Below are 71424 nucleotides of genomic sequence, written 5' to 3'. Positions count from 1 at the left end.
ATGCCATGCTATGCTTCAAACATGATAAGGATGCATCAATATAACAGGTGAAATAATAAATCAACCGGAGACCCTGCAGATGTCCTATACGGTTAATTCTATAGCTTAATATCCAACCCAACCGGAGTCACCACTGTGACCTGTACGGCACTACTCTGCACATAAATCGGAACTACCTGAAGTAGTCTGTACGATAAGAATGGTGTAAGAATACGCTCTAGTGCTTCTCTCATCAATAGCTATATAATAATCTAAAGTCACCTACAAGTCGGAACCACCTTTAATGGTCTGTTCGACATTCACCTACTTGGATCCAAGGCGAGCATGTGGTGCGAGGTGAATAATATAAGCATTAACACTAGGGGTGCAGGTTATAAGCTCTCAATACAATTCACATCATCAATAAACCATATGAACAACATAAAACTCACCTGATACTCACATGTGCGTCCACAGCACCATTTCACATATATGCATCAAATACTAACTCAAATATTTCATATAATATGCATGCACGGCATTTTAAAACATACTTTCATTTAAGTTCAATTTCTGGGAAAAATCAGTAGTATATAGGTATAAACAGAAAATAACTGCCCACTCACTGGTATGTCGAAGGGTCGTAACCCTCGTGACGCCCTTGAACGCGCTCGTCCTCAGGATAGGTCTCACCTATATGCGAAACAACTATAAAAACGTTATTTAAAGCACATAACCAACAATACGTAACAACTTCTCATACGATGTTCAATTTGGGTATATGAATATACCACAGTGACCTACTCGACGTCACGGACGTTGAGGTATTTTTAGAAAAAAATTTGGATCAGTCACGCGCCTTCACGCGCCAGGAATGGCACGGACCTACGCGCCCCCACGCGCGTCGTCCCCTACCTCCAGTCGCCGGATTGGTTTCACCGGCGACGGAAAAGTCGCCGGTTTCTAGAAAATTTTCAAACTTCTTATTCTCCGTCAATTCTCAACCATTTTTTACGCAATTTACACCAAAATGAAGCCCTAAGCATGTAGAATCACGATGTACTAATTTAAGGCTAAAAAACACACGAAATCTCACCGGAGAAAATCCAAGAAAACCGGCCAACTTAGAACCCTATGATCCCGAAGTTCAAAACCTCCAAACGAACGTCCTCGAGCTTCGTGGGAACCTCCTTAAGCTCACTGTGAGTTTGGATTGTCCTAAAAACCAACCATTACAAAGTTCGTGAACAGTGCTCAATTTGGACCTTGAGTTTTCAACGTGAAATCGAAAGGTTTCTTACCTGAAATAGGTATGGATGTGTTCGTAGGGTCCTCACGAACACAATGATGCCCTCGAAACCTTCGATCCGTGCCTGGATGTTTGCGAGTGAGTGTGTCCGTACAGTTTGAAGGGAGAGAGAGAGAGAGAGTGAACTGAGAGGGAGGAGAGAGAGAGAGTACGGGGTGAGGTATGTCCCGTGTGTGTGTGTGTGGTCCACCCAAAATAAACCATAATCCCAAAATTCTTTAAGTCCCTAACCACACAAATTGTAAACAACTTTTAATCCACTTAAAATTTTCCAAGAATTTAGGAGAGTATGCGATATTCAAATAACATGTCACACGTACCTTAGCAACCGTTAAGGGCAATTCTGTCATTTCACATCCACGATAAAAGAAATTTCGGGACGGGCTGTGACAATTTTGATTACTCAATTTAATTTTATAGCTTCTATGAATCACATTTCATTGGCTCATTTCAACAAAATAAAATTTTGAATAGTCTGAATTTTTTTTCTTGTGTAAATTACATAAAATTACCTTAACTATTGGGTCAGTTACAGTTTCATACCTCATCTTTAAAAAATTTAAATATCATACCTCAACTACGAATTTTTTACAATTTCATATCTTCCATCAGTTTTGTGTCAATTTTTCCGTTAAAATAGTGATGTGGCTTAAAAATTAATAAAAATATTAAAAAATTAACTCAATATTAAAAAACTAAAAAAAAATCATTTAAATTTTTTTTTTTGCATGGGGACCCTTTTCGTACCCTTTCTTCCCCTTCCCTTTTCTCCCCTACTTCTCTCTCTCGCCGTGCCCAGAACCCACTTTCTTCCCCCTCTTTCTTCCCCCACCCGTCTTCCCCAAACCCAAAATCAACCAGATACCATCCCAAACCCAAATCCCACTCCCCGCTACCATACCATCCCAAACCAAGATCCCACTTCCCGCTGCTATTCTCCGGCACATCCCTCGGCGCACCCATTCCTCCTTCACCTCCCTCAACGCACCTATTCCTCTATCACCTTCTTCAACGCCCTCATCTGCAGCCACTCTCCGCCACATCCAGCAAATCTGCCAAAACCCTTACCCTGGAAACCCTCTGAAACTCTTCCTTGCTCTCATTGTACCCGGCCACCTGCGCAATCAGCGTCATGGCGTCCTCCGTGTCATACTGGAGCATAGAGATTTGAGGGTTTGGAAGGGCAGGGGAAGAGGGCAAAAATGGTACTAGAGCAGAGAGAGGGTGGGTTAACCCGATTTGGTGAAGGCGAAGTCAGAATCAAAGAGAGAGTCGGTCGATGGCAGTGTGGACGGAGGGAAGGCGGGAGGGAGTTGAGCGATGGCGTGGTGCGGATGAGATGGGTGATCAGCACGAGGGGAAGGGAGGGAGGTAGTGATCGGTGTAAAGGATACGAGATGGGTGGGATATGGTGAAAGAGGGTGCAGAAGGGGTCGACAAGGTTGGGTTAGGGGGTGAAGGTGATGAGATGGTGAAGGGATCCAAGGTCAAGGTCGGGGCCAACGAGGCTACTGTTGTAGCATGAAAGGGAGAAAGGGAGAAAGAATACGGGAGGAAAGAGGATGGCGGATGAAAAAACCTAGGTGGGTTAGGGGGTTATGGGCACAGCGAGAGAGAGAAGTGGGGGAGGAAAAGAAGGGGGAAGAAAGAGTACGGGATGGGTCCCCATGCAAAAAATAAAAATAAAAATGATTTTTTTTAAGTGTTTAAATGTTTAATTAATTTTTTAACATTTTATTAATTTTTTTAAGCCAAGTCACTATTTAACGGAAAAATTAACAGAAAACTAACGGAAAGTATGAAATTGTAAAAAAATTCGTAGATGAGGTATGACATTGAAATTTTTTAAAGATGGGGTATGAAACTGTGACTGACCTAATAGTTGAGGTAGTTTTATGTAATTTACCCTTTTTTCTTTCTCTCTTGAACATTCAATTTTCGGTCCGCAAGCTCCGAATACAGAAACAGAAACCAAATGGGCAAATAACAGAATCTCAAAAAAAAAAAAAAAAAAAACAAACAAAAAAACCAAATGCGTCATCATTTTTGTTGTAGTTGTAGGTCATTTCCTAAACCTTTCCATTTTCTGTTTTGACCCATTTTGTTTTTGAATTTTTATGTCACTTATCAAAAGTAAAATTAAATTTACTTTCACATGCAAGTTGCAACAGAGATTATGCATGTATGTCTTTAATTATTTTTTTATACTATTTGCGGTGTTATATTTACTATTTGCTTTTCTTTAAGAAAACTAGAAAAGGTTAATGATGAAGAAAATTTGTTGGACAATGCCAATTTTTTATTCTTTTTAGTTTCTGTTGTAAGCATAATTTACTGAACAATTATGGAGGCCTTAGAGAGAGAGGGGGTGCGGCAATAGAGAGAAGAATAGAGAGATGTGTAATTGTGGGTGTGTATTATCTCACCTATTGTGCCTTTATTTATAGTAGTAGGAAGGGTAAAACATTTCCCTTTAGGATTACAACATTTAATAGGTAATCTAATCCTAATAGGAATATAAGATACATTCTCATATTTCCTAGGATTTACACAATCACATTCCTATTCTAAATAGGACTGCAACACTCCCCCTTGAGTGTGTAAATACTCAAGTAAATGGCGCATCAAGTCTTTATTGATGAAGTAAGTGAAGTTGATGAAGTCGTCGGCACAATGGGCAAATGTGAGTCTCAAATCAACGGAAGAATGCATAAAAAATAAAACTCACAAAACCTCGCTATGGTAAAACCCAAGGTGGGAGAAAAAACCATAGTCTAAGGAGAAAAGTGAAAAGTTGCATTAAGTCAAAACTATACGTCTTTTGGACGCAACTAGAAGAGCTCTCAAGGGTATGATCAGCCCATGATGGGTGCCTCGTTAAAACCTAGTTAGGTAGCAAAAACCCAGTGGGAAAAATGCTCCTAATCGTAGGAAAAAAGAGTACATTAAGATCAAGTGAGTATACTTCTGGATACTCTCCCTGAGTTTGACATAACTTCCAAATGAGAACTACAAGCATTGCATATGAGTAGTTAGGCATACCAATTCCTTGGACAAGCTTCTAGAAGGTTGACTTCGGCAGTGACATCGTGTAGAGGTCGGCAAGGTTGTTTGGGATCGGTTTGCATGACTTCAATCTCCTGATGATTTGCTGATGTAGATATAGACGCAATATGTCTTGGTGTTGACTTCGTTGATATAGCATGGCTTGGTCGGGTTGATACATGTGGCATAATCTTCATGGATCGTCGTTGGGACTCAACGATCGATGAAAATATAGCAAGTACTTCGAATATGCTCAACAAGAACTCCTAACCATGTTTCACTTGTGGCATAGTGAAGTAAGGTGAGTCTTGGAACAATTCAAAGATTTCGCAACTAGGGTCATATCGTGGACCTCCAAGATATTGCGATATCCCTAACGGTAAAGACATAACCATTCGGGGATTTTGCCTTGTGCGGGTTTGATAAGTAACCAGCGTCAGCATAACAAATAAGGCAAGCATCATTTTGAGGATCAGGGGGGTTAGATCCGCTGAGATACGTTGGGATTTGATTTGCCCAAATTCGTAGTACCTTCAGGGTGCGTCTTTTAATACTAATTCAGTGGTTGCGTGTAGGCGCGGTGCTGCATCTTTACCAAGATCAACAGCAAATGAGATGTTATGTCTAAATACAATGAGTTAAGTACAACGAAGCATAAAGTTGAACTTTTAGATATGGAATTTCGGATTCCATAAACTCTTCAAGAGTCTCATTTGCATATAACGTATGGACGATCATGGGTATACTCAAAGGTGACACATTCCTGGTGTAGTTTGACTGGTAGACCAAAATACCGTCAGAACAATGCTTCAACTTCAGGTCAAGGCATAAACGAGTTTTCCCAAGATCCTTCATCTCAAATTCCATCTTCAGGTACGAGGCATTTTTCTCAAGCTCTTCCAGAGTCTTAGTGAGATTTGTGTTAACGACATAAACTGTAACTCTAGCAATTTGGAATAAGACTTCATAGTTTAACACGCAAGGGTATAATTCATATCCTTTACTGATCAAATAATCACTTAGACGGGTATACCACATTCGTCGGATTTTTCAATCCATAAATGAACGCCTCAAAACGAGTTAAGAGGGTGTTCCGTGGTTTGGAACTATTTGAACCAGTCCATGTAATTCTTCGGGAACTTACACGTAAATCTCCGTATTTATATCCCTATGGAGAAATACTAACCACATTTCATAATGCTGCTATCAATCACATGACGTTTTGAGAGAAACCTTGCGCCGTAAGGTGTACATCATATCGCACTATTTCATTCATCTCATAACGTTTCCTTTCCCACTTGTAACTCAACAGGGTTAACTTGGGCAGTGTAGGAACGACAGGTCCAATACACACTTTGGTAAGGAATTTGACATGGAGTGTAACTTTAATTGTCCAATCAGTTCTACGTTGTCACTTAATCAACGGAACACGGTTCGATATCGTCGCTTTTCATTTATGTCGGTAGCTACCATATAAGTGAAAACATCATCGATGATAATCTCATTTCAATTCCATTTTCTCATCCAAACTAGTATACTAGACCAAGAACTTCAAGTCTCGGGAGTAATCTGGATTAATCTAATGAGATGGAAATGATTTGAGAAAGCGATCGAGTTTAGATTCATTGTTGTGTCGTGTCTTCCTCTTCCAGGGAAGTGAATCCTACAAACAGAATGATATGTCATGCTCCAGGCTAAGACATATTGATTGGCTATCTGCCGGTGTACCGGACCGTCCAACATGGGAGTCCAAACCGTCCAACATGGGCGACACACCCTCCAGGGATGTTGACTCGACGTCCGTTAAGTACGTCTATCCTTACAGGCATGTTTGCAGCTGGTATATGATCTCGTCACTTTAGCTAGATTAGAGGAATGCGTCTGGAGCAACATTCTGAAATCTAGAATTCGTCGCACTTGTTTATCACACTTGTGCGGTATGGGGATCGAGATGAGACATAATGGGCAACGTCCATGCAAATTCGCGCCGTTCTACAAGAACGTTGACATTCTTATCTCCCCCTAACAGCGGGAAGACTATCTCATTAAAGTGACAACCCGCAAATGAACGATAAAGAGATCGCATGCAAGGGCTCGAAGAGAGTTAGTGTGAAGGAGAATCATGATCGACAAAAGATACACATCCTTCTTTGAGGACCCATGGTGGTACGTTGCGACAGCGCAACTTGGCACATGGAATGCACACCCAAATGCGTAAATACGAAAGTCGTCAGGTTCGTACCCAGTAACCAACTGTAAAGTCATATAGGTTGGGTGGCAATAGGCCTCAAGGCGAACCAACATAGCTGCGTGCAAAATTGCATAGCCCTAGGCAAAGACAGAAAACTTGGTAAATTTACCAAAATTCGGGCGATCATTTAAATTGCGCTTTATGATCGCTAGGCTAGGCTATTTGGGGTGAACATGGGAATGCGTTGTTCAATTAAAAACTCAAAATGACATGCAATACTTTATCGAAAACCGTCGATATAAACTCTCTAGCATTATCCAGTCTTCTAGACCTTAAGGGATAAGTAGGGTGGTGAACCCTTAATCGGCCAAGAGGTTTAGCAGTAATGTGTGTGGACAAACATGTGACCAGTTTGTCAATTCATCAACCAAAACCATAAATATTTATATGGTCCGCATTTTGGTTGGATTAGTCCACATATATTCCCTTGAATCCACTACGAAAATGGAGTCGTGTCGTATCTTTGCAAGAAATGATATAGAAAATCAATTTCCCTAATGAGCAGGATTGGCAAAGTGTGCTTGTAGGCACAAAATCCTTACTTCAAATAAGGAGATGCGTTGTAGCATCATTGTTCGACCTAAGTGTCCCAAAAGGTCGTGCCAAAGCAAGTAAACTGCTCAATCACCAGGCTATAGGCCGACAACATGTGGTGTATTCCCAATTGGGAAACAACCCATTGACCCCAAATCAAAGCTTCAGACTCATTTTTGGAGGTGGTGCAAAGATATTTCACTCTATTTTCTTCAGTGGTTTCATTTATGATCATTGTCATCTCGAATATCCTTAAAAACTCAACGTCATGAAGAATTTAAGGTCATTTAAATGATAATTCAGTATCATTCATACAACGAGGAGTGTGCAAATGCTCTTAATCAGGTTGGATAAACCTGAAGTCGTTGTTAGAGATGTGATTTAGGTGTAAAGTTAGTGTGCGTAGTACGCATTCATCCAGACAACTAACTTTCCCACATTCCTACCTAATCACGTGTTTAATTGAATCGGTCACATGTATTAAGAAATATGATTCAATTAACTCATATTCGAGGACAATATCAATTAGATTATTCATAAGTAAAACATACACCAAACTTGAATCCAAGAACATGGAAAAATGTTCACAAAGTAAACCAAAGTTACTTTGGTGGATTCGGCCAACAAGGCCATTCATGTCACAATTTTGCTATTCCAACGATATTCGGTGAAGCAAAATCAATCTCACATATTGACTACTAGAATGGTACTCCTCAACAACATTGGTAGGGGCACGAACAGGTGCATAACCAATGGTCTATTCCATCAAGATGGAAGTAGATTCTGCAGGGTTAAGGTTTGGGAATATTATCCCGTATTCTTGAAGTTTTAGGTCTTGGGTGCCAAGGATCACGCGTCGAGCATGATGCCACACCTTGGCAGGCCCTGATTCTACCATATGTTTGTCAAAACAAACTCAAAATTGGATTGTGAGAGAGTATGACATTCAGTGTATCCTTGCCGAAGCAGTGCATCACCATTTGGTAGGCTTTGACCAAACTGGGTCCATACCTTTCTCTCACGTTTGTGGTAGTAATCAAATCCGAGAATTTGATAAACTTCCGTTATCTACACTGCTGCTTCAGGGGCGAGTTAGAAACAAGAAAGGATGAGAAAAGTATTCTCCAGTCAAAATTTGATCGGATTTATAAACTTCAGAATTGTACTCATTCACGGATGTAATCATGGTTTGCTTTGGGCAATATCTTTTATGATTAGATGGTCCGTAAAAGTGAGCCAAAGAGCCATGGAATCCTCGTTCAAGAGGTACTTCCATTTGTAATGTTTTGAGCATAAGTCTTCGAATGAAGATCATGGCGGAGGCTTATTCAGCTCTTCCTTGCCATTGTTGGCATCAATGGTTTCTCAGCTTCTTGATAGTCAAGTGGAAATTCACATCTTGTACCCCACATAAAGTGGTTTCTATTAGAAACGTCCAAATCAGGAAAATCAAACTTGTGACGGTTCGACAATTCACTGAATTTGAGGGAACAAGATTGTGATTGGTGCTATGGGAATGAATCATCCATAAGCATCAAAGTTAGAACATTTGAGTTCTAAGACATGGTTTTCATGGAAAACGTCAGGTTTTCATGGGTGTATTGTTTTATGAAATCTTCGGGTTTCAAAGGCACTAAATTTGAAACTACAGGTTCAATTTAGTTTATGAACGTTTAGTTCATAAAGGAGAGGTTCCTTCCTGCAAGAAACTCAGAATGCAATATACTAACTTACTGTAGTGGATTTTAGTTGTCTTCGGGAACTCAAGTGTGAGAGTTTCGTTACTACGAAAGTATATGACGATTCAAAGAAGAGAAATAAATTATTGAATCGTTAATGTCCAAAAGTGATCTTCAGGTCAATAATTTTGGATTCATTATCAGATTAATGGACTGCAAGTCAGATTAATGGACTGCAAGTCACTTTTAATTAATTCAATAGATCGGGACCATTCGGGGTAGATCGTAGAAGCAAAATAATATTAAAATAATATTATTGGATCGAAAATAAAGCCCCAAAAATAATTGGGCTTAATGCCGGGGGTTAAGAGGCACGGGTTGGGTGCCTTAAGCATAAGGCGAGGCCCAAATGTTCCTTTGGTGGTGGTTGCAGGCCACGGGTGAGGAATGGGAGACCATAGCCGCAGCTGGGTCGTGTTTTGGGCCACAAGGGAGTGCATAGACAGGTCTAGCGCAAGCTGGCCTGTGGGTTGTCACGGGGATCCCAGCGAAGGCTAGTTGCGTGAAAGCAGTCCCATAGTGACTGCAGGCCACGTGCTTGGGTATGGGTGGAGCAGGGACAAGCCCAGTATATGCTGGCTATATGTATGCGGGCCAGAGCAACAAAACCCAGCAACCAAAAAGGTTGCAGTGTGTGTATGGGAGGGCAGCCCAGATAATTGGGCAGGTTGGATGGTTGCGGGCCAAGGCCAGTGTGCATAGGCTCAGGGCTACATGCCCTACCGAGGTAAAATTCAGGCCTAGGACTGGTGATTATTTGCACAATGATGATGCGGTGGTGTGCCGCACCATGTCCTGATTCCCCCATTTTTTTTTTCAAATCTTTTAGGGTTTAGGAAAACCCTAATATGCTTCTAATTTCTTTCGATTCTTTGACTCACAAATTCCACATAGCAATTATTGCTTAATGTATGAAACAAATATATGAAACATATACAATATATATATCGGAAGGTAAATATAAATGTAGGGGGTTCATGCATCATGGGGAATGTTTTCATGCTTCATGGGTCGTGTCAAATATCTTTCTTTATTTTAAGCGTACTTGAGTAGTAGAAAACGAATAAGCCTTTGAATTTGTAGAAGATCCTTCTCCGAAAGCCGAAATTGCATCTCCAATTCGTTGTATCACGTTCAACATAGAAAAATTAAATTGAATCAATAACATGTAGATCAATTCAATAAAATAATTAAATTAATCGTGAAAAGAATGATTAAAACGTAATACTCCCCAAATTGAAGATCAAACTCTCTTGTTAGTATAGCGTTAAGAACGTGCTGATAACGTGTTGTAGGCATAATTTACTGAACAATTATGGAGGCCTGAGAGAGAGAGGGGGTACGGCAATAGAGAGAAGAATAGAGAGATGTGTAATTGTGGGTGTGTGTTATCTCACTCCATTGTGCCTTTATTTATAGTAGTAGGAAGGGTAAAACTTTTCCCTTTAGGATTACAACATTTAATAGGTAATCTAATCCTAATAGGAATATAAGATACATTCTCATATTTCCTAGGATTTACACAATCACATTCCTATTCTAAATAGGATTGCAACAGTTTCATGATATTCTATCGTTCTAGTTCTTGCCCATACTATGACAAAGAAAACTCATAAAAAAATGTAACCCTCAAATCTAACTAGTTTAATATTAATTTCTAGAAATTAAGATAATATTAACTAAATTCTAGATTTTAAGTCCCGTCTTAACTATTGCAATTTTAGGTTTTAATGTGCGTTTTTTTTGCTCGACATTAAGGCGAGTTTACGAGGGAAAAAGTCGAAGAAAAGTATGAAACAAAAACTTGAAAGTAGAACAACTGAAATTTGCTTCAGCATCTTTTCTCTACTTTTCTACGCTTCTCCTTTCTCGTGTGCATTTTATCTTTATTTTTAGAAGAAGTTAAAAAATGAAAATGATATAATTATCAACCTATGAACGCATATGTGTAATACTAATAGCAATCTCCAAAATCTGAAATGTGACAAAAAAAAAAGCAAATGGTCATTTACCACAGTGGTGGAAATGTGTGAATCAGGCATGATGGCGTGGGTTTGAACATTGTCATTGACTAATCTAACATTTAATCTAACAAAATTTATTGTTTGAAAAAAAAAATGTGAGAAGCATAAATAATATTTTGGAAAAAGTCCTAAATAAATGTGTCACGATCATCTTATTATTCATATTTGTCCATCTTTTTTACATAAGTCATGAAATGTATGATATGCATTAATATTCTAAAAGTGGCATAATCATCAACCAAGTCCGGCATCCTTCGTGTCTTCCTTCACAGTCTCAATCAAATGTGTCAATTATTAGATCATATGGACTTCACCTAGAAAAAGCTTTTAGTTAAGTTGAATTAGTTACACGATTTTGTGTTTCTCAAGTTAAGTTATGTGACTGCATGTTTTAAGGAAATAATAAAAATGTAATCTTTTTGTTCTCCTACACACCCTTTGTTTAATTATTATTTTTTAATTATTATTGTCTAAGATATAGAGGGATGTGTACGTACAAGACTAAAAATTATGTGTACGAAAATCACTTTGACATGTCTTATTGTTAAATGATAAAAATGTATCATTTTGTTCTCTTACATACTATTGTTTAATCATTTTTGTTGTTTTCGGTAAATTTATTTAGTCTAATTGCGATGAATAAAGATAAGGGAACTTTCATGAAAATGGCGTGAACTAAGTTCATTTTAATAAAAAAAACCATGCTATAATTTTATTTAATTAAAAGACTTAAATTTTAATAAAAAAATCCTTAAATTTTAATAAAAATGACAAAAGAACTTAAATTTTAATGAAAATGACATAATTATAATACTAAAAAAAATTTTAAAAAAAAGCTGATGAGCAGACCCATGCAAATCCTCACACAAACTGTTTATGAAACTTTCTCCACTATTTATGAAACTTAAGACACTGTTTATGAACTTACTACACTGTTTATGAAAAACTACGACACTGTTTATGAAACCTGTTTATGAAATTTAACGACACTGTTTATAAAATTATACACATATATTTATCGTTTTGTCACAAACATAAGCGTGATGATGTATTCGTGCTGTGTACACAAATTTCTCCTCTTCACATGTCCATGTCCAATGCATAAAAAATCATAGCCAAGAATCGCAGCACCGAAATGAAAAACAAACAAAAATTTGTCTGCCATATAAGAAAAAACAGAGGCAATTTGCTGATAGTTGGTTAGGAATAGTTGGGCCCACCACCAATCCAAAATATCAAATTTTCACCATTAATAATATCAAATCTGCCACCAGAAGATGAAGAAGACGGAGGAGAAAGAAGGGGGACTTATGGTGCAGGAGCCGTGCCGGAGACAAACGCCCAGCGGAGGGAGCAAATTGCAATCAAAATCTCAAAACAGATCTCACAGCGACTCGACATCTTTGTTTCTCAGATTTTATTTTTTTTTATTTTTTTTCCTAAAGAGAGAGAGAGAGAGTTGAGGATTGGGGGGAGGGGGGGGGTTGTTTGGGGGACGTGTTGTGTGATGGGAGTTTTGGGGGATTTTGGTTGGGGGTGAGGGACGTGCGCTGAGCGCGATTTGGATTTTTTTTATGTTTTTTTATTTTTTTGTCTTAATCATTAAATAAAGTTAATGTATGTTTTTTTATTAAAATGTAAAGATTTGAAGTCCTTTTCATTAATTTTTCTTAAAGATAATTGTGTTAAAAGACTAAAAGTTGTGTGTGAAAACAGCTCCCCGTGTTTTATAGTTTGTAGTGCTTTGGCTTCTCTCCTTTGTGCATTGGGTTCTCTCCTTCGTGATGAATTATTAGATCAGATATTTTTCACCTAGAAAAAGCTTTTAGTTAAGTTCAATTAGTTACATATGCTCAAAAAGTTCAATTAGTTACATGCTTTTGTGTTTTCTCAAGTTACTTTTCATAATTAAACATCATTTCTTCTTTTAAATTCACCACAACCAAAATAACTCGTCCTAGGTCGATCTCTCATGTTTGTAAAGAATTCGACCTCGAGTTCATCTTGAATTGAAGTTGATCTTGAACAGATGCTGAAAAGTCATAAACCTTATCTTGTGGGTTATTGGCCAACGCTTCACCGTACTTAGACTGAATGATCATGAAATCCAATGTCATAGATGAGTTTAGCCTACCATCATGATACCCTCACTTTGCTTCGGTATAATTCATATACTTTATTCCCACTTTGGTTGATTGCGACGTATCAAAATTTACTTTGCCTTCGACAATCATGACATTTGTAGAATTATATGATTCGATCAGAATTAGAGATCTTATCGCTCACAAGTAGTTCATACATGGAAGCACGCATATTTGCTTTATGATCTTGCGATCTATGTTAGCTGAGGGTAGCGATGGTTAACTCTCCCTTTGTTGTACGCCATCAAACAAGGTGATCCCAACTCGGATACCAACTAATGCCGAAATCAACAAGAATATGAAGAAACCTACAATTTTATTTGATAATATGAATAAGATGAGATTATGACTACAAATCTTAAAGTTATTTGAATAGAAATAATAAACCCTAATTTGTAGGGCACCATTGATTTTTTATTTTTTTTAATAAGAAAGGAGAAGACACCATTGAATTTAACTAAACCTAAACAACAAAATTATAAACCTAATAGGATGGTGAATTGCACAAGTGGAAAGGGCCTTCCTAGTCAACCCATTACGTCCAGGTTCCAATTCTATCCTTACCATTTAGTGTAGATTAATGAAATTAAAAATTTTAAAAAATAATAATCATATCAGAAATAATATCCTAATAAATACTCATTATGAAATTAAAAGTAAAACAAGATGCTTAATTCTAAATCCTTACAAAAGTAAATTAGGGAGTAATCGTGGGTAATATTTTTCAAGCTTGATCATTATTTTGTAAACTGTGAATATGTTTGATCGTGATTGGGTAAGGTGTAATTCCCAACTAGCCTTCTCTAGACAAAAATGGATGAATAACAGTGGTTTGTCACAAGTTGTCATCATTTTTAATAATTAAAAAAAAAACTAAAAAAAAAGTGGTACAAGTGTCCTCCTACATCATTTTTCTCCTTAATCTACTACAGAAAAATATCATGATGCCCAAAGTAAACATGATTTTTTATTTATTTTTAACAAACAATAGTATTTATACTAAGGGGTAGGGAGTGAGCTAAGCAACCTAACTCTATGGCGAAGCAGCGAGGGTTGTCTGAAGGAGTCAAAAGCGGTGGTATTCATTATATTCTCCAAATTCCTAATTAACGTAATGCACTCGCTCGCCTTTGGGTGAGAGAAGCGTTTGAAATGAATTGAAATTGATAAAGAGGTGGTCAATGATACTCGAACATGTGTACTTGTTTTGAGTGCCTACTTAATTTCCATCGGTATCTTGACATGAAATTTTGTTTTTAAGGCATGGTGATGGTGTGCATATATCAATCAATAATGTTATTAATTTATTATATTTCTATTTATAAAGTTTTAATAACATTTCGTGTGGATGTTATTCATGCAATTTTGTATGTATGTTGGTTGAGTCATTACACCAAACTCTAATTATTAAACCCCATGGGACCTAGGCCTGGCAATTACTGACACGACCCGATAACCCGACACGACACGACTCAAAATTAACAGGTGTTTGAGTCGACACGATAACGAATCGGGTATTATCGGGTAACCCGATAAGCACCTGTTAAGATAACGGGTTGGGTCGGGTATACACGTGGGTAACACGATACACGATAAGCAGAATATTAATTTAATAATTTTATAACCCTAAAAAATACTATAATAATTATATATAATAATTTAACAATTTTATACCCCTAAAAAGTTTAAAACTATAATTATATATATATATATATATATATATTAAATTAACTATAATAATTATATATACTATAATAATTATACCCCCAAAATATTAACTATAATAACTATATATATATATATATATATTAAATTTTAAATTAAATTTTATACCCCTAAAAAAACTATAATAATTATAAGTACAAAATAAATAGATTTAAATCTACATAATAAATATATATATATATACACACACCATTGAACTTGATGGGATACACGAAACTAATTTCAACGATCAAACCGTCAAACTTGTTTGTATATGCTTCGAGATCGCATATGCCAAAAATCACAAAAAACAAACATTCAGAGATCAAGTAATGAGGCAAAACATTTTGACGGTGATAAAACAAAAAATCACGATTTAACGGTTATTTTAACTTCGATTTTGATGATTTTTTACAAGTACACTTTTTGACTCTATACGAATACAATGAATGAATTCGATCGTCAATTTAAAATATTTACACATGTGGATACCATAAAATCTTATGTTATACTTAATGAAAGTATAAATAAACTCTAAGTGTTAGTGAATCTATCGTTTTGATGGAATACGAATTCTATGAAACTAATTTCAACGATCTAACCATCAATCTTGTTTGTATATGCTTCGAGATCGCATACGCCAAAAATCACAAAAAACAAACATTCAGAGATCAAGTAATGAGACAAAACTTTTCGACGGTTATAAAACAAAAAATCACGATTTAACGGTTATTTTAACTTCGATTTTGATAATTTTTTACAACTACACTTGTTGACCCTATACGAATACAATGAATGAATTCGATCGTCAATTTAAAATATTTACACAAGTGGATACCACAAAATCTTATGTTATACTTAATGAAAGTATAAATAAACTCTAAGTGTTAGTGAATCTATCGTTTTGATGGGATACGAATTCTATGAAACTAATTTCAACAATCCAACCGTCAATCTTGTTTGTATATGCTTCGAGATCGCATATGCCAAAAATCACAAAAAAATAAACATTCAGAGATCAAGTAATGAGACAAAACTTTTCGACGGTTATAAAACAAAAAATCACGATTTAACGGTTATTTTAACTTCGATTTTGATGATTTTTTACAAGTACACTTGTTGACCCTATACGAATACAATGAATACATTCGATCGTCAATTTAAAATATTTACATAAGTGGATACCACAAAATCTTATGTTATACTTAATGAAAGTATAAATAAACTCTAAGTATTAGTGAATCTATCGTTTTGATGGGATACAAATTCTATGAAACTAATTTCAACGATCCAACCGTCAAACTTGTTTGTATATGCTTCGAGATCGCATACGCAAAAAATCACAAAAAACCAACATTCAGAGATCAAGTAATGAGACAAAACGTTTCGACGGTTATAAAACAAAAAATCACGATTTAACGGTTATTTTAACTTCGATTTTGATGATTTTTTACAACTACACTTGTTGACCCTATACGAATACAATGAATGAATTCGATCGTCAATTTAAAATATTTACACAAGTGAATACCACAAAATCTTATGTTATACTTAATGAAAGTATAAATAAACTCTAAGTATCTATCGTTTGGATGAGATAGGAATTCTATGAAACTAATTTCAATGATCTAACCGTCAATCTTGTTTGTATATGTTTCGAGATCGCATATGCCAAAAATCACAAAAAACAAACATTCAGAGATCAAGTAATGAGACAAAAAAATTTAACGGTTATAAAACAAAAAATCACGATTTAACGGTTATTTTAACTCCGATTTTGATAATTTTTTACAACTAAACTTGTTGACCCTATACGAATACAATGAATGAATTCGATCGTCAATTTAAAATATTTACACAAGTGGATACCACAAAATCTTATTTTATACTTAATGAAAGTATAAATAAACTCTAAGTGTTAGTGAATCTATCGTTTTGATGGGATACAAATTCTATGAAACTAATTTCAACGATCAAACCGTCAAACTTGTTTGTATATGCTTTGAGATCGCATACGCCAAAAATCACAAAAAACAAACATTCAGAGATCAAGTAATGAGACAAAACTTTGCGACGGTTATAAAACAAAAAATCACGATTTAACGGTTATTTTAACTTCGATTTTGATAATTTTTTACAACTACACTTGTTGACCCTATACGAATACAATGAATGAATTCGATTGTCAATTTAAAATATTTACACAAGTGGATACCACAAAATCTTATGTTTTACTTAATGAAAGTATAAATAAACTGTAAGTGTTAGTGAATCTATCGTTTTGATGGGATACGAATTCTATGAAACTAATTTCAACGATCCAACCGTCAAACTTGTTTGTATATGCTTCGAGATCGCATACGCAAAAAATCACAAAAAACAAACATTCAGAGATCAAGTAATGAGACAAAACTTTTCGACGGTTATAAAACAAAAAATCACGATTTAACGGTTTTTTTAACTCCGATTTTGATGATTTTTTACAACCACACTTGTTGACCCTATACGAATACAATGAATGAATTCGATCGTCAATTTAAAATATTTACACAAGTGGATACCACAAAATCTTATGTTATACTTAATGAAAGTATAAATAAAGTCTAAGTATCTATGGTTTGGATGAGATACAAATTCTATGAAACTAATTTCAATGATCCAACCGTCAATCTTGTTTGTATAATTTGAATGGTTTTTAATGTTTGGTTTTTCTATACTTAGTTTATGCGGAATAGAGTTCTGACGTAGAAAACCTTACTGAAAACATCATCAACAGAACTCTTGAAGGCAATAGATCAAGCCAAAGTTCCAATACAATTTCCCCATGATGATCGATGAAAATTGAGGATTTTGTAAAAGAAATAACATTCAAACTTTGAGTTCTATTGGCAAGGTTTAAACTTTTGAGAAAGGCTTCACAACCTTGAAAACAAAAACTCTTTCATTTTGCATATCCTTGCACATTTAATATTTTGTAATAGACTAGTGTATGGATGTTTTTTTTATTAGGCTCTTATTTTCGAGTGTAGATGTAGTACTTAAATGACAAATATGTTTTAATGTTTTGAAGTAATATTTATGTGGTAATGTGTGGTATGTGCAAATTTAAGAAAAAAATATATTTTTCTTAACGGGTCATAATGGGTCATAACGGGTCGGGTCACTTTACCCGTTGGGTAAAGTGACCCGACCTGTTAAGGACCCGTTAAGATAACAGGTGTGACACGACACGACCCGTTAAGATAACAGGTGTTACACGAAAACGACACGAACACGACAGACACGACCCGTTTGCCAGGCCTAATGGGACCCCACCCCAATTGACAACACTCTAGCCGGCACGCAGGTCTCCAGCATAAATAAACCAAATGAAATCCACAAAACTAAGCTGGTTTTATATGTAATTATTGATTGTTTAACTTGTGATTAGCCACCTTATCCTTTATTATACAACATATTAATTAAAAATTAGGAGATTTAAGAATAAAAAGGTGCCAACTGTTATCCAGTTTGTGGATGATGATCTTCTCCCAATCATCTTTACGAGGATCCTAAAGATCTTTACATTTTATTTGTTCATTGTGTATTGTGCGATCAATTTTTATTAGGTATTATTTGTATTTAATTTTAAATAAAATAATTTAAAATAATTTTTTATCACGATAAACGAATAGAATATGAGAATCCGAACAGAACCCAAATCCCTTGTTTGTGCAGCTCAGTTGCTAATTGTAGAATAACTTAGTCTAGAAAAAGAATATAATAATCAAAAGCCAGTGGAATTTGGCTTAGTCAGTTGACAACAACCGTTTGGATATGAGCTTGGATTGTCTGCCCTCCTAGTTGTGGTGCCCATCCATGCCCTCCTATTTTGTGCGGTCACGGTTAAGCCACGTCAATATTTTATATTAATTTTTTAATAAGATAATAAAACAAAAAATAATAAAAATATAAAATATTGACATGGCTTAACCGTGACCGCACAAAATAAGAGGGCATGGAAGGGGACCACAACTAGGAGGGCAGACAATCATTGTCCTTTGGATATTTATAAACTAGGTGACACGTGGAATTATGATGGAATGCCACAAATAAGATTTGTGGTAATAAAGTAGTAGCTGTATGGATTGGTATGGATTTAGAAGTAATAAAGTAGGGCATTTAAATATTTTGGTTTGTTACTCTTTTAGGTTTTAGGGTCATCAGAAATGTTGGATGAATATGATAGGTTTAGAGTTTAATTCGTGACTTAAATTTTTAAAAAAAAAATATTGTCGTATATTTATGTGTTTAGCGTATGAAACAGAGTTTTAAAATAATTTATTTGAGGGGAATTTTAATTTTATTACAAGTTGTTATCAAGATAGATTTGTTTTTATAATCAAAATTAGACATGGAAAACGAGTTGTTTTTGTCGTATTAGTGTCGTTTAACAGGTTGTGTTGTGTCAACCAGTTAAGCGAATGGGTTTTCAACATATGGCACGATAACGACCCAATTTGTTAATGGGTCTTGCCGTTTCATGTTGGGTTAACGGGTCATGTAAGAAATTGTTATGTCTAATGTATAGAACTAACAAACAGTATCTTATTGGGTTTTAATGGGTGACTAAATAATGACCTGACTAGTTAAAAGGTTGACCAATAACATATTATTTTCTTGTCAGATTAACAAGTTGTGCAATAAATTGCCAGGCCTAATAAAAACAACATGCAAATAGTGGATTGAACTATTAGATAGAGCTCTCGAGTTCAACCTATCGCTCTCACTTAACTTGAATGGTATTAAATGGGGGATGCATCTTAGCTTTTAATATCAGCTTACCCTACAAGAAAAACTAACTATTAAAAGAATTCTTATGTTCAAATTATAGCATCTCTATTGATAAGAAAAAAAAACTCTAAAAAATTTATTTTTAAATATATAAAAATGTGAAAAATACCAATTTTATAGAAATAAATTATTTTTAGAAAGTCAACAACTGATACTTTTTTTATTTAAAAAAAAAAAAACAAACAATATTATCTAAATTAAAATAAATAAATAAAGTAAACCTCATAATAAACTAAAATAATACGGTTTAAAACAACGACACCTTATTAAAAAAAATGGTGTCTGTGTTGTGTGGCTCACGAAAAAAACCCAAGAAAATAATAGGAAAAAGTGTTGCGTATGTAAAGGGGAGAACGGCTTCATAGTGCACACTGGATGCTTATGACGTGATCTATGACGTGAATAAGAGTCCCCACCATACAAAGTTTTGTGGGTCCCATATTGGACGCAAAAGTCCATTAGGCTTTCTTTGTCTCAGGTTTCGTGTCTCCACTTTTTTCGTTCGATGCATTCGGCCCATTTGGACATTTGCAAATTTCCTACCTAATCTTCAGCTTGGGCCATCCTTTTATTTATTAATTTTCTAATTCCCTAGGATTCACCTTTTCACTCTACAAGTAACAATTCCTTCTTTTAGGACGATTAAACTGTCACACATTAATAAAATAGTAAAAGCGTAAATGCCTTGGAGATCAAGTGAATAAGAGCATTCATCTAATACTCGATAGTCGATAATATATCTGATCAAGTAAATAGGGTCTATTAAAAGCTACTTAGTACTACAATTTAGTGGTATTCTTCTTCACCTGTTAGTGGGAGGTCTTAGGTTCGATACTCGCCAAAGGCGAATTTAAACCATATTATTGCTAGCCCATTATGAAGCTCAGCCCACCCATTCCCCTTTAGTGTAGAAGATATCGTTTGTTAAAAAAAATAAATAAATAAATAAGTTGCAATATGATGTTGTTTTCGATCAAAAGTTTGTTTATCGAGCATATTGGCCTAATTAATTATTGATTTTAACTAGTGATTTTAACACTCATTTTGTATTCTTCTATGCTTTACTTGTAAGAGAAGAAATTTTTTGGAAAACATTAAGTTAGTCGGATGTAAACTTAGCATTATGCAATACACAAGCTCTTTCAATAATAACGCCGAGGGCATTGATATTGGCACATTAAAAAAGTCAATGTGTACTAATTTTAAGTGTATTTTCAATCTCGTAATTTTATGTATTTAAAGTAAAAAATAATAATTGCATATGATCCTCAGATAATAGAATTACATGAAAATATTTGGAGCCATGGACCATGGTCCCATGGTTATTTAATCACGACTCACCATGTACGTGAAAATAGGTAGACAAAGGACTTGACCGTCACAATGTTTTGGTTATTAGCTTGTAAGCTGAAATTTTTGTACACGACAATGTTGTGTTATTTACTTATTTATACCACATGTTTCAAAGTGTCTATATAAGGTAGCGCACGTGACACCACCTAATTTAAACCTCATACTTAAAGGGGAAGAACTCCATTTTTGTAACTCTTTCTCTCGGATAAAATGGTGTCCATCAATCAGAAGTACTTCAAAGATCATGTGATCGTTTTCCACAGAGGATAGTGCTATATACCCTCATTGTTACCTCCCACATGTCCTTGTTAATGTTTTATCATTGATATTCTTCAATTTAATCGATCTGATAGTCGAAAATTGAGATAAGTGTGTGAGAAGTGAAAATTGGTGTGTGGATAGCACACTACCCTTCCCAAATCCATATCATCATTTGACTACAAAAATCATGGTCATCAACCACTTTTCTAGAATTCAATAGTTAATTGGTTTTAACATATTTGGACCGAGCCAAATTGGTTAGAACGGTGTGTTATTTTCTCTGCATGTAAGTTCAAATCTCCATCTCCAAATATAGATGAATTCAATGTACAATATTATTTACGGATGAAAAATAGTTAATCGGTTTTATATTTGTTAATGTGGTCTATCTTGTTTAAGAATCGTTTAGAGTGGTTAGTATGAGAGTGACATGATCACTTATGAGAAGAAGCAACTTTCCATATGATTCATAAAATCACTTAAACATCACTCCCACAAGTGATTTTAGAAGTGCCAGAGTCATTTCCAAACGGACTTTAAATATGTCATCTAAAGAGTATTACAAAAGACTAATGATTTTCGTAATGGAATATGAGTGGAGTAATTGTGTTAAGACGTGTATAACACCACTCGTTTTAGAAAGGACATTACGGCTCCTTTCTTGGAAGCAAGAACTCTTATGTTCTACTTCTTGCAAACTACAATCTGACATGTATGCAGAAATAACTCATCAAAAACACACAAAAGACAAATTACTTCACACAAATTTTTAGGATGTAAAACTTCTTACTTCCAAGTTCCTAAGAGAAGAAGCGTGGTAGTATCCTTTCACATACCATAACCAAAAGTACAAGTCGTGCACTTGTTTTAGGCCCACTTTAATATCCACCCGTCCAACACCATATTGTTCATGGGCCAGGCCCAAAATTCAACCTCAACCCTCTCTCTCATTGACCAAAAAAAAAAACAAACAACGAAGAAACCCTCCTTTGTTTCCCTCCTGAGGTTTTAGGTCCAAAAGTTCATAGCTGCAAAACAAAACAGAGATGGGGAAGAAGAAAAGCAAAGATGGCGATGGCGGCCGACCGAGAACCGAAAGCGAGCACTCCCCCTCCACCATCTTCGTCTCCAATCTCCCCTTTTCTTTCACCAAATCTCAGGTGCTCTTTCTTGTACCCCCACACCCCCAGTTTTGCATTTTTCTTTCTTCCTTTACTGAAATCGAATCACTCGAATTAGCTAAATTGTTGAATTACAATCTGTTCATACGATTTCTGTTCTAACTGGTGTTAAATTTTAATTTTCTGCTTTGTTTCGTAATGCAAATTTCTTTAATTTGTTTGTTTTTCTTTTGAATTTCAGCTGGAAGAGACGTTCAGCGACATTGGACCGATTAGGCGGTGCTTTTTGGTTATGAAGAAGGGTAAGCCGAAAATGTTGCAAAAAATGGAACTTTACTATTTGATTTTTAGTTCTGACACTGGTGTTTTTCGGAGAACTTTTGCTTGTTTCCTGTTGTCTTGTTAATATCTAATTTTTGTAAAGGGCGAGCCAGAGCCCTAAAAGAAACCAAATTAACTAACAGCATATGTACCCCCCGGGGGGGGGGGGGCGGGGTGGTGTGCTTCTAATGCTTTTGGATAAGTTTTCTGCATCCCATGATTAGATTTGTGTGGCCTTGTTGGAATGGTAATTATCTGCCCGTGTTGTATCAAAGCCACACCATCTGCAGAATATACTTCAAGGCAATGAATAGGGCTCAGAGCTTAAGTTTGATTACTTGACAAACCCCCAATGTAGTAGCACACCCCAAAGTATGATTAGATTTTGCCGTGTTGAATCACCACAACACCATTTTCAGAAAGCAATCCTCCCTTGCTAAAACAAGGTTTTAGAACTGACAACATGTCCACCCTATATAACCACGTGTAGTGTTTGTTAGCACTTCAAAGGAAAAGTTACCCAAAAATGGAAAGGAGATTCTCGTACTCATTGGAGATCACTCTCACTATATTCATAGCGGACCCCATCTCCGTGCTCAGAACAGTGTAAATTGAGCCTTATTCAAGTTGGAGAGGGAGATTAGAGGGTCTGCCACCTATTAACATCTCTTCACATACACCCTTCGTGTAGATGTTATGCCGGGAGGTTTTTGTCCTAGAATTAATTGCAGCTAGAAATTTTCCTTAGCTTGAGGTGATATTTGAGTGTTAACTTTATAGGTATGCCCTAGCACTGGAACTTTACTTACTTTAAGAAGGGCATTATATTCAAATGCTCTTTAGGAAAGAAGAGTCTTAGCCGATCAGTTGTATGGGGAGCTTCCTCCTAAGCAGCTTTGACCCTTGCCTATACGTAAGGATCACAGTGAGTGGCCAACAATAATATAGGAACCTCCATGAGCACAAAGAGCAATTCCTCCCTCATATTGAACTAAACAACATAACAGTAAATTACCTCGACAAAAAAAAAAATGGAAACCTCTCTTCAACCGCAATTATCAGGTAAAGTAAAATCACTTTGGGTATGAGGTACAAGCATGCTTTAAACAAAAACAACATGAAACAAGTGAAAGAAGTGATCGAAAAATTATTAGTAAAGTGTGTGTCTTATAAATTATTTGCTATGAGGGATTGTGGAAATGATTGAACACAACAAGAAGAAGGTTGATCAATAACTTGTTTCAAAATGAGATTTCATGTGTCATATGATTTTCATTTCCTTATATTGGTTATCAACAGATTTTTTATTATTTATTTCGTGGATTTAACCTGGTTTTTAACAGTTAAGTCAAAATGTTTCTAATTCATCTCATTACATTGTTTACAGGGTCAACTGAGCACCGTGGTTTTGGTTTTGTTCAATTGTAAGTCAAGTTCATTGTTTTTCCCATATTATGGATCATTTTTTTTATTGTTATGTTTCCCAAGTTAGGCTAGTTTTTTTACTTTGAATTAGAAAATCATGATGGCCACTGGTATTATTCCTATTCACCTATAAGTGGTAGGTCTTAGGTCTGATTACCGTAGATGGTGAGTTCAATACCACATTATTATTTTTTTCTGTTGTCAACAATACCATGATATGATGACGTGCGCATTGTGTGGCCTAGCACAAATCCCCCTACCCCTTAGTATAAAATGTTGTTTGAAAAAAATCATGAAGAACAAGATAAAATTTTTTGTTTTGAAATTTCTTGACATGTTTTTGGGGACTAAAGGGTTTATTCAGGAGTTTTACTTAGGAGATATTGCAGGAGATATTGCAGCAATATGAGCCTATAAAATTGGGTTTGTGGTTGCAACTTTTGAACATTTTTGTTTGTATTTTGCATCGATTTGTAGTGCTGTCATAGAAGATGCTAATCGTGCTGTTGAGCTAAAGAATGGTTTGTCCATTGGAGGTCGAAAAATTGCAGCTAAACATGCCATGCATCGTGCTCCACTTGAACAACGAAGGCCAAAGACTAATCAAGGTTCGTATGTACAATTAAACTGAAGGGCACATGAATTGAAAATATCTTATGGTCTGCTTGGTAATGTTTTTGTTTGTAATTAAAAATACAGAAGGAAAAGGTAGAAGAAAGTGATAAGAAAGAAAGATGATAGAGTTGACGAAGAGGGGACTAAAATACAGAGACTTCTTTAGTAAACAAAAACTGAAAACACCTTTAAATTAATTTCCTTGTGTGTTCTCCTTCCTCTCTTCTTCACTGCTCACATCTCCCCTTCATTTCTCATTTCTTTTGCATCTTTCCTCTGTTTCCAACAGGTTTTTAATAGTCTTAGCTACTTCTTCTGCAAATTTGGTTTGTTTTCTTACTACCTTTTGGTCTTAGGAATTGACGTGGATGAGACCGTGAAAACAGAAAATGACAAGGATAGTGAAAATCCCCAAGGGGAAAAGGATGCTTCAAAATCTCAGGAAAGAGGTAAATAATCTTAACATTTGAATCCTGCTATTGTAATCACCAAAAAAAAAAAAAAATTAGCTATTGTAGATTTCACTCATTTTGCTTAGCTATTTGTAGTTGTTACTTTGGAAAAAAATACAAAGAAACCCGTGAAGACTAGAAAAACAGCAGCACTGAGTAATGATCAAGTGGCAAAAGTGGGTGGTTCAGAAAAGCAGAGGTAGGTAATTTTGAGATAAGAAAGTCAATTGATAGCATCAGTTTCCAGAAATGTGTTCTGATGTACTTAATCTCTTGTTGTTGTGTAGGGTTGCTAGAACTGTCATATTTGGTGGTCTTCTTAATGCTGGTATGGCAGAAGATGTTCATCGCAGAGCTAGGGAGATTGGGGACGTATGTTCCATCACTTATCCTCTTCCCAAAGAAGAGCTTGAACAACATGGTAAGGGAATTTTCTTTCGTTTTGTTTCTTCCCCTGCCACTACCACCTGCAAGTTTCTTTTAATTTTCAAATTAAATGGGGTTAGTTGGTTTAATATTTTGAGTTGAAACATGAAAATTCTTTTCCTTTGTCATTTTTTTTATTAGCCATTGTCGCTGGTGGGTTAGTTGGTTTAATATTATGAGGTGCAAACTGTTTGATTTTGTCAGTGTTTTCTTTGGCTATTGTTGCTGGAAGTTGTTGTTATGGAGAATATTACTAGCCATTCCTGTAAATTTTTGACTTCGTATATTATGCTGTTCCCAATTTATTGGCATTGCATTCATGTAAACAATTGTTGGTAGTTCTACAACCGTATGTACGTCACACACAAACCTCTGAGACAAGATTCTTTTTACTGTCTCTCTTTTAATTCATTGGAATGCATGAAGCATGGACAAGCACATGGAAAGTTGCAATATATATATGCTGCATGTGTAATTTGTGTGACATACTCAATGAATTTCTTCATATCCATATGGAGGCTAAACACTAGGATTTCCCAGTTAATGTAGAACACGAGAAACATAGGAAAACTCATGCAGACTGAAGAATAAAATATGATTGTTTTGAACCAAAAGGAAAGATGGTCAACAAGCATAACGGAATTCTAGGATGATAAAATAAAGGGTTTTTATCACAAATGGTCCTTTATGTTTTGGCAACTCATCAGTTTGGTCCTTTATGTTTCAGACTCATCAGTTTGGTCCTTCATCTATTGCTTTAGTCATCAAAATTGACCCTTCCGTCTACTACCATTAAAAAGTCTGCTGGGTGCTGATATGGCATTTGTCTGGGGCCCACAAAACAAATTAAGACAGATAAAACCAAAATAATATTTTTTTTTAATAAAAACTATGGTAAAAATTAAAAAAAAATTAAAACGTTGTGCTTCTGAGGGGAAGAACCTGATGGAGACATCCATCCCTCATTCATCACAATTCCATGGTCTATTGATTCATTCTTCTGTTGATAAAAGACTGCATGTTTTTTTGACCTTTTGTATATTAACACTGGGTCATACTAGCAATCTAGCATGCGAGAAAGAGACCATCTATAGTTTTCTGTTAATTGGTTAGGTGTCCATGATTTTGCTTTTGCTGGAGAAACGCTTGTCCGTAAGCAGAAATTATAATGCTTTGTTTGGCTTTTTCTGAATTAAGGAAAAATAGAAAAAGGAAGCCACCTCACTCTCCCTCTCTGCAAACCACCAACCACACCATTCCTAACCCAGATTTCGCCCCTTCCCCAACCAATATACCCCATGTATTGAGAAAGCCTTCATTTATTAGGACATTAGAATCGCCCAGATTGACCCGCTCTCCCTATCCCTCTCTGGCTCTCTTGCCGTCGCCCCCTCCCACCCAGTCAGATTTCCCCGTCCCCAACCCACTCCTTCCTCTTCATTTAAATCTTTTTCAGTTTTCAAAATTTTAAGGTATTTTTTAAATTCTATACTATTTTTGAAAATTGATTTTTATTTTATTTTTTATATTGAATACATGTGGCATCACATGATTGATTTTGTGGGTCCCATGCCAATGCCACATCAGCACGCTAACAGACCTTTTAATGGAAGTACTTGGCAGGGACAATTTTGATGATCAAAGCAATAGATGAAGGACTAGACTGATGAGTTTGAAACATAAAGGACCAAAGTGATGAGTTGCCAAAACATAAGGGACCATATGCGATAAAAACCTTAAAATAAAGGGATTATTGGGAATATGAAGACATGCTTATATTCATATGGAAAATGATGCATTTGAGGCGTTGATCTTGTCCCCGCTCCCTCTGTCATGCTTCTCTCACTCCCTCTGTCATGCTTCTCTTAAACATGCTATTCATCAATGTCCTAGATTCCCTTTTCATTTGTCTTTGCCTTTGATTCCTTTTTATTTCTTCATCTTTTATAAAAGCCTCAACATAATATAAGTTTTAAAGAGTACCACAATTGTCCTCCTTTGTTTTCAGTCTATGTCTGACTTTTCTGTCTCACACTCTCCTTTGCATATGACATTTAAATTACAAAATGGATTGGCTCTCTTGATAAACTAACGTTTTAAGTATCCATCATTAAGTATAATTTGCAATTCGGATGACTCGATTTAAATTTACATAATCAATACTCACATGATAGTTGCAACAAACTACTCTAGGGAAACACTTGATACTTTTAGTTTGGCTGTTGTAGTTGATTACATGCTTTCCTAATTGGAATTTGAAACTTCAATGTTACTAGACAGACAAAAGTTGTCGTGTGCACTCATTTAAAAGTAAATTTGTCTTCACCATATGTGGTGGTTTTTCAGGTCTTGTGCAAGATGGATGCAAAATGGATGCTTCATCTGTACTTTATAACAGTGTCAGATCAGCTCATGCTTCTGTTTCTATGTTACACCAAAAAGAAATAAAAGGCGGCATTGTTTGGGCACGTCAGTTGGGTGGGGAGGTAAATTATACGTGTACTGCTTACTACAATTTCAAGCTGAATTGATCTAGCTTAGACATTCCTTAATTGAATTTGAACCAATTCATGGAGTTTCATTGCTTCATTGTTTCAATGCAATTTTGGCTTTGGATTCTTCCCAGTTCAAATTTAGTTCTATTTGAGCTTGGCTATGGTTCAGTGAAAAATAAAAAAGATGACGCAAGAATGTAATATGTTTTTTAGCATTATCTGTTAGGGAACTGCAGGGATCAGAAATAAAAACAAGTATACATTATACTAACGTTGATAGGCTCTTAACTTTGCAGGCCATGGAAGGACCAAACCAGCATTTAGATTTATAAAAGATAAAATCCGGATTTTTTTTTTGTTATTCAAATTAGTCATTTACGTAGCATTATGGGTTGTTACGTTAGTGATGTTATTTTTGTTATTCATGTTATTGGTGGTGGTGCTATTTTATTGCTTCTAAACAGCTGGATTCTTTTTGTTTGTTCAGGGTTCCAAGACTCAGAAGTGGAAGCTCATTGTTAGAAATCTTCCTTTCAAGGTTTTTTGCTCACTGTATCTTCATATGACATTTTGTTCGTAGGAGAACTTAAACTGATTGTTTTCTTACCCAAACGCAGGCCAAAGAGAATGAAATAAAAGACATGTTTTCATCAGCAGGGTTTGTATGGGATGTTTTTATTCCCCATAATCCTAACACAGGGTATATTACCATCATCCAGTATTGTTTTTCTCAATGAAATATCATGTTCTCTATTTCTTCATCCCTGTTTATATTCCTTGTTTGCAGGTTATCTAAAGGTTTTGCATTTGTCAAATTCACAGGCAAACAGGATGCGGAAAATGTACATTGAGATTCATGCTTTACTTTTGGAGTACATAATTAAACTGTGGGTTCTTGTGCTGAGTTACGTGAGCTAACATTTTTCCTTTGCTTTCTCAGGCAATAAAAAAGCTAAATGGACAAATGCTTCATAAAAGATCCATAGCTGTTGACTGGGCTGTTTCAAAGAAGATATATGGTAGTGGCAATAATGCCCTTGCTTCAGCAGATGGTACTTGTTATATTGCTGTAACTTCTTTCTCATTTAGCAACTTTTGTCCTACTGTTTCGTGTAGAATCTTGGAGTAATAATCAATAGTATCTGAGTAATCAACTGACATTTTGTGTTTTTGTTCTTTGTGAAACAGAATGATGATGATAAGATGATTCACAGAGTGTCTGATTAATAAAATGCATTTAATTGTTCATAATGTTCTAAAAGATGCCTTTACACTCCTGATTTTGAGTTACTTTGTGATATTCGAAATCTTTTTTATGTTGAACGATTTTATTGATAAATATGTACTTTATTTTTAGTATTTGCTTCTACATTTTTATGATGTTAAAGCTCTCATTTTACAGGACAAGAGGATGAAAGAAATGGGGAAAGTGACAGTAGCAGTGATGATTTTGAGGATGATGCTGGGGATGTCGGTAAAAAATCCCACCACCATGATGGAGCAGACAATGCTCTAGATGACAACACCATAGAGAAAAAGGACGTCCCTACTGAAATTAATTTTGAAGAGGAAGCAGACATTGCAAGGAAAGTTCTAAAAAACTTCATCACACCCTCTGGTATAGCAACTCCTGATGATGATTCCACACTGCCCAAAAGGAATAAGGAGTCATCTATTGATATGTCTGTTGACAAGCCTAAGAAATTGTCTTCTGAGACTACAAAAGCATCAGAGATTGATAAGCCTGGAAAGAAAAGCAAAACCACGGCATCAAATCTTATCGATGAATCTGTTGATGAGCCTAATAGGCCGAAGAAAATGTCTTCTGAGATTACAAAAGCATCAGAGTTTGATAAGCCTGGAAATAAAAGCAAAACCACGGCATCAAATCTTATTGATGAATCTGTTGATGAGCCTAATAACTCATCTCTTGAGACTGCAAAAGCATCAGACGTTACTGAGCCTGGAAAGTTAAGTACAAGCACGGTACCAAATCTTGAACAGGCAGACGAAGTAGAAGATTTGCATAGAACAATTTTCATAAGCAATCTTCCTTTTGAGATCACTAATGAAGATGTCAAACAAAGGTTTTCTACCTTTGGGAAAGTTGACTCTTTTGTCCCAGTCCTTCATCCAGTCACCAAGTATGTTTTATTTGTAGTTTGATATGATTCCTCCTGCATCCTTTTATGTTTGAAACTACTTCTGATATCATGTTGTGGCAGGCGACCCAAAGGATCTGGCTTTCTCAGGTTCAAAACAAAAGATGGAGCCAGTTCTGCCGTTTCAGCTGGGAATGCGGAATCTGGCTCGGGAATTACTCTGAAAGGTAGACAATTAACAGTGTTGCAGGCTTTGGATAAAAAGTCAGCTCATGATAAGGAATTAAATGTGGCCAAGAAAGAGGACCTAGACCACCGCAATCTCTATCTAGCAAAGGTTATTTCTTCTACAAGCCTCCTCCCCCCTTCCTTCTTTATTTTGATTCTACAGTGTTTTGTGTGTGGTGATTATTTGAACGGATTGTCCTGAACGGCTGGCATTTTCTTTCCTCAAAATTAACAGGAAGGTCTTGTTCTTGAGGGAACTCCAGCTGCAAAAGGGGTTTCAGCTAGTGATATGTTGAAACGCCAAATGTAAGTTTTGCTTATATTTTTGTTCGCTTGCATATTGCTTATGCATACTTTGTCCATTGGATGCTTGGAGCACAGTTCAATTGGTTCTCACCTGATTGTCTCCGGACAAAATCTCTGATTAAATTAATACAATCTTTTGTAATATCATTATCCATTCTTGGTCCTTGTAGTAATGTATTTACGTTTTAGTTACTGACTTTATAGATTTTTTTTCTTCTTAAAAACCATTTGTATGGGTTTTCTCCTGTTTTATAGTTCTCAGCCTGTATTTAACTTTTTTACATGAATTATAAACCTGGTAAAACTTCCACAAGCTTTAAAAAATCTGGTAATTTGTCAAGAAGTAACATCAGACTCCATAGCTTTTAACAGCGAATGCTGATTATTCTGTTGCTACTTCATGATGTTTCACATTCCTTTGGGTCAGGTTTTAATGATTTTCTGAAACCATGCAGGGCGGAGAGAAGCAAGATGTCGAAGCTTCAATCTCCAAATTTTCACGTTTCCCAGACGAGAATAGTTATAAAAAATTTGCCAAAGTCCATGAATGAAAAGGAACTAAAAAGACTTTGTATTGATGCAGTTACCTCACGAGCTACAAAACAAAAACCTGTTATTCGCCAGGTTAATTAGTAGTTAACTTTTGTCTCTATTTGTTACGGTTTTTTCGTTTATTACATTTTAAGAAACTTTCCCTTATTTATATTTGGCATTGAGCATGCAGATAAAGTTCTTGGAGGATGTGAAGAAAGGAAAGCTAAACACAAAGAATCACTCTCGTGGAGCTGCTTTTGTTGAGTTTACAGAGCATCAGCATGCACTTGTGGCCCTCAGAGTTCTGAATAACAATCCTGGTAAGTTACTTCTTCAGCGGAATTGCATAATTCACGTTGACATAAGACACCGGTGATAGTAAATCTTTATACCGGAGTCTCAGTTCCAGTCCTTTTATGTTGGGGAATAGATATCGAATGCATTGAATCCATTGTGTTGTAAATTAATGTGATGCAACTTGTAGGAACTTTTGGTCCTGATCATCGCCCAATTGTGGAGTTTGCACTGGATAATGTCCAGAAATTGAAATTACGAAATGCTAAGATTCAAGGGCAGCAGAATGCAGCTCGTCGTAATCCAGGTGTACAGCAAAAGGATGGCTCAAATAGACCAGATGCTGATCCAAGCAAGAAGTTCAACAAACGGAAACAAAGTGTTGACGAGCAAAGTCTGGATGAATCAGTACCAAATAAAGAAGATGAAGAGGAAAACAGGGTTGGTGATGGAACTGCCACTGACCAACTGAGAGCTCCTAAGAGGCAGAAACAGGGTCCGTTCGGAAAGGAAAAGAAGATCTCATCAACAAAAGTATCAGGAGGCTCAACAGAGAATTCGGAAAGCTCAAAACATGAACCAAACAATCATCAAGATGGCGCAAAGCCTGGTGGTCGTGGGAGATCATTCGGACGTGAATCCATGGCCATTGATGCACAAAAATCAAAATCCGTGGGAAAGGCAAATGTACAACCTCAAAAGAGGAAGCTGCAAGCGCAGAAAGAAGTAGAGGGCGGAGAGAATGAAACGAGGAGAAAAAGGCCAAAGAAAAATAAAGACCCATTAGGGCGGGACGTTGTGGATAAACTCGACCTGCTGATCGAACAATATAGATCCAAGCACTCACAACGGAGCTCCGCCCAAACGGATGGCGAAAAGCAAGGTTCCAAGAAGCTTAGAAAATGGTTCCAATCATAATTTTTCGTTGATGTTGTAGAATTCCATGATGATAAATCTCTCAAGAGAGTAAACCGTAAAACCAATTGCTGGATATACGGTTGCTATAAATTTTGCTCAGTGTTTAAATTTTGACAATACTGGTTAGCATGAAATTTACATTTTTCTACTTTTAGGTATTTGATTACAGATTTTAACGGAAATTACGTGCTTTCCGATTCTGTATGTGTAAGTAAGCGCCAGAAAAAGTTAAGGAGTGAAATGATTCTTTTACCGACATTTTAGTAAACAAAACACTACGGTGCTACCAAACAGACCCTGATCAGTTTACCTTATCAGTTTATCATGCCAACTGTTCAGCTGCTAGGGTTTGACAACTTGCTGTCTACCACTACCTAGTGCAACAAACAACTCCTAGTGGGAAACCAAGAAAACAGGGCATAAGGCTGCATGTAGGGATGGATACCGCGGTTGTTCTCTCCGTTAAATCCTAATGGTTTCGGTTAATCGTTTGTACATGTATGCCCTCGATAATATTACATTTTAGAATTAAAAAAAAATCATAGTTTAACAAATGCAGTCCTCATGTGTACAATTACGGAGAGAAAAGACATGAAACACGAACAACTTCAAATAATTAAGAGTGTTTGACCATGCAATTAAAGTTTTACGCTCAATCAAACATAAGCATATGAGTATTGCTTGTAAGGAAAATAGGGGCACTAATGCATGCAAAGAGCCAAATTCCCCTTTTTGTTTTGTCCAAAGAGGCACACTTTCATAGGCAAAAAAGGGACCAAACCAAGGATCCTATGTTCCCCTACTTTTTGACTCCAACAAAGTTAATTAACCAAGTTAGGAATAACCACTCCTAATTGACATCAGATATCAATGACATGACTTGCTAACTATTTCAATTTGTTTTCTATTTCTCGACCTTATTAGATGAGTTGTTATAAACATAGAGGTGTGATATCCACACACCTATTTTTACTTCTCACACATCTTTCTAATTTTCGGTCGTCGGATTGTATGAATTGAAGAATATTAACGAATATAAATTAACAAAGGGTATGTAAGAAGTAAAAAGAGATATGTGAATAGCACACCCCTAAACATAATTATATAATTTTTTTTTAGGGTTTGTGTGGTAAAAATCACATCAATCGTATCAATAATGTACAAGTCACAAGTTTGTTTTAAAAAGCATAATACTGTCATTATTAAGCTTCTATCCAGAAAAAAATGAGTTAGAAGCTTATTATTGATGAAATTATCTTGTTGTAAGCAAGTTTTTCTCGTGAAAATTCGAAATTATTGATCAGAGAAACGTTAAGAAGTTTTATTATTAATATCTTTTTGTTCTTTCTTATGGCAGACGCAGCCATGGATTTTTGCAGTTTTGGTACTAGAGTCGAGATGCCACCTCTACCCTGTCCCATGTGTTTCCTTGAGAACCACAAGCACTATAACGTAAGATTGGCTTTTGGAGGGAAACAGAACCATTGGATACTAATCTTGAATTAAATTTGGCTTTTGGAGGGAGAATTTATTTTTTGAGATGAGGTTTTCCTTCCTCTTTGTGGAACTAGAGAACGAGTCGGGACATTACGTATCATAATAAAAGTAGAAAAACATTAAAAATTGTATTGTATCTACTTAATGTACTCGACTCATATTTCAGGTACATGACAAAATGTCTCTATTTGTGCGAAAGAAACATTTTCATTATTTTCCCAGCAATTAAGGACATGTTTCATGGGGTATTTTTCTTTTTTAGTACAATGATATATTTTACATTAAGATGGATAGTTCGGCTAAACTATATAATGGACAACCTAATATAGTATCAAATTCGTTATCCACAAGATTTGAACCTAAAATCGTTCACTTACAATTAAAGAAGAATATTACTAGACCATTATAGTACCTTGCATATTTTTTTTTTTTCGCGAAAGAAACATCTTCATGATTTCCCCTGTAATGACGGACATATCATAGATACTTTTTTTTTTTAGTACAACGATATATTTTAACTAAGGAGAAGTTACACAATGAGTAATCTAATTTAGTATTGAATTCGTCATCTATGAAATTCGAGCCTCTGACTTACGAATGAAGAGGAAGTGACATTATGTGGTACTTCTAAAATATCCCAAAATTATTGTTTCGTTCCAATTTCCAGCATGCAGCCATTAGCAGAACGCAGATGGGTTGTGTCCTCCAGTTCAGTCCATATCGCACACATTGCGCTCCATTCATTTTTTTGCCCAAACGCATTTTGTTGTATTTTTCCTTCAAGTTAAGACCTTCAACTTTTGCTGCTTCCTTCCAACAGATTTCGGACTGGTTTGGTATTGATGTGCTTTGAAAAAAAGCTGTTTCTGCTGTGCTGTGATAATAAACGGCTGTGAAATAAAGCTATAGAGTATTTGGTTAACTTTTATATAAAAATGCTTTTGAAAAAAAAAACAGTATTATAGTATTTGGTAAACTTATATGTAAAATAGATGTGAAAAAAAGGTCGGTTTTTCAAAGCTGGGTTTTGCAGCTTCTTGTTTTTGGCTTTTTTTCATCAAAAAATGTGAAAAAAAGCTGAAGCTGAATGTTTACCAAACACAAAAAAACTCCCAGCATTTTTTGATACCAATTTTTTTCAGAATCACCTCAGTACCAAACCAGCCTTCTGCCTCCATTTTTTTACTTGTTTTTTCATGTTAAATTTCAACTTTTGAGCCAAATGTCACTGTGAATCTCTACAGTAGTAAATGTCATTCCAGACAAAATGAAGTGACCAAATTTCAATCTTCCACTCTCCCATTATTTCCCATAGTTTAGATTTCTCTCTCTCTCTCTCTCTCTCTCTCTAGGAAGTGGGAAGAAGAAGAATGGGGGCTAATAGCTCAGCTTTGAGCTGGGTTCTGCTCTGCTGCTGCATAGTGTGGTCTTCTGTGTATGTTGAGCAGACAGAGTGCAATGTTGTGTTTGATAGGAAGGCTCTTGTCATTGATGGGCAGAGGAGACTTCTCTTCTCTGGCTCCATTCACTATCCCAGAAGTACTCCTGAGGTACCATTTTGTCCCCATCTAAATTAAAGCCCACTTTTTAAAATTTTTTTTTTATAAATGTTAAACTATTTTTCTGACCAAATGTGATTTCTTTTGCATACTTTTGATGATCGTATTGCTAATTGGACATGATAAGTGAAATGCAGATGTGGGAAGGTCTTATACAGAAGGCCAAAGATGGTGGCTTGGATGCCATTGACACCTATGTCTTCTGGAATCTTCATGAACCTTCTCCTGGCAATGTATTCATTGTTTTTATTTCACTCAATTTCTTACATTACTCTGAATTTTGTGCACATTATCCCTTTCTCTGTTTGATACCTTGTTCTTACAATTTTTGGGTTGTAGTATAATTTTGAGGGGAGGAACGATTTGGTTCGGTTCATAAAGACGGTTCACAAGGCAGGGCTCTATGTTCATCTTCGGATTGGTCCTTATATTTGTTCAGAATGGAATTTTGGGTAATGATCATTTTTTCTCAGCAGTTTTTCGTTTCGTCGACGAATTTCTTTTTGAATGTTTCTATTTTCTTTAGGGGGTTTCCAGTTTGGCTGAAGTTTGTTCCAGGCATTAGCTTCAGAACAGATAATGAGCCTTTTAAGGTCTGTGTTTTTTTTACGAAGGAAGGATATGTAATTTGAAAACTTGAAGTTTTCGGTCAATTGTGTGAATTAATCAATGATTAATGTTTTGCTTATTTTTGGTGTTGCAGTCAGCAATGCAAAAATTTACACAGAAAGTTGTCCAGTTGATGAAGAACGAAAAGTTGTTTGAGTCACAAGGTGGCCCCATTATCCTTTCTCAGGTAACTTCTGCTACTATTTTTTACTGCTGTATAACATTTCAATCAGCTTAATTTTGAGCACATCTATGTACTAGGTTACCACTTGACACTGTTTTCGGTTTGGATAGATGAGCACACTGATGATACGTAACACTAATTGTATTTGGATTAATTTACTTTTTGTTCAGATTGAGAACGAATACGAGCCAGAAAGCAAGGCGTTTGGGGCTTCTGGTTATGCATACATGACCTGGGCTGCAAAGATGGCTGTTGGAATGGGTACCGGGGTCCCATGGGTCATGTGCAAGGAAGATGATGCCCCTGACCCAGTGGTAAGCGAAATGTCCTTGCACCCACTCTATGCATACTTCTCTGAACAAGTCAATAAGTCACATTCAGTTATCTTTCCAATCTCCTTTATTTACCCATAAAACTCTATTTTCTACTAGGAAATTTAAGCATCCCACGAGTTGCATTTATATTAGCCAATTATGGCTAATTAACCACTGGCAACGAAGTTAATCTATGCTTAAGTTAGAGTTGCTAACAAGTCTAATTTATTTTGGATTGTTTGAATGCTGCTGACAGATAAACACTTGCAATGGTTTTTATTGCGATTATTTTTCTCCCAACAAACCATACAAACCCACAATGTGGACTGAAGCTTGGAGTGGCTGGTAAGTTCTATATTGGCCTTTGCTCTCAGAACTGCAGCTTGAGAAGTAGTAGATTTACGTTGTCCTGTCTTCTTAAAGGTTCACAGAATTTGGTGGCCCAATTTACCAGCGGCCTGTTGAAGATTTGGCATTTGCAGTTGCCAGATTCATCCAAAAAGGAGGCTCCTTCATAAATTATTACATGGTCAGTCAATCCCTTTGCCGTCTGTATGCTTTGAGATAGAAGACAAACATTAAAGTACGAAAACTTTTATACAAAACATTCTGCAATCCAAATGATACCTTATTCATGTCAATGTAAATCCGATATATATCGTGCTTTATCATATAGTACATCACTGCCAGAGGTAACTAATCATTGAATGCAGTACCATGGAGGGACCAACTTTGGAAGAACTGCTGGAGGCCCCTTTATAACTACCAGCTATGACTATGATGCTCCCATCGACGAATACGGTGAGAAAATTGAACCCATTCTGTGGTGACTTTCCAAATTCATAATGTTATATTTCTTCCGTAATGTGATCTTTCTTCAGATGTACGTTGTGATGTGTAAATAGTACTAGACTACTAGTTTGCAGTCTTCTAACTCATAACTGATTTATAGGCTTGATCAGGCAACCTAAGTATGGCCACTTAAAGGAACTCCATAAGGCTGTTAAGCTATGTGAGCTAGCTCTGCTGAATGCTGATCCTACTGTCACAACCTTAGGGAGCTACGAACAGGTTTGTCTGCTTCTCTGAGAGCGTGTAAGTAAGAATGTCATTACTCTGAATTTCTGCAGTAGAAATCAGTAGAGTTTCAAAACATCTTATACGTTAGTTAAACAAGTATTCACACATGACAAAATAAGTAAGCTATCTAATGGTCAAGGGGATTCTGTGTTAAATGAGGCCATGCCATATTGGCTACCACCTCCTTTGAGAAACTATGAACTAAGCTTAAGAATATCTCTGGTAGTTTTCAAAAGGAAGTCTTCCTTGAAGATTCGTACAAAATCAATTTCAATCAGATTGATGTTTTGGCAACTTTGAACATATGGAAGTTGATGCTTGTTTCTAACCAGATAGACTCAAATTCCAGGCACATGTATTCTCTTCCAAGTCAGGAGGCTGTGCAGCTTTTCTCTCAAATTTCAATACAAAGTCAGCTGCAAAAGTGACTTTCAATAACATGAACTTTCACCTCCCCCCTTGGTCCATCAGCATCCTTCCAGATTGCAAAAATGTTGCATTCAACACTGCCCGAGTGAGTGACAAACGACACTAACTTTGAATTGCTTCTTTACTGGGTTTTGTTCCACTTTTGGTATAGTGTATTGTATACGCAGAAATGATAATCAGGTAGCCATGCATTCTGTTGCAGGTGAGAGTTCAGACATTCCAAACACAACTTTTGCCCACTAACTCTGAGTTGCACTCGTGGGGAATCTTCAATGAAGATGTTTCTTCAGTGGCTGGTGATACTACAATCACGGTCGTTGGCCTCTTAGATCAACTGAACATTACAAGAGACTCCAGTGATTATTTGTGGTACACAACCAGGTGAGTTTACACTAACATTTATACCCAACATATCTTCCAACATGTATATCCCTTTGTCAAAACTAACTATCAATAACTTGATGCTTATAGTGTTGACATAGATCCATCAGAATCATTTCTACGCGGAGGTCAACATCCCAGTCTAACCGTGCAGTCAGCTGGAGATGCTATGCATGTCTTCATCAATGACCAGCTCTCAGGTAAATTGTTGATAAGCTTGTGCTTAGAGAAGTACACCAGCTAGATATGATCTAATGGAATACCTATTGGAGTCTGATTAAAAGAAGTATATGTTCTATAACGATAGGATCGGCTTCTGGGACTAGGGAACACAGAAGATTCACTTTTACAGGAAATGTCAACCTGCATGCTGGACTGAATAAAATTTCACTTCTCAGTATAGCTGTTGGATTGGCGGTTAGTTCCTTAATTTCCATTTTCGCCAACTGCCAATGCTTTGATGTACAAAAGAAAATTTATCGTTGGCTATTATGTTTCGAATTTCTATATTTTCTTTAAAAAATTGTGATGATTATTGTATACTTTGTTACAATAAGGAATTAGCCATGGAATGTGAGAGACGTATGACTATGAGGGTTTCATCATTGCGATGTAATTGTTCAGAATATGAATCCCACATTGGCGAAAGAAGGGACAAGGCATGTGCTTATAAATAGTTGTGCTACTCCCCATACGTCCAATTGGTTGATGGTGGAACCTCAACTTCTTTAGTAATTAAGAGTCAAAGGGAACATCGGAAGCACCATGAAATTTGGATCGTTCAAACTTGTATTAGTTTTTGAGTTCGTATTTCTAGTCTTGCATCTCTGTAATACGTGTATGGTTTACATACTGCATTATCTATCTTGTGCAATATATTTTTTGATTGGTCTGTGTAAAGCTTGCGTTGTTTTTTAGGTTTTACTTACATTGATCTCTCTCTCTCTCTCTCTCTCTCTGTTTTTAAACCAAATCCAAAGTTGAACTTTTAACTGAACTATTTTCCGCTTGTTGTCGTTGAAGAATAATGGTCCTCACTTTGAGACGCGGAACACAGGAGTGCTGGGACCAGTTGCTCTACATGGACTAGACCATGGAACAAGAGATTTATCTTGGCAGCAATGGTCATATCAGGTCGGTCTTTAATCTCTACTTCCACTTAATTCCAGTGACTCGTGTACTCGAAGAATCCCAACTTATTCTTTTGTTTCTTTATACAGGTTGGGCTAAAAGGTGAAGCCTCGAATCTGGATTCTCCAAATTCCATTTCGGCTGTGGATTGGATGACAGGGTCCTTAGTGGCACAAAAACAACAGCCACTGACATGGTATAAGGTAGGGAAATGTAACTTCCAACGTTGAAGCTTGACCAAATGTTTTACTCTTATTTCATATGGTTCTATCTAAGAACTGAATGTTGGTTGGAGGGTGAATTGGAGTTCGTTGGGCCTCCTACTGCAATGTGGTTTAACAGTTGTTGAATGCGTAGGCATACTTTGATGAACCAAATGGAGATGAGCCCCTGGCTTTGGACATGGGTAGTATGGGGAAGGGCCAAGCATGGATCAACGGGCAGAGCATCGGAAGATACTGGACTATTTACGCTGATGGCGATTGCAGTGCATGCACGTATTCTGGTACATTCAGGCCTAAGAAATGCCAATTTGGTTGTCAGCATCCAACTCAACAATGGTACAAACTTCTTTCACGGTTTAGGGTTCAGTAAATCCATGCAGAAACACATTAAGAACCACTTCAAGAACTGAACTTTAATTCTGTTATGTCTCAGGTACCACGTTCCTCGCTCTTGGCTGAAGCCGTCTAAGAACCTCTTGGTAGTATTTGAGGAGATTGGTGGTGATGTATCAAAGGTCGCTCTTGTGAAAAAATCAGTGACGAGTGTTTGTGCCGAGGTTTCTGAAAATCACCCACACATTACAAATTGGCACACTGAGAGCCATGGCCAAACGGAAGTGCAACAGAAGCCCGAAATTGGCCTACACTGTACAGATGGACACTCCATTTCTGCTATTAAATTTTCAAGCTTTGGAACTCCATCCGGAAGCTGTGGGAAATTTCAGCATGGCACCTGTCACGCTCCAAACTCAAATGCTGTCCTGCAGAAGGTACTTCTCAGATATTGCTCCTAATTTACTGCAGTAAAGAGTCAGAAGTTTTCCAATCAACTCATTGAGATGTCAAAGTTTCAAAGTAATCGAGATTTTGCTGATGTTTTATCTTGACAGGAGTGCCTAGGTAAGCAGAAGTGTTCAGTGACCATATCAAACACCAACTTCGGCGCAGACCCTTGTCCAAGCAAACTAAAAAAGTTATCTGTGGAAGCTGTTTGTTCCCCTATAAGCACTTGAACTGCCATGACCGCTGAACGAAAGAAAAACTGCCAGAACCAAATTCAAGGGTACAAGACCGAACTCGGGAAAAATTTAATGCCGTACGAAAATTAGATTAGGCAGCGGCAGAGCAGTGTTTTAGCAGCAAAATATAGAATGTGACATTGGTGTATGGAAATGTAAAAGTATTTTCTACAGAAGTATGCATGGAATGCTGATGTTTTTCATACAACTGAAGGGAAGCTTCTCAATCACAAAGCTTCCCAGTTGAAGTTTCGATTCAGGTTGAGGATGACAGGAGAAATTCGTATTCAACTTTGACTTTAAGGAAAATGATAAACACGCACACTGGTTTATTGTCAGGATAAGCACCACCATATTTTGACAAATAGTCTTACGACATTTTAGAGATTCTAATTTAATCAACGTCATGTGTATTAACTTTCACATATGGTTAGTGCGCTTATGAGGTGTTAACAACTTTCTCACCCGAACTTTTTTGTTTTACTTTTTCAGTTCTACTTCACATCTTACAATGTTGTTTGATGATTACAACCGTCTACTTTATTGATCAACCTTTAAAGATTAACTCTACAAAAATCAACCAAATAAAATCGTTTAACCATTTGGTCGAAGTTGTCAAAATTTTAGTGTTTAAGTGAGACTTGTCTATTTATTGGATGACTGTTGGATGATCGAATGATTTCAAATTTGATTAATTATTTTCTTACAAAATAGGATGTAAGCCGAAAAGATTATACAAGGAGGTCCAAATGAACAAGTTGCTGAAATGCTACTCCACAATATGGGTATCAAGTAAGTATCAACTCATCTGGTACAAATATATGGTCTACATTTCACAAAAATTTTACGGTGCTATGGAGTAAAGGATGCTTCAATCTTTTTAACTTTTAAATCATAACTTTTAATTAAAATTTAAGAGTTAGAAATTGCGCAGTATTCGATACTCCGAAACACTATAAAAAAAATTCCCGATAACTTCAAGTCCAACCTCACAATTCCGACAGGGGAAGTCAAAACAATTTCATGTAAAAAAAAGTCAACAAAGAAACCCGAGAGTCAATACGTAGAAGCAAAAGTCCTCTCTACTAAAGGAGCTATTATCCTCTCTGCATGCGTCCATGCTATGCCCCTACAATCCAACCCCTCGTACGAAGGAACTATCCCCCCCACGTTTCTTCTTCCGAATTCCAAGTTCCAAATTCCAAATTCTGCGTGTCTGGTTCGGGCGATGAGCTTCTAGAATCTCCGCCATGGCCAAACCCAAAGCTCCGAGACGAACGCTCGACTCCTACACCGTCAAACCCATCAACAAAACCATCAGAGGTACAACACTTCCACTACTCACTACTCAGAATTCAATTCCCCAATTCCAAATATTCAAAATTTGATTCGGATTCTCTGTAAATTTGATTTCTGTGTTTGTGGGGCAGCCGGGGACTGCGTCCTGATGCGGCCGTCGGAGCCGGGGAAGCCGTCATACGTGGCTAAGATCGAGCGCATCGAGGCCGACAGCCGCGGCTCCAACGTCAAGGTCCACGTCCAGTGGTACTATCGGCCGGAGGAGTCGCTCGGCGGCCGGAGGCAGTTTCACGGCTCCAAAGAGGTCTTTCTCTCCGATCACCACGATGTTCAGAGCGCCGACACCATCGAGGCCAAGTGTACGGTCCACACCTTCAAGAGCTACACCAAGCTTGACGCTGTTGGAAACGACGATTTCTTCTGTCGTTTTGAGTATAATTCCTCCACTGGGGCTTTCAATCCCGACCGCGTTGCCGTGTATGTTTGTTCTTCTTTTGCTTCAAATTGGTTGAATTGGAATGGAGATTGAGTTGTCAGTTGTTCAACTTTTCTTGTTATTTGGTGTTTCGTATTGATTTCGTGCTTCAGTTGATATGATTTGGTTGGTTTCTATTGTTTTTAGAGTGCATTGAATATAACAGCAATGAACTTTTGCTCACTCTTCATTGTTACTTCCATCATACATTGTACTAGTCTCTGGAAACTTTAAGAGAATTCGTAAAACTAAGGGCCCGTTTGATAACAATTTTAACTGAAAACTTGTTTGATCTTGAAAACTTAAAACTGCTCAAGGAAGTGCCATAGAAGTGCGCTTTTGAAGCGCAAGAATCAGGCTCTGAAGCGACGGTTACAGGGGCTATGAGACCCGATTAAGCGTAGGAATTAGTACTGGAAGCCCTAGTAGTAAGCATAAACTTTGAAGTGGCCTAAATCTTGTTCATAATTCATGATAACCAAGATGGATGGTCGTCCAAATTTTGAATACTCAAAAAAGTAGCTTTCAGTTATGTTTTTGAAAACTGAAAAAACAGTTACCATGCAAGTTTTCAGCAGGAAAAACAAAATCGAAAACTGAAAACGAAATGGTTGCCAAACGGCCTCTAAAACTAAAAGCTCAAAACTTTTCTTCATTGATTTTAGTTTTATGCATCTTCATTTGGTCCTTCACCTTTAATTCTCAGTTTCCTATCCTTCTGGTTATCAATGTAGCTTGACGTTCAAGATTTCGTTTTCACTTTTTATCTTATATAGGTTGTACTAATATTTGAGTTTGATGAAATCATAACCGAAACATATTTGAGCCTTGAGCTTAAGTGTCCAATATTTTATTAGTTATATAAGTTTCCCACAATTTTTGTTTTTTGCTCATGGCTGTTAAGTTGTCAGCCTTTCTATTTGATCTTTTGCGAACAAGCTCAAGTTGTTGCCACATTGGGTTTTGGAATGACTGATATTGAAATGCCTCTTTTTGGGTTTCTGATGTTACGTGGCAGGTATTGCAAATGTGAGATGCCTTACAACCCTGATGACCTCATGGTTCAGTGTGAAGGTTGTAGTGATTGGTAAGTTAAATGTTTAAGTTATTCAGTTGTTTGTGAACTCCCCACGCTTTTGCCTCACGGAGGGTGGATTGGATTCTTATCATAAAGTTGAAAAGTTGGTCCTTCGTCTGAATATTTCTTTTATCTCTTGGTAGATTTTATTTATCATGTTTTAATTTACACATGCATTCAGTTGCTAACCAGGTGCACACTGAAACTTGACTGTTCCCTTTTACTAGATCTCGAAGACTATGACTTTGTACTTCTTATATGTTTCAGACAGACCTATCTGGAGTGAACCGATTTTTGAAAATCTTCACCTGGTTGATTTAATTATTTTGCACCATCGTTTTTCTGGGGTATAAATTGCCTCTAAATGCTGGAGGGGAAATTGTTGTGAAATTGAAGTGGATGGATGGATTATAAATTTAATTTTAAAGTAACTGTTATTCATACCTTGAGGGGAAATTAGGGGAAGTAATTGGTTAGTTCATGGAACTGTGTTCATACGCTACTACAGGTTAGCATTCAAATATACATAGTTAATGTGCCATACCATCATGTTAGTAATTACGAGGAACTACTTGAATGTGAATCAGCTAGACATTTTGTTTATTTGTGCACCAGACGAAGTCTCAAAGTGTTGCTCCTTCTAAAGAAGTATACCATTTAGAGGAACTATTTTTAGATGGAACGTATCGCTTTACCCTTTTTCGGTATGCATATATCTCTGATATTTGTCCCAAATTCTCAAATGCTAACATGGAATAAGCATGAAGCATACTGACAAGTGTATAACCTTATGCTGGTCTGCCTTGAGCATGTGGTGTGTTGCCGAGCCACTGCTTTCCACAGCTTCTGAGGTTGACACTTGAGGGGCTATTGCTTGAGAATAGTGAAAACAAAGGCATCGAAGCACGGATGCCTAGTCTTTTCTTAAGTGATATGCTTTTTGTCTATTTTCACTTGTACTGTCTTCCCCTTGCCAATCCTTTTATAATACAGATGCAATATTCAATTTACTGCACTTGATTCAGGTTTCATCCTGCTTGTATAGACATGAATATACAGGAAGCCAAAAGACTAGATCACTTCTTCTGTGAAGGCTGCTCTTCCGAGGGTCAAAAGAAATTGCAGAATTCCCATACTGCTTCCAGACACCCTGATACAAAGGTACTTTTCTTTTGTAAGTGTTGGATAAAATTTGAAGTTAGGTTTACCATTATCATTCTTGGTTGCATGTGGAGTTGTGGCCTCAATTTGAATTGCATGTCCTCTGGAAATTGACACGTTATTGGACATGTTTCGGATTTCTTTATCTATTATTAAATGACCCGAAGAACATAGGGACTACTGATGCATATATAGTGTCAGTTTTGAGACCAGATTAAGTTGAATAGAGAGAACAGAAAAGGGTGTTAAAAGAAACCATACATTGAGTAGAAATAAACTTAATACAAATTTCCAGGACTATTGGTTGAAGGCATCATTGGTCAGGCTTCATGAATATCATACAGTAGGCGACGAGGCAATGGCATAAAAAGCAAATATACTTATGTGTTCATTAAATTGTCCGACTTTATATGAATTTTAAAGCGTGCAATTTGTTAAGAGAACGACTAGTATTTGGAAATGTAGGTAATTTAATGGGTTTGTTTGAAGCATGATTTTGTCAAGACTCAAGAAAAAACAACCAAGGCAGTGTTTATGATTGATGGTTGTTGGTCTCTAGCATCTCTTTGAAGCCAATGGCCACAAAGTATTCTTGAATTTGATTCATGTTGTCTTTCAGGTGGATACAAAACGGCGTCGGAGGTGATATTGTATATACAAAGTCAATCTGATAAACTAGAGGTTGTGGCCTTGTGATCATTGGTAGGGCTTAAGCAAGCACGGAGCCGGGGGACATGTCTTGCATCACAAGTTGTGTATCTATGAGTTAATTGGAAGACGAAAACTAGCTTGAAAACCTTTTTATGTGATTAAGTAGATCGTCTATATATTTAAGGTCGAGGACGTGTATGGATGTATGTATGTATGTATGTATGTATGTAGTTATGGAATGTAGAGTTGTGAATATTCCGAACGCATTTATTCCCCTATTGGATCTTCCTGCTTAGGTCTAGCATCGAGAAGTTTGGACACTATATGTTTCAGTGTTCCTGCGTTGCAGAAATCATCTCAAGATACTAAAATACAATCATCAGCCACGGATGATCCGTGTCCAACCAACATGAAAGAAGATAGTGCTCATAAAGAAAACGAAATTTTGTCAACTGGATCACAGCTGTAAAGGTACCACCAGGAAAATGTGTATTACTTATCACGATCTTGCAATCACTGGCAAAGCAATATTTTAAAAGGAAAATTAATAAAAACGGCTTGAAAACTTTGAGTTTTAATGATAAGGACAAAATAAAGGGTAAGGTGAATAGTATCAGGATTGACTTTTTAGTGTAAAAATGTGGTTTTTCGTTAAAGTGAACAGTACCGAAAGCTTTTCGTTAAAGTTCATTTTTTTAAATTACCTACAAGGCTACAACACAAGTCGAGCTTTCTTCTCATAGCCTTTTATCAAGGACACAGACCACAAGAAGCTCAAAATACCACCATCTCAAATTTATATTACAGTCACTTCTAAGGTATTTGACGTTTTTTGTTGAATGAAATATTTAGAGTGCTTATCTGTTTTAGTTGCTTGCCTTTCTCTTGTGAGATTATTCATGCTTTGTTCTTCTAATTGTCTATGTTGTAGGCTGGTACTAGAGACAGAGCTTTGGAGTTTTCAAATCTCTCCTCGCATTAGGAAATAATGGACCCTATATTTTAGTTTTCATTTCATTTTATTTTGTTTCTTTCCTCTGTGCCCTACATCAGAAAATAAGTAAGAGACCAAAAGAGATTGCCACCAACCCCCTTAGCCAAAGACCAGAGTCGATGGCCGAGGATTTGTGATTTTTTCTCTCTAGTGGTTAGTATTTTTTACTTTTTATATTTTATTATACTAAGAGTAAGATGCCACGCGAATTAAGATTTAAAATATACGATACACATAATGCAACTCCTGTACAATGCATGGTCCATGGCCTTTCCACTGCTTTTGAGGGTGAGTGCGAGTGCGAATATTTATCATGTAATTTTAGTGGGTTAATGACAATGATGATGTTGTCCGATGTAACAATGGATTCTCCAGTTCGAATGGCACCCATCTTTTCATTAAAAAAAAAAAAGCTATACCTATTTTATACTTGTAAGATATATTCTGAAATCATAAGAATAACAATAAGACATTAAGATCACAGATTTAATAAACCGAAATTACAATAAATCAATTACAATTTACTTATCTATAGAATAAGAAAGACATTAGTTCCGCAACAAGCGGAAATCTACACTGCGCAAGTGCTCCGTGGTAACGGTAACAGTAACGCGAAACAATTATAATATATAATTATATTAAAAATCAAAAAAGAAATTCCGTTGCCGGGACTTGAACCCGGGTCTCTCGGGTGAGAGCCGAGTATCCTGACCAACTAGACTACAACGGATGCTGCAATTCAGTGTAACTATATGATATATAAAGAAGTCCTAATGACTAGACAAAAACACTCACCACAGAACAAAAAATAAAAAGACTATCTAATCACCAGCCATATTAACTGTTTTGTGCTCATAAGAAGAAAACCAAGCTTTATTATATCAACTACAAAAAGCATACATCTCATTTGCATAGCTCTCTTTATTCAAAACAAGTTGGTGGCTTCATATTACATTGGCAAAAAAGATACAAACACTTGTACAAGTAATGCCACTCTATTCCTTACGTGATTGATACAGTTAATAGTACATTATACGAGACGTTATAACGTTTAATACCTCATTTTTGGGGAAAAATGGAAGAATTATAGCCCGCTATTGCGAGAGTGTGAGTTGAAGCTTGTATCTCTTGGTATATGTTTGTTTTAACCTGTTTTTGATCTCTTCCATACAATAACCGTTCCGTAGAAATCAGATGATGCTAACAAGTTCTCTCCATGGTTCCAAGCAACACCAATAACCGGAAATCGATGACCCTGCAGTTGGATATATTTTGGTCTTTAAGGGCCAATTTCATACCATAGGAAAGAGTAAAACCTTGTGTAAAAATAAGACGAACCTGTAGCTTGTTTACACAAGTATGCTTTGGCCGGGTTAAATCGTAGAAGTAGACATTTGAATCCTCACTTCCGGAAACTAGGCATTGTAACAGTATGACTGTCAGCAAACACTTAAAGAAAAGAAGTAACGAAGTATGTGGTAACATTGATATTGGAATACAAACCTATATATTCTCCTTTTTCAAGGGAAAGCAGTGGACAGAAGGAAGCCCGGATGCTGTATATTCGTGGATTTAGTTTCAGTGAGCAACGGAGAGTCAAATAACCCTGTATTTCCAGAGCAACACTACAGCATACCAACCTCACTATCAGTGGTTTGACATTTTGAATATACAACAAAAGTAACAGGGCGGGTTCAGTGGCCAAACCTGAAGAAAGATAAACTTCCATCTTGAGTACACGTAAGCAAGACAGGGCCCCGAGCCAACAGAGAAAAACTTCGGTACTGCACAGTTATGACTGCAGATTTCCGCCTTGTGCTACTTCGGTGACGATGAGAGCGAGACAACATTCCTGTGTGAGAATTCATGCTTATAGAATATATACAGCCCTGTAACAAATTATCCAAGAGAGTATATGAGTAAAAGGATAGGCAGCTCATTGGAAGAGAATTGTAAATGAATATATGCAATTACACACCGTCGCATCACCACAGAAAATGAGCTGTCCAGTGTGAGCATAATCCATGGAGGTAACCTCACTGTCAAAGAATATTTTATGAATGACCCTACCAGTGCTGAAATTGAAAACCTGAAATGTAGATGTATAAGTTACACCAATCAAATGCAATCAATTAAATTGATAATATCCTTGCAACCCTATGACATTATTGGAGTTAAAAAAACTGGTTCCCTCATGTTTTGGAAAAAGATAAACAAAAATCAAAGTAGCAATAAAACTTTTTGTGTGGGGATGTCTAATGAGATGTTCCATTATGATTGTAATGCAATGCCTACGATAAATGGGCATAGTGTTCATTTTATCAAGAAGATAACAGAAAAAAAAACCATAAGGTATGCAGTCATTACCGTAACTTCTTTGTCTGCATTGCCAGCTGAAAGAAAGTTGTTATTTACCTGCATCAAGAAGATAACAGAAAAAAAAAAAACCATTAAATGGTAGTATTTTCATGTACAATATAAATATAAAATGGGGTAAATGATTTTCACTTTGCACTGAAGTCATCCATAGATTTTTTTATGAGGAATAATACTTTATTAAGAGCTCAAAATGCAGTAACAGTTTGTCATCCACGGATTGTCAAAGGGAAAGCCAATATTAAATTGATCTGTGAAGGTTTAAAAGGGAACGTTATTGCAAATGAGGGTCATTTCAGGCTAGTGAACATAATATTCTTTGAGAATCTGGTAGAAAGGCAACCAAAAAGCCTGACAGGTATTCTACGCTGAAACCAGTACTTGGTTTGAATAAAATGACTTGCATTGATGAAACAAAAAAACACTTTAAACATGCATTTATAGTAAGATAACCAATATAACAAAAATATTGTGGCAATTTCGAGGGCTGAACTTTCTTAATTTTTGTGCACACTTACAGGGTGAAAACGGATACACAGTTGCGGAGACACTCCATATATTACTCGAATACAAAGGCCTTTTGAAATCTCCCACACTCGTACAGTTTTATCCATTGATGAGGATGCAATGTATTGATTGTTCGACGAAAAATCAAAGTCTGAAAAATGAACAAGAATTTCAAAAACGGATAGAAAGAGAAGCTAAAGAGATTCTCATCTTGTATAGATTACGGACTTGATGTTCAACTCTGTTGCATGTCATGTTTCCTTTACGTTTTTAAACATTAGAACCACTAAGAATACAACCTATTAATCTACTACAAAATTTATTGCCTAAACCAAAAAGGAATTTTGGTGGTACCAAAGTGTGTACTTGGAGCAAATTGCAACCTAGCACTTCTGTTTTCTACATCTCAAGGAATAATAAAATTAAAGTCTTTTGACTGCGAGAGTCTACTAAAACATGGCTACAAATATATCATTGCAAAAACAAAACAAAAGACAACAGTAGCAATACCAGTCGATCGAACCTGTAACATCTTTGGAGTGACCATGCAGATGCTTGAGGATTGAAGGTGGATCAGAAACAGTGCATACTGTCAAGGTTCCATCTGATGCTCCATATGCAAGCAGATCAGAACTCATGTGCCCAAACTTCAAAACCGTAACTGTACATGAAAAACCAATGAGGTTTCAACTTTCAACCTTATTAAAAGTCACATTCACTCTCAGCTTAATAACCCAACAAGGGGGTCCATCTAGTCTAGTACTCGATGGAAAAAAGTTACCAGAGGCTGTGCACTGATCAAAGATGCAATGCATTCCTACAAACGAGTACGCAGGTTCTGCCCGCCGAGGACGTGGGCGGTCACTATCACTTATACTGGAGCCAAAACTTCTGCGAGGTGAAGGTTGACTGCCACTCTGGACGTCCTAAAATAAAACGAAACTATAACAAAACCAAAAAAGGAAAAATCCAGGAAAGCACTTACAAATGACGAACTTTTGCATTGTGTTCAAGGATCATTGATTTTACAGTTCGAAAAGCTAAAGAATTACATGTCCTCATTCAAAAAACCGAAAACGATTAGAATGTGCAACAAATGCACACTATATAGGATTAACAAATACCCATAACGTAATGGAAATTGAACTCAAAATGCGCTGCATACCCTGCCAGGACTCCAGCTTTCGACGTCGTACAAAAGGGACAGCGGACTTGTAGGTAGAATCCATCTCCCACTGATGCATGAAGCAGTAAATTACCCTGATGTCAGCATACATTACGAATTTAAGAAAACAAACTAAACACTCACTAATCAGAAAATTAACTTTCGATTTCATCACGTTTCGAGAGATGAGCAAAGCTTTGATATGAATTGATCGCCGACCTGTTTCCGGGAGTGGTCTGGAGGCTCGGAGTCTGCATCCTCTCCAAATTCCTCGGCCGCCGGATGTAATTTCGAATCGCGACGTACCCTTTTCCATTGCATCTCCAATCCTTCAACAATCAGAAGCAATAACAATGTGACTGGAATGAACGAAATGAACGATTGAATTATGCAAATTGTTGAGTAGAGAAGGAGGAGGAGGAGGAGGAGGAGAATACTCGGCGGCGATGAAATGGGGACTGGGGCTTGCGAGAGAGTAGAAGGCGACGGATGCCAATGTAGTCGGGATCGGAGTCGGCGGGAGCAGGTTGAAGCAAGCAGATCAGCAGTTCTGGATCTCCATTCTTCTCTTTCTCCTTCTCCTTCTCTTCCTCTGGTGGAACACCACCATCAGCATTATTATTATTCTTCTCCTCCTCTGCTGGACCACCATCACCATCACCCCCACCGCTGCCGTCGCCGTCGCCGCTTTTCTCCGTCATCTGAGGAAGGTGAAATCGTTTGACTTTTGAGAAATATTACTCTTTGTCTCGTCTATGCTGCTGGATCACAAAATAAAAGAAACGGGAGAAGCAGAGATCAAACCTCAACTTTTTTGGTTAAAATTAGCTTACTTGGCTATGTCTAATTAAACTCAAGGTTCTAAAAAACGTTAGGCGCTGGTCGGGCGGCGGGTTGGCGCCTAGCGCTTAGGCGGCTAGGCGGGATGCGGACGTCTAGGCGGCCTAGGCGGATTTAGGTAAATTTTTTGTATATTTTGTAAATAAGTGCATATAGACACATAAAAAATTATACTTGTACAAAATCCATAGATAAGATAATAAAAGAATAATAAAATACAAAAAGAATATCTAACAAGTCTAAAATTTAGAAACACATTAAGCATATATGCCATATAACTTAAGATATTTTGAATGATTATATCTAATTTTTCAAAAATAAAAATAAAAATCTCACGTAATGGATTGGATGGTTTCATAATAAAACTACTAGAAAGCAATGTCAGACATCCCCAAACTATGTACATTGCTATCATCAAAGAAATCTCCTAACCAAACACACGTGGCTTAACGCACTGTCAAGTTATATGGGTGGCTTACATTTGGAAATGTCTGGCATTGCTTTAATGATAGCAATGCAAACACCTCCAACGGTCAGAAAAGCATTGCAAACACCTCCCATCACTCACATCAGCAAGAGACTCACAAACAGAGACCAATTTTTATTCTTTTTTATTCTTTGCTTTTCCCCATCTTGAATATAAAAATTTAAACCTGGGTATTGACAGCCCATTTTTCCTTTTTGAAAACGTCAACTTAATGCTAGCTATCCAAATGTGATTGGACAAAATTATAAAATAAATTAAATGGGAAAGTTTGAGATGGTCACGTGAGAATGAAAGGATGAGAGAGAAACTCATCTTCTTCCTCCTTTCGTCGCAAGAACAGAACCTGAAAAACTTAGAAATTCCAGAACACTGCACTCATCCTTTCTCAAGTTTGAAAACAGAAAAAAATTGAAATTCCAGACCGCCTAGGCCAACTAGTCGGCCGCCTAGGAAGCCCAAGGTCCGCCCAAGCCGCCTCGGCGCCCGCCTAATTCCTTCCCCGATTTTTCTCCCGATTAGGAGTTAATCCCGGCGGCTGGCCACCGCCCAGCGCCTAGGCGGCCGCCTAGACTGATTTTTAGAACACTGATTAAACTATTAATCATAATTAACATTTAATTCGTGAAGTTTGAAAATTGAATTCTATTTTATTGTGTGTTAGAGCAAGTCCACCTCTAAGGACATTGTGCCAGCACCCAGCCCATTTATCCACTCCAGTGAACCGTAACAGACTACAATGAACAATAATAGGCTAATGCATCTCCACCCCTAAAAAAATGCGCTGGCACCCAGCGAAAAAATGCGCTGGCACAAACGATCTCCACCCCTACAAAATGCGTTGGCACCCAGCCCATTTAAAATATTTTTAAATATTTTCTAAAGGAATAAAAAATAAAAATAGTTTTAATTTCGGATAGGATTTATAACCAATCTCGTAACGCTACGTGTCATTATCTAAAAGTACTATTTTGTGAATAGATTTCCGCTAAGATTTTCAACCAATCCCGACACGCCACGTGTCACTTCCGTTTTACAATAATTTAGCCAAGATTTCGATAAGATTTTCAACCAATCACGTCATGCCACGTGTCATTATCCGAACGTACTATTTTGTGGATAGATTTCCGATAGGATTTTCGACCAATCCGGACACGACATGTGTCACTTCCGGGTTACGATAATTTAGCCAAGATTTCGATAAGATTTTCAACCAATCACGTAGTGCAACGTGGCATTGTCCAGAACCTCATCCTTTATTTTTTTGTCCATATAAACCCTACATCCCTACATCCATCCTCACACCAAGCTCAATCATTCTTTTTAGCTCAGAATCCTTGTTCATCGTTTTCAAATCTTGAGTTCTTATTACAATGTCTTCTTCAAGAAAAGTGTATAAACAGTTGCAGGAGCAACAGAAAAGGTTGTTGGCACAACAGGCAGAATTGGCCAATCTCGAGGAAGGTGGAGGTGGAGATGAGGCTTTCTTCATGGAGGAGGATGAGGATGATCACCATAGAAGGCAGAAGGCAGAAGGCCTCACATTCCCACCGTGTCATGGAAGTCGTGGGTCACATAGCCAAACCAAGACGTGCTGCAAACCTCGATAGAAAAAGGGAAACCAAGAGGAGGATGAGGCTCTCTCAAAGTGTAGAAAATATTGAAATGTAGATAGTATAAAAAATGTAGAAAATATTGAAATGTGGTGTAAATGTTGAAGATGAGGGTTATGTATTTATAGAAAAAAAAGGGTTTTTATCACAAATGGTTCCTAAAATTGACCCACCCCATCAAGATGGTCCCTGAAATTGAAAATCAATCAATGTAGTCCTTGAAATTGGGTGTCGCAAATCAATGTAGTCATTCCGTCATAACTCCGTTAAAAATTCTATTATGTGCTGATGTGGCAAGTGACGTGGCACACTTTATATTAAAAAACTAATAAAATATTATTAAAAACTAAAAAAAAATCATTTAATATTTTTTAAATGTTAAAATAATAATTAATTATTTAAAATAAAAATAAAAAAATAAAAAAACCCATGTTTGTCAAACCCCACCCCACCCACCCCGTCCCCTTCTCCCCCAGCCCTTGCAACCCGACGAAGAAGAAGAGAAAAAAGAAAAAAGAAAAAAAACCCTTCTCCCCCACCCCCTGCAACCCGAAGAAGAAGAAAAAAAAACTCTTCTCCCCATTCTCCCCCACCCCCTGCAACCCGAAGAAGAAGAGAGAGAGAGAAAAAAAAAAAGCCTTCATCCCCATCTCCCCCACCCCCTGTAACCCAAAGAAGAAGAAAAAAAAAAACCTTCTCCCCCTTCTCCCCCACCCCCTACAACCTGAAGAAGAAGAGAGAAAAAAAAAAAAAAAAACCCTTTTCCCCCACCCCCTGCAACCCGAAGAAGAAGAAGAAGAGAAAAAAGAACAAGAAGAAAAAATATATATATTAAATGATTTTTTTTTAGTTTTTAATAATATTTTATTAGTTTTTTAATATAAAGTGTGCCACGTCACTTGCCACATCAGCACATAACAGAATTTTTAACGGAGTTATGACGGAAGGACTACATTGATTTGCGACACCCAATTTCAGGGACTACATTGATTGATTTTCAATTTCAGGGACCATCTTGATGGGGTGGGTCAATTTCAGGGACCATTTGTGATAAAAACCCAAAAAAAAAAACATTTTTTTAAATTTTATGTATTTTTTTTTAAATTTTATGTATTTTTTAATAATTTTTATGTATTTTTTATAATATTTAATAAATTTTAATAGAGTTAATTAATCTGGACCGTTGGATTTGAAAAATATTGAAATCCAAGAGCAGGGAGTTGCCACGTGGCCAACGGTCATATTTTTTACCTTTGGGCCTTTTTTTTTTTTTACTTTTTTGTGAAAAAACGTGGACCGTTGATCTATGATCGGATGATCTATTTTAAAAGTAAAATTTAATTTTTTTTTACCATTGGAAATCCAACGGCAAAAAGGGAGCCACGTCACCTGCTCGGCGTGAGTTCTGAGTGCGCCTGAGATGCGGGCCCCTGCCTCTGAAAGGCTGTCGGGCACTCGCGCCACGGCCCCGTGAATCGCACGCGCAAGGTAAACAGCCCAGCTTTTTGGTCAATCTCTTTTGGGCTGGCCCAGAGACCAGCTCGGGCTGGGTACTAGTCAAGTTGATGGGGTGGACTAAATTGACAGGGTGCTGGCCTTGTTTTTAGACAAGGTGCTGGGTGAATTGGACTCCGGTGGACTTGCTCTTAAAAATCTTTGCGGATTTAGGCATGAACTTGTAAGTTATTGTCAATTTTTATCATAAACATTTATTTTAGTTAATACTGTTGGAATTGGTATGAAATCAGGTTTGTATTCCTAACTAAAGTGGGAACCTAGTTGTAATAGGTGTTGGAGACTTGGCTGCAAGTTTCCAGGTGGCTTTTGGATTCTAACTTAGTTTAGGATTAGGTTTGTGGCTAGATTATTTAGTATAAATATGTGTGAGCCTTAACGTTAGGGTGTGTGAATTGTGAGAGACTTGTAAGGCGGAAGAACTAATGTGTGAGTTTGTGAGTTCTTTTGTAATTTTATAGTTAATAAAGCAAGCTTCCATTATTCATATTTGTGTGGTTGTTCTTGGTTTAATCATCTTGGTTGTGTTTGACAAGTGGTATCAAGAGCAAGGTTCGGTGATTAAGCCAAAACAATGACAAAATCTGAAGACTCCAACAAGAGTGGAGATGATGGGGGCACCGAGGTAACCAAAACCTCGGTGCAAAGTGCTAGGTTCGAGATCGAGAAGTTCGTCGGGACCAATAACTTCGCTATATGGCAGTGCGAAGTTAAAGATGTGCTGATACAACAAGGACTACTTGTGCTTGGAGATATGCCTATGTCGATGAAGAATGAAGAATGGCAATGGCTGAATGCGCATGCATGTTCCACAATTCGGTTGTGTCTTGGCAAGGCACAAAAGTATGGTGTAATGAATATTTCATCGGCCAAGGAATTATGGGATACATTGGAGTCCAAGTATTTGAAAAAGAGTGCAGAAAATAGGCTTTATCTTAAGAGTAAGCTTTATCGTTTCCAGTATAAGGAAGGAACAAAGATGATTGATCATCTCGAAGAGTTTAACAAGATGATTGCTGAATTGTTGAACTTAGAAGAGACGATCAAGGATGAAGACAAAGCTTTGATCGTGATGAATTCTTTGCCTGAATCCTATTAATCATTCGTTATGACATGGATTTATGGTAGAGAAACTATTAAATTTGATGAGATCTCAAGTGCTATGATGAATCATGAAGTTCGAAATCTTGATAGATAAGAGAGGAACAATTCTGAAGCATTAATGGTGAGAGGAAGATCAAAAGAAAGAAAGTCTGCAAATAGGAAGAAAAGCAAGTCTCGCACAAGAGGTAACTTAAGCAGCAGAAAATTATTGGATAAGGATGAGTGAGCCTTTTGCCATGAGAAAGGACACTAGAAGAAGGATTGTCCTAAAATCAAGGCTAAAAACAAGGAAAAGAAACATGAAGATTCAGAGGCAAACATTGTTGAAGCTGATGATGAAGATTTTGTTTGTGCCCTAATAGCAGCAAAAAGCATAGACTACGTGAATCAATTGGTGCTTGACATTGGATGCACTCATCATATGACTTCCCAACATCATTAGTTCTCATCTTTTAAAAATCTCATTGGAAGGTGACGATAATCCATGTTCAACGCAAGGAATTGGCAGCGTTATGACCAAGCATCATGATGGTGTAGTTTGAGAGCTACAAGGAGTAAGATATGTTCCAAATCTCAAGAAGAATTTAATTTCTTTAGGCACCCTTGAATCTCAAGGTTGCAAATTTTATTATGAGAATAATATACTTAAGGTAGTTAGAGGGGCATTAGTGATGATGAAAGCTCCTAGAAGAGGTTTGCTTTACTTGTTGGAGGGCAAAACCGTGGAAAAACAGGTGGCTATGGTGGCAGAAGGTGATCAAGCTGATACATATTCTCTATGAAATATGAGGTTGGGGCATGTGGGAAACGAAGCGCTGCAAAGGTTGATTAAACAAGGGTTCTAAAGGGAGCTAAAAGTGGAAAAATAGAGTTCTATGAGCACTGCGTTCTTGGCAAGCAAACAAAGGTAAAATTTGGTATTGCAATACATCAAACTAAGGGGATATTAGATTATGTACACACAGATGTCTGGGGACCTGCAAAGAATGAATCTCTAGGAGGGAAAAAATGGTTTATGTCATTCATTGATGATTACTCACGAAGATCATGGGTTTATATGATGAAGCACAAACATGAGGTGTTGAATATTTTCTTGGAATGGAAAAATATGGTTGAAAAGAAGATTGGCAAGAAGTTGAAAGTCTTAAGAAGTGATAATGGTGGGGAATATACTTCTGATCCCTTCTTTGATATATGCAAAATTACTCGTCACTTTAGTGTTAGAGAAACCCCACAACAAAATGGTATTGCAGAACGGTTGAATCGGACATTGTTGGAAAAAGGTGAGATGTATGCTTTCACAAGCGAAAATGCATAAAAGATTTTGGGTAGAGGCATTAACTATGCATGTCATATTTTGAATTGTCTACCTTCTGCAGCTTTAAATGGTAAGACTCCAATGGAGTTATGGTCAGGAAAAATAGCTCAAGACTATGAAAGATTAAGGGTTTTTGGGTGTGATGCTTACTACCACGTGAAAGAAAACAAAGTGGATCTGAGAGCAAGAAAAGCTATTTTTTTAGGGTTCAATAATGGTGTCAAGGGATTCAGATTGTGGAGCATTGAATTCAAGAAGGAAGTAGTGAGCAGAGACGTGACGTTCAATGAAACTTATATGAAACTTAGCGAAGAAAGGAATGTTGTCCATGAGGTGGAGCTATCATCCAATAATTCTGAAAAAACAAGTACCGAAGACGATGTTCACATTGAAGAAGAAGATTGTGTCAACCAAGAAGAAAGACAAGATGAAGAAGCACTACTATAATATTAGCTTTAAGTGGCGGATGATGGTGGCGGTTTTAGAAAAATCTTGTCGGATAAATTGTATTCGACACATCATTTAATTAATGGCAGATATTAGAACAATCTTGTTGATTATATCCGACAGAAATTCCTGTCGGATATTTACTGGCGGATATGAAAAAAATATTGTCGGATATAACCGACATTATTTTTTTAATCTTTTTAAAAAAAATATTTTTTATATATCCTGGCGATTTTTGAGTTAATGGTGGTGGTTATAACCGACAGAAATTGACTATTTTATTATTTTACTTTCTGGCGGTTATTATTTTAGTATTCGGGCGATTATAACCGATAGAAATGAAAATTTTATTATTTTTAAATGTTATATTGATTAAAAATAAATAAATAAACACATATTTTAAATACTTTTTTTTTTCACTCATGACCCTAAAGTCTAATGAACCCAATTCCCACGAGCCATAAATTTTCTAAGAGAATAATAACAACAGACTACAATCTGAAGCTCTATCATTTTTGTAATAAAAATTATGCTCCCTCACAGACAAGCAACAAGATACAAAGAAATTCAAACAATTTTTTTCAATGCGTCACAAAGCACATTGTTTGGCACATAAACACACATGAACATCTGGTGTATTTTATCATGTCTGGTTTTATTAGTTTAAAATGTTATATTGATTAAAAATAAATAAATAAACACATGTTTTAATTTTTTTATTTTTTGCGATTTTTTACACATGCTATCTCGGAGTATATACAAACATATTTGACGGTTTGATCGTTAAAACTAGTTTCGTAGAATGCATATCCTATAAAATTGATAGATTTAACAAACACTTAGAGCTAATGTTATATTTCCATTAAGTATAAAATAAGATTTTGTGGTATCCACTAGTGTAAATATTTTAAATTGAAGATCAAATTTATTCATTACATTCTTATAGGGTCGAGGAGTGTAGCTGAAAAAAAATCATTAAAATCAGAACTAAAATAACCGTTAAATTGTGATTTTTTGTTTATAACCGTCGAAAACTTTTGTTTCGTTACGTAATCTCTTAATGTTTGTTTTATGTGATTTTTTACATATGTGATCTCGGAATGTGTAAAAACAAGTTTGACGGTTGGATCGTTGAAAAACGCTTCGTAGAATGCGTATCGCATCAAAATAGTAGATTTAATAAACACTTAGAATTAATGTTATACTGCCATTAAGTATAAAATAAGATTTTGTGGTATCCACTTGTGTAAATATTTTAAATTGAAGATCAAATTTATTCATTACATTCTTATAGGGTCGAGGAGTGTAGCTGTAAAAAATCATTAAAATCGGAGCTAAAATAACCGTTAAATTGTGATTTTTCGTTTATAACCGTCGAAAACTTTTGTTCTGTTATGTAATCTCTGAATGTTTGTTTTTTCTGATTTTTTACGTATGCGATCTCGAAGTGTGTACAAACAATTTTGACGGTTGGATCGTTGAAAAACGCTTCGTAGAATGCGTATCGCATCAAAATAGTAGATTTAATAAACACTTGGAATTAATGTTATACTTCCATTAAGTATAAAATAAGATTTTGTGGTATCCATCAGTGTAAATATTTTAAATTGAAGATTAAATTTATTCATTACATTCTTATAGGGTTGACGAGTGTAATTGTAAAAAAATCATTTAAATAAGAGTTAAAATAACCGTTAAATTGTAATTTTTCGTTTATAACCGTAAAAAACTTTTGTTCTGTTACATAATCTCTAAATATTTTTTTTTTGTATTTTTTACTATGCGATCTCGGAATGTGTACAAACAAGTTTGACGGTTGGATCGTTGAAAAACGCTTCGTAGAATGCGTATCGCATCAAAATAGTAGATTTAATAAACACTTAGAATTAATGTTATACTTCCATTAAGTATCAAATAAGATTATGTGGTATCCACTATTGTAAATATTTTAAATTGAAGATCAAATTTATTCATTGCATTCTTATAGGGTCGAGGAGTGTAGCTGTAAAAAATCATTAAAATCGGAGTTAAAATAACCGTTAAATTGTGATTTTTCGTTTATAACCGTCGAAAACTTTTGTTCTGTTATGTAATCTCTGAATGTTTGTTTTTTCTGATTTTTTACGTATGCGATCTCGAAGTGTGTACAAACAATTTTGACGGTTGGATCGTTGAAAAACGCTTCGTAGAATGCGTATCGCATCAAAATAGTAGATTTAATAAACACTTGGAATTAATGTTATACTTCCATTAAGTATAAAATAAGATTTTGTGGTATCCATCAGTGTAAATATTTTAAATTGAAGATCAAATTTATTCATTACATTCTTATAGGGTTGACGAGTGTAATTGTAAAAAAATCATTTAAATAAGAGTTAAAATAACCGTTAAATTGTAATTTTTCGTTTATAACCGTCGAAAACTTTTGTTCCGTTACGTAATCTCTAAATATTTTTTTTTTGTATTTTTTACTATGCGATCTCGGAATGTGTACAAACAAGTTTGACGGTTGGATCGTTGAAAAACGCTTCGTAGAATGCGTATCACATCAAAATAGTAGATTTAATAAACACTTAGAATTAATGTTATACTTTCATTAAGTATCAAATAAGATTATGTGGTATCCACTATTGTAAATATTTTAAATTGAAGATCAAATTTATTCATTGCATTCTTATAGGGTCGAGGAGTGTAGCTGTAAAAAATCATTAAAATCAGAGTTAAAATAACCGTTAAATTGTGATTTTTCGTTTATAACCGTTGAAAACTTTTGTTCCGTTATGTAATCTCTAAATATTTTTTTTTTGTGATTTTTTACGTATGCGATCTCGGATTATGTACAAACAAGTTTGACGGTTGAATCGTTGAAAAACGTTTCATAGAATGCATATCGCATCAAAGTAGTAGATTTAATAAACACTTAGAATTAATGTTATACTTCCATTAATTATAAAATAAGATTATGTGGTATCCACTGTTGTAAATATTTTAAATTGAAGATCAAATTTATTCATTGCATTCTTATAGGGTCGACGAGTGTAGCTGTGAAATATCATTAAAATCAGAGCTAAAATAACCGTTAAATTGTGATTTTTCGTTTATAACCGTTGAAAACTTTTGTTTCGTTATATAGTCTCTAAATGTTTTTTTTTTACGATTTTTACGTATGCAATCTCGGAGTGTGTACAAATAAGTTTGACGGTTGGATCGTTGAAAAAAGTTTCGTAGAATGCATATCGTGTCAAAACGGTAGATTAAACAAACACTTAGAGTTAATATTATACTTCCATTAAGTATAAAATAAGATTTTGTGGTATCCACTAGTGTAAATATTTTAAATTGAAGATCGAATTCGTTCATTGCATTCTTATATAGTCGAGGAGTGTAGCTGTAAAAAAATCATCAAAATCGGAGCTAAAATAACCGTTAAATTGTGATTTTTTGTTTATAACCGACTAAAACTTTTGTTCTGTTATCTAATCTCTCAGCGTTAATTCGTTCATTGCATTCTTATAGTTTCGTAGAATGTATATCTCCGTTAAATTTACCTAAATTTTGAAGTGTGAAAAGTAATTTGTGCTAAATTTTTATTTATGTTTTTCAAGTATTGATTAGACAATATTTAGTTTGTGTGATGACATTTTCATTGTACAATTATCTTTTTGTTTCTTTAATGCATATTTTACATGGGTTATTATCTATTAAACGAAACAATTATTTATTTTCGACAAAAAAAAACAATTATTTATTTAATTTTTAAAAACTTATTCTACTTAAATACATTTTATTTATTTATTTATTAAGCCAAACAATTATTATTTTATTTTTTAAAATAGTAACAAAATTTTGGGGGGGAATTTAAAATTTTGGGAGGGAATTTTGGGGGGAATTTGTCCGCCATTTTCTTTCTGTTGGTTATAACCGACAGTAATGAAAATTTTCTGTCGGTTTATATTTTAAAAAATGTTTTTGTCGGTTTTAACCGACATTAATGAAAATTTTCTTATACCCACATCCGGCCTCCACTCTTCTCCTTATTTTTTTTGAAACCTAACTCTCAACACTCTCCCTCTCTCTAAGCTCCGAAAAGGAACCCTCACCATTCCTCTCAATTCTGGCCAAATCAACCCTAAAAAATCTGAACCTCGAACCCTTGGGACATGGGGAATCAACCTGCAGTGTTGCATGTAACATCGATGCATAACTATCAAGCTTACCGTCCAGAATAGGCAGGCTAAGGTTTCGGTGGTGCCGTCGGCGGCCGCATTGGTCATCAAGGCCTTGAAAGAGCCCGAGTGTGATCGCAAGAAGACCAAGAACATCAAGCACATCGGAAACATCTCCATTGATGACGTCATTGAGATCGCCAAGGTTATAAGGAACAGATCCATGGCCATGAAGCTGGCCGGCACGGTGAAGGAGATTCTTGGAACCTGCATCTACGTGGGTTGCATGGTCGACAAGAAGGAACCCTAAGGAGATCATTGACGGTGACGTCGAGATCCCTCTCAACTAAGCTGCTGCTTCAGTGAGGCTCTCACTTTTCCTTTAGCTGAATTAAAATTTTGTTTTGAAGTGTATGCCATTTCGGATAATTTGGGATTAATTTAGATGAGTTGCAGGATTTGGAGTCCTATTTCGTGCCATCGTTTGCTTCTTCACCTGTTTTTAAGCTCCGCCATTAACACTGAGAGCTTCAGCTCTCTCGAACTCCATCTCAGGTATGAATTATTTTCCCCTCTTGGTTGTGTGGGTTCTAATCCATCTATGATGAGTATTATGTTGAAAATCTCTGGGGTTTAATCTCTGTTTTGAATCTGTGCATGCATGTCATCACAGCGACGAATTCCGGCAAATGTCGTTAAGTTCGAAGCTAGTGGGTTTAATCTCTACTTCGTTTTTGCTGTTGCTTCTTCTTCTTCTTCTTCTTCCCCCTTTTGGTTCCCCCTTCTTGCTTCATTTGTTCTGATATTTTCTCTCTCTCTCTCTCTCTTTCTCGCTCTCTTCAAAATCCCACAATAGGTTTTCGAGATCGAGCTCGGGCGAGGTTTCGAATGGTGAATGCAGGGGATATAGAAAATGCAGAAATATATATTTTTTATTATTAATATATTTTTCTGTCGGTTTTAGCCGACAAGAATGATTTTATTTATTTTTATAATAAATTCTCTGTCAGTTATATCCGACAGAGTTCCTGATAGTTTTAGTATTTTCTCTTGGTTTTATTCGACATAAATTCTTTTATTTATTTATTATAAATATATATCCTGTCGGAAATAACCGACATGATTTCTGTCGGTTTTAGAGTATTTTCTGTCGGAAAATTCATTTCCTGACGCATGCAATTCTGTCGCTTATTATATCCGTCACTGCATCCATTTTATGTCGGATTTTGCTTAAAATCCGACAGTAATATACGTTTTTTATCGGTTTTTGAACTGCCAGTTATAGATAATTTTGTAATAGTGAAGCTGTGAATGATGATGTTCAAACTTAAGAAGAGTGCATTGCCAAGAGGAAAGGAAAAAGAGAGGTTGTGCTTCCTGCCAGATTCAAAGATTGTGTTGCATGTATGGCATATGCGTTACTAGTAATCCAAGTTGGTTTTACTGCAGCAACGAGTAGTGGAGAAGCAAAGCATTGGCATGAAGCTATGGATGACGAGATGTTGTTACTCAAGAAGAATAAAAACTGGGAATTGTTGGAGTTGCCTAAGGGAAGAAAGGCTATTGGATTCAAGTGGGTATATGCAAAGAAGGATGTAATAGATGATGCAAGTCCAGTGAGGTTCAAAGCCAGACTAGTGGCTAAAGGTTATGCTCAGAAGGAAGGAATATATTATAACGAAATCTTTTCTCCTGTAGTGAAACACTCATCCATCTGTATTTTACTTGCACTAGTGGCACAATTTGATCTCGAGTTAGTTTAGTTGGACGTAAAAACTGCTTTTCTACATGGAAATTTGTCTGAAGAGATTTACTTAAGGCAACCTGAAGGGTATGAAGAAAAAGGAAAAGAGGGTCTAGTTTGCAAGCTCAACACAAGTCACTATATGGTTTAAAGGAAAAGTGCTACACAAGTTTGGCATTAATGAGGAAACCAAACCTGTGAATACCCCTCTTGCTTCTCATTTTAAGTTAAGCACTCAACTATGCCCTAAACATGATGAAGAAAGAACTAAGATGAAATATGTTCCTTACTCTAGTTTGGTTGGAGGGTTGATGTACACTATGGTATGTACTCGGCCCGATATTGCTCATGCAGTTGGAATAGTTAGTAGGTTTATGCATAATCCTGGAAAAATGCATTGGGATGCTGCTAAACGGATACTGAGATATCTTTATGGAACAAGAAATACATGAATTTGTTTTGAAAGGAATGATGGAGAAATTGATAAGTTCTCAATTGGTTATGTGGATTCTGATTTTGCTAGTGATTTAGACAAAAGAAGGTCTACAATAGGGTATGTATTTACTATGGCGAAAGGTTCTATATGTTGGAGATCAATATTACAACCAACCGTTGCTTTATCAACTACAGAAGTTGAATATATGTCGATGGCTGACGCTATTAAGGAAGTCATTTGGACACTTGGATTGATAGAAGATTTGGGTGTAATTCAACACAAGTTGGATGTGTATTGTGATAGTCAAAGAGCCATTTACTTGGCAAAGTATTAGGTACATCATGCAAGGACCAAGCATATAGATGTGAGATATCATATTGTTCGAGAGGTTATAGCTGAAGGTGAAATTCTAGTCAAGAAGATTGCTACGGCTGATAATCCTGTTAATATGTTAACGAAGATAGTTGGTGTATCAAAGTTCAAGCATTGTTTGGATTTGGTGCATGTTAGACGAGTTGAAAACTTGACAATGGTGGAGCAATGGAAGCAGATAAAGGTCTCTGATGTGGATTTCTTACCAAGGTGGAGATTGTTGGAATTGGTATGAAATCAGGTTTGTATTCCTAACTAAAGTGGGAATCTAGTTGTAATAGGTGTAGGAGACTTGGACGCAAGTTTCCAGGTGGCTTTTGGATTCTAACTTAGTTTAGGATTAGGTTTGTGGCTAGATTATCTAGTATAAATATGTGTGAGCCCTAACGTTAGGGTGTTTGAATTGTGAGAGAGACTTGTAAGGCAGAAGAACTAATGTGTGAGAGTTTGTGAGTTCTTTTGTAAGTTTATTAGTTAATAAAGAAAGCTTCCATTGTTCATATTTGTGTGGTTGTTCTTGGTTTAATCATCTTGGTTATGTTTAACAAATACTTACTCAACTTTTATTAATAGCAAATTATATCTCCACCAAAATTTCTAAATTCTTATCAAATATTGTGTCCATATTTCTAAGATGGAAAACATTCGAGACACTTAAATAATAAAAATGTCATTTTGTTGAGATGAGCCTCTTTATACGGAAAGTCGATGCATTAAAATTTGCATGAGAGAGAATTGAGGGGAAAATAGGATCCACGTGAAGTACTCTATTAATTTGGAAGTATACTGAGTAATCTAATGTTGGAGAGGTAATTTTTTATTTTTTTTTCAAACGATAGATTTTGTTAGGTTAGATATTAGATTAGTCATTGACGGGATTCGTACTTACGCCATCATGCAAGGACTTAACATATTTTCACCACTGCAGTAAATGGCCACTTGTGAAAGGAAATTGACCATGATAAAGTTTTGGGATAATTGAAGGAAATAAAAGCCTCCTTGTACTACTACTCTCTACTTGCTGTTATTTGCTTTTGCCTCGGGGTAGGCTTCTTTGTATCTTTGGCATCTTTGCTTACATAATATATTATCTCGTTCGCCAAAAAAAAAAAAAAGGCTCAAACATCACCTGCTATTGTGTGAGGAGGTGTTTTAGCTTGAGGAAAGAAATTCAAATGCAATCGGTTGTATATATGACATTTAGTCACATGGAGAGTTGAGATAAGCACAAGAAGATAAAATTTCGGTTGCACTACAAATTTTGTCCAACTTGAAACTCGAAACACAATACTAAACTGTAAATTATAATTCAAATGGTAAGACTTTAAAAGCGTTTGTTTGTATAAAAGCTGAATACTTTTTATTTGTAATTACAAAATAATATATAACATTAAGTTTGCTTTACATTTTTTAACCAAGCACACAAATAAACATCTTTAAGCACTTGAGTTACAATTGTTGCAAATTTGACAATGGTTTATATAGGGTGTGTCTTTCTCAGTGTGTTTGTACCCGATTAGTTTTTAAGGTCAACACAGTATTTACGAATCACTAGAGTTAAATTGATCATCAATTCGAATCCTGATTTGACTCATATATCAACAAAGTTAAAGCTTGGTTCATCCAATTCGAACAGAGGAAACTCAAGATGGTAGAGAAATATTTATGTCAACAACTCACCGAGATATTGAATGACAATTTACTCAACATTTCAATAAATTATTTTCTTATATACGATCTATATTATATTTAGGGAGACTTTGAATGCGGTCCTTAGTTATGAATATTCTTTGATTGAAATCTTGTTGGTTTTTAATTTTTGATCGAGGTCCCTGAAATTAATGTGATAATTTATTTCTATGTACGTTACTATATTTTTTTAAATTAAAAATTAGAAATTTTAGTTGTTTATATAAATTAGATTTTAAATTTAAAAAACCATAATTTGTGGGATTAAAAATATTAAAATATAAATATACTATTGTGTGTGTGTATAAACATGGGTACATTCATCACAATTAACCAAAAAATTTATTGTATCAAAACATGGGTACATTCTTCTAAATCACAAAAAAAAAAAAAAAAAAGAAAAAAAAAAAGAAAGATATTAGGCTTAATAACATTAGTAAATTTCTTCAATTAAACTTGATATGGATACATTTTAAAATCAAAGAAAAAAGAATGTACCCATATACGTTTAAAAATGGATTAGAAAAAAATTGAACAGATTTTATATATAAAAAAAAGAGGGTACATTTTACATATAACAAATTGGTATATTTAAGAATGAGTACATTTTAAGATTAAAAAGTTTTACATGAATGGGTACATTTAGCAAAATAAAAAGTACAAATAAAAACAATATATATGGGTAAAAATACAAATAAACTTTAAAAAAGATGGGCACAAAAAGAAATTAATATATGGGTACAAATTAAAAGTGAAAATAAAATTGGTACAAGTTAAAAAAGAATTACAAATTAAAAATGGGTACAAACTAAAACTAAAAATATATGATAAAAAATTTAGTCATAAATATAAATATACTAATTGTAACATTTTTAACATTAAATGAATGTATTTAGAAATAAAAAAATATTTTATTATTGAAATAATTAATGATGTTATTAATACCCAAGGACCTTTATCAAAATTTGAAAAGGAATAAGATTTTAATCAATGAAGTAGCAAAAAGAAGGATGAGAATCTAATTTTCCCTTATATTTATCACTCAATTGCAGTTAACTATTTTGTGTACTAATATCCCAAGATCAATTTCTAGACATGTTTAGAATTCGAGCTCGAAATCAGGCTTGAGTTTATGTTGGATCTAGGCAGGCAAGACGTCAATCCAACAGAATAAGATGACAATGACGAGGTGGATATGTACTTAATACCTAATTGTCCGGTCAGGTTAAAAGTCGGATTAGGTTGAAACGGGTTTGAGAAAGTAAAGATAAAAGAACAAGAAGCTAACAACTAATACATATAATGAAAAGTATTTTACTTAGTGTACTACGGTTTAGTGATATTACTCTTAATTTGTAAATAAAAAGTCTTAATTTCGAATATCATAGATGTCGAGTTAGGTACTAATTTTCCAGGAAATCCCCCCAATCCAAAAAGTTGCTTTCCTACTCGATTTTCCATTTTTTAAGGTTAAATTGGATTTATGGGTAACTTATAATTATATTATTTATACATTTCATAGACTTAACCTTTTTCATACCTAACTTTTTTTCTATGTTCTCCCCCTTTCTCTCGGAATTGGCTATATACCCGTTATATGGTTAAGCTATATTCCTTTTTTGGTTGTCGGAAAGGAAAAACTAGCCGATGAACACACTAGTATATATATAAGCTTTAATATTGATCTCAACAAAACCACCTTTAATTTCCTTGGCTACGTACTTTGCGTTGGACGTCTTCAATTGCCTCCGTGCGTTTGTTTGTTGTGTAGCAGTGTACGTTTTAGCCGATTTTAGTCATCAAGATGGATTTATCCTCGGTGAAGCCGATCAATACCAAAAGCGAAGAAAAATCGGAAGAAGCAAGTTCAACTACACCCACAGCTAAAGAGGCTAGACTAATGCGACCAGAGAATGTGCGATGCCCGCCTGCCCCAAAAAAGTCCCGACCTTCTAAAGCAGCATATATTAATGGAATCGGTTTTCCTCCGGTAGTTGGTTTGGAGAAAACTTTCAACAACTGCTAAGAGAACAAAGTAGTAAAGATTAATGCAGAGATTAGGAGTCTTAACTTGTTTTGTTTTGCATTTTAAATAATTACTAGGTATCCTTCCATGGATAGATGCTACTTTTATCTTTTCTGTAATCGTTTGCTGAGAGAAGCTTATAGTAATGAATAAAGATTTATGTAATCGGTTTCATACATTCTGTATCTAATATCTATATATATGTGAGTGGGTGTGTAGCTTTACTGGATGTTTCCTTTCAGATCCGGCCTTGAGATTTCAAGGCCTTGTGCGAAAGTGAATTGGAGACCCTAAAAAGTATTAAGAATTTAATTTTTTTTTGTTCAAAAAAATAATTTTAGTTTTTAATTGAGCTTCTATAAATTCTAATAGTACAAACAAATTTAACAAATCAACAAGTGGAAAGGTAGCGTATTGCTTTTTCTTAACTATTTAGAGGGTTAGGGTTCAAATTTTTATATTATTGTGTGGAATTTTTATATTATTTTGTGGAAGCATATGCATTTAATAAAAATAAATTGAAAAAAATGATGAAGATGAGTTTCGAACCCATCCCCTAGGCTAATGTAAAGAACCAATAATAACACTTGTGCTAAGACTCAAGTTTATAATAATCTACACATGCAGCTATATATACGCATATGTATGCAAAATTGAAAAATCGGGGGCCCTTCCGTTTTGGGGGTCCTGTGCGGTGGCACCACTTGCTCACCCTCAGGACCGGCCTTGTTTCTTTTGCTGTTTAATTATTTTTGCTTGTGTACTTATAATTTGGAATAGAATGTGAGGATTAAATAGTAGCAGCTTGTTGCTATGCAAAGGAAGTTGAGGTTTATTGTAAAATTAATTGGCAATATTAGAAGTAACCTAACTTACTTATATGCTAATGCAAGGTCCTTTCGCTTATCAATGTGTGATTCATCTCAACACGCCCCCGTCACGTGTGACAAATTTTCAAGCCAAACACATGGACAACACAACCGGGGTTACGTGGAGCACGTGTGGCTTCACACACGGGACAACCTGCTTTGATACCATAAAAGAAGTTGAGGTCCACTATAAACCAATTAGCAATATTAGGAGTAACCAACTTACTTATAAGCTCATGTGAGTTCTCTCCCACTAGTGTGGGATTCATCTCATACTATGTTTGTAATCATGCTTCTAATTAATTATTAAATTGGGTGTGTTCATCAAACTAAAAAGTGCATATGGAGTTTGATAGGTATTTTATCACCTGCAAAAGTAGGGATAAAAACACTTAAAAATACTTGCAAAAGTACAAGGTTATCGTAGTATAGCAGCTCAAGTAAGGTCGTTCCACATGGATTGAATGAATAATTTATGTTAAAACAAAATCTTAATTAATTATTTGAAAACTAAGTTTGGGAAAAGATGATTTAATGACGTAAAATATTAAAAACAAATTTAATTAAAAACAATTAAATAAATTGAGAAAGTAAAGAAAACAAAAGAAAATAGTTTTGAAAATAATTTTGAGCACTAGAATTCCGCCGTCACCTTAATAATCCTACGTAGTTCTTCCAATTACTTATGAATTACACATGCATATTTTGAAGGTTAGGTTTTCCTAAAGTATGCCCTACTTGGAACCTCCAACATAGAACGTATATCTATCATGCAACCCGTTTGTGGCATCCACATCGAATGTGAACATGCAAGACTCATTAAGTTTTGTGAAACCCTTTTGAAAAACCATATAACCCTTAAGACGTGTCGTCCATCCTAAGAAGTTACACATATTAACCACAAGAAGCCATTACCAATTCCAGGGACAACCCTCTGCCAAAATTACATCAAATTACTTTTCTAAATATCTTAATGGTGGCCAATCATCAAGACAATTAGATTATCTAAAGCACAATGATTAATAATTCAAAACTTGCATGCATAATATTAAGCAAATTGAAAAGAAACTACATATTCTTACTAAGACTTGTGGCCTCGCCCTAGCATACGAAAATAGTTACGAATAATCATAAAACAAAATATTATTAAAAACATGGATAGAAAACACCTTGAAAATAAACTTGGATCGTCAAAAGCACTCTAAAGCCAAAATATTGCGTTCTCCTCTCCCCTCCTTAACCTAATGGTTAAAAAGCCTTATTTAAACTACTACAAAATAAAATTCTTCCTAGAAAAGGTCTTAGAATAAAACTAGGAAACATAATAAAATAATAAAATAAAAAATAAAAGGTTTCCTATTTGAACTAGAATTCGGAGTTCTCAGAAAATTAGACTTTTGACCGACTAAATCAACTCCGATTTGGTCCCAAACACCTCTTTTGAAAGCTGAAGACATCCCCTACAAATCCTCAGAAGAAATCTTCCTCAAAATATGCTATCTTGACTTAAAAAATACCCAAAACGTCAAAAAATGTCAATCTGGGAAAGCTGCGCGCTGGGCCTTTATTTCTTCACCACGGTCAAACGGCTTGGTAGAAAAATCTGGATTTTGACACTATCATCTTGAAAGGCACACGAACATTCTCCAATTGGAATCACTCTAAAATTCATCCGTTTGATCACTTTTTGCTCCAGAGGAAGTCGAATGTCCTATATTGAAAATATATAACAAAATATCAAAATTTTACCAAAATAACCAATAAAAATACTAAGTTTAAGGTAAAATATATGATATAATATGGACTCATCAGAGTTTACACTGCAAGTCTGCAAGTCAAGATAGAGAGGCGAATGATGTGTGAAAAATGCAGTGATGTAAGAATAAGGCCATGGGGAAAATTTGCAGAGACAATACACGATTCGACGAGGCAATAAGTTTAAACTTGTTTGTACCATACTTAGGGCCTTCGTATTTAGATCTCGTATAAATACCCGGGGGACTCAAATGTAATTATGTAATAAATGAAGGGGCAAATATGTAATAAGTGAGGAGCTCTTATTCTATAAAAGGACCCCTCACTCTCCTCATTAAGGGAGGCCAATTCTTAGGCCATGGGAAAGAGCTCTCTCACCCTTAGAAGCTCTCACCCTCTCATCCTCTCATCCTCTCACAAACAGAGAAATACAATATCAGTGTGGACGTAGCCCAAACATTGGGGTGAACCACGATACATTGGGGTGAAACCTCACCACTGTC

At 35.9% G+C, this 71424-nt stretch overlaps 5 protein-coding genes and 1 non-coding gene across 12 annotated transcripts; 4 read left to right on the top strand and 2 right to left on the bottom strand.

The window, feature by feature from the left end:
* The first annotated feature begins 22150 nt into the window (after positions 1–22150).
* Positions 22151–32558, top strand: LOC103445113 (uncharacterized). The gene is made up of 18 exons (XM_008384090.4): positions 22151–22333; positions 22536–22596; positions 24003–24039; positions 24518–24648; positions 25012–25104; positions 25204–25306; positions 25395–25528; positions 27880–28019; positions 28516–28566; positions 28646–28728; positions 28816–28870; positions 28969–29080; positions 29431–30172; positions 30254–30467; positions 30594–30664; positions 31120–31288; positions 31389–31518; positions 31683–32558. The coding sequence occupies exons 1-18, from the start codon at positions 22220–22222 to the stop codon at positions 32408–32410; spliced, it is 3168 nt and encodes a 1055-aa protein (XP_008382312.2). The 5' UTR covers positions 22151–22219; the 3' UTR covers positions 32411–32558.
* A 2482-nt stretch (positions 32559–35040) lies between these two features.
* LOC103445112 (beta-galactosidase 5-like) lies at positions 35041–41175 on the top strand. Of its 2 annotated transcripts, none has more exons than XM_008384088.4 (19): positions 35041–35457; positions 35604–35699; positions 35806–35918; positions 35993–36059; positions 36170–36262; positions 36430–36573; positions 36830–36918; positions 36997–37102; positions 37287–37374; positions 37526–37644; positions 38003–38167; positions 38285–38463; positions 38554–38663; positions 38771–38880; positions 39487–39597; positions 39684–39797; positions 39952–40154; positions 40252–40588; positions 40709–41175. In XM_008384088.4, exons 1-19 carry the CDS (start codon positions 35278–35280, stop codon positions 40829–40831), a joined length of 2547 nt encoding a protein of 848 aa, XP_008382310.2. In that variant the 5' UTR covers positions 35041–35277; the 3' UTR covers positions 40832–41175. The 2 variants fall into 2 exon arrangements, with proteins under 2 accessions (XP_008382310.2, XP_070661946.1); XM_070805845.1 differs by having other exon boundaries at positions 35201–35457; positions 35993–36063; positions 36174–36262.
* A 649-nt stretch (positions 41176–41824) lies between these two features.
* Positions 41825–45767, top strand: LOC103445111 (chromatin remodeling protein SHL-like). Its single transcript, XM_008384087.4, has 5 exons — positions 41825–42160; positions 42268–42613; positions 43630–43698; positions 44715–44850; positions 45470–45767. The coding sequence occupies exons 1-5, from the start codon at positions 42088–42090 to the stop codon at positions 45494–45496; spliced, it is 651 nt and encodes a 216-aa protein (XP_008382309.1). The 5' UTR covers positions 41825–42087; the 3' UTR covers positions 45497–45767.
* A 1385-nt stretch (positions 45768–47152) lies between these two features.
* On the bottom strand, positions 47153–47225 carry TRNAE-CUC (transfer RNA glutamic acid (anticodon CUC)). Its single transcript has one exon. It is a non-coding gene; the product is annotated as a tRNA-Glu (tRNA).
* A 125-nt stretch (positions 47226–47350) lies between these two features.
* LOC103445110 (uncharacterized) lies at positions 47351–51358 on the bottom strand. Of its 6 annotated transcripts, none has more exons than XM_070806497.1 (12): positions 50981–51358; positions 50763–50872; positions 50503–50638; positions 50160–50304; positions 49902–50039; positions 49390–49529; positions 48863–48910; positions 48474–48584; positions 48203–48384; positions 47999–48120; positions 47834–47910; positions 47351–47750 (listed from the first exon to the last, which is right to left on the bottom strand). In XM_070806497.1, the coding sequence occupies exons 1-12, from the start codon at positions 51242–51244 to the stop codon at positions 47640–47642; spliced, it is 1584 nt and encodes a 527-aa protein (XP_070662598.1). In that variant the 5' UTR covers positions 51245–51358; the 3' UTR covers positions 47351–47639. The 6 variants fall into 6 exon arrangements, with proteins under 6 accessions (XP_070662598.1, XP_028965393.1, XP_008382308.2 ...); XM_029109560.2 differs by having other exon boundaries at positions 50160–50295; XM_008384086.4 differs by having other exon boundaries at positions 50160–50295; positions 50544–50613; positions 50981–51357.
* Positions 51359–63436: 12078 nt separating this feature from the next.
* Positions 63437–64544, top strand: LOC139188541 (uncharacterized). The gene is made up of 2 exons (XM_070806134.1): positions 63437–63783; positions 64241–64544. The coding sequence occupies exons 1-2, from the start codon at positions 63437–63439 to the stop codon at positions 64542–64544; spliced, it is 651 nt and encodes a 216-aa protein (XP_070662235.1).
* Positions 64545–71424: the final 6880 nt, after the last annotated feature.

Source organism: Malus domestica, chromosome 10 (genome assembly GCF_042453785.1).
Source record: "Malus domestica chromosome 10, GDT2T_hap1".
Lineage (NCBI taxonomy): Eukaryota > Viridiplantae > Streptophyta > Magnoliopsida > Rosales > Rosaceae > Malus > Malus domestica.
This window is presented reverse-complemented; position numbering and strand designations above follow the sequence as displayed.

Bases quoted from the DNA above. Each gene is read 5' to 3' on its own strand.
- LOC103445113 (XM_008384090.4), top strand. From the start codon at position 22,220: ATGGGGAAGAAGAAAAGCAAAGATGGCGATGGCGGCCGACCGAGAACC. The intron at 28,567-28,645 runs GTTTTTTGCTCA...ACCCAAACGCAG, and splicing joins TTAGAAATCTTCCTTTCAAG to GCCAAAGAGAATGAAATAAA. The intron at 29,081-29,430 runs GTACTTGTTATA...CTCATTTTACAG, and splicing joins TGCCCTTGCTTCAGCAGATG to GACAAGAGGATGAAAGAAAT.
- LOC103445112 (XM_008384088.4), top strand. From the start codon at position 35,278: ATGGGGGCTAATAGCTCAGCTTTGAGCTGGGTTCTGCTCTGCTGCTGC. The intron at 36,574-36,829 runs GTAAGCGAAATG...TGCTGCTGACAG, and splicing joins ATGATGCCCCTGACCCAGTG to ATAAACACTTGCAATGGTTT. The intron at 36,919-36,996 runs GTAAGTTCTATA...GTCTTCTTAAAG, and splicing joins ACTGAAGCTTGGAGTGGCTG to GTTCACAGAATTTGGTGGCC.
- LOC103445111 (XM_008384087.4), top strand. From the start codon at position 42,088: ATGGCCAAACCCAAAGCTCCGAGACGAACGCTCGACTCCTACACCGTC. The intron at 42,161-42,267 runs GTACAACACTTC...TTTGTGGGGCAG, and splicing joins CATCAACAAAACCATCAGAG to CCGGGGACTGCGTCCTGATG. The intron at 44,851-45,469 runs GTACTTTTCTTT...GTTGTCTTTCAG, and splicing joins CCAGACACCCTGATACAAAG to GTGGATACAAAACGGCGTCG.
- LOC103445110 (XM_070806497.1), bottom strand. From the start codon at position 51,244: ATGACGGAGAAAAGCGGCGACGGCGACGGCAGCGGTGGGGGTGATGGT. The intron at 50,873-50,980 runs GTATTCTCCTCC...TGATTGTTGAAG, and splicing joins CCCCATTTCATCGCCGCCGA to GATTGGAGATGCAATGGAAA. The intron at 47,911-47,998 runs GTTTGTATTCCA...TACAATGCCTAG, and splicing joins TGAAAAAGGAGAATATATAG to TTTCCGGAAGTGAGGATTCA.
- LOC139188541 (XM_070806134.1), top strand. From the start codon at position 63,437: ATGGCATATGCGTTACTAGTAATCCAAGTTGGTTTTACTGCAGCAACG. The intron at 63,784-64,240 runs GTTAGTTTAGTT...TTGTTTTGAAAG, and splicing joins GTGGCACAATTTGATCTCGA to GAATGATGGAGAAATTGATA.